The following is a 72,089-nucleotide window of genomic DNA, read 5'->3' on the forward strand; positions in this document are numbered from 1 at the left end:
TAAAATGGACTGCCATTGAGGCGTTGCTTTACGGAAAATATTCTACCAAGAGTGATGTGTGAGTACAAGGAAGATATGAACACTGCACTAAGCTTAATTAAAAAGGTCTTATATGAACTGTTTTCAGGTCTGCAAAATGTTATTTGGTTACTTTTGTATTTTGGTCTTCTTATTTTGCTGGTGTGAGGTCATCTCAGGGAGGAGTGGTTATCCTCATTTTTTATGGGTAGTGACCAGGAATCAACTCCTATGACACTGCGTATGTGTCCCTCCCCACCCCATCTCCCCTTCCTTTTATCACAAAAGATGTTTTAACTACATTTTACGTAAGGAAGAAATGTTACATCCTTAAATGTATCCTGATTGTTTTACAGGTGGAGCTACGGAGTTCTCCTTTATGAGATTTTCACGATTGGTAAGTTACTAGGCAGATTACCAGTCCAGTAATTTTAGCTTCAGCAATTGGGGGAACACGAATTCGTGAAGTAAGCAGGGTTTACCAGTCTCTTTAGAATTAGTTTTCGGTCATACCAAGCCAGTTTAGATTGCAAAAGTCGCTGGCCTAGCCGGAAAAAAATTGTTAATGGAAATACATTTGTAGAGCTTTTCATTTTAGACTATATTAACATTACCTGCTCCATTCAGGTGGTTCACCGTATCCAAGGATGGATGGAAGAAAAATTGCAAACTTACTTCAAGAGGGATACAGAATGCCTAAACCACAACATGTGGATGATAAGTTGTATGATAATATCGTGTTGTTACTGTTTCATGATGGCTTTCTCGTACGTTAGTATTTGTATCGCTTTTTGTTCGAGTTGTTTGTGAGCCTTAAGATAAAACCATCTGTACTTGCTGAACCTGCATAATGAAGGTAAATGAAACAATATGTACACCATCACGAGTTGATATCTGTTGTATAAATCGTTTGTCCTTTATTATAACAAGATGGAATTTTTAGACCAAAAAGGTTTTTCACTTGGGATAGGTCGAACCGTTTCTAATTAAACTACTTTTGGACGTCCTTTTAGGTATGACATAATGACAAAATGTTGGAAAGACGACCCTAATTTGAGACCATCTTTTGAGAAGTTGAGAAACAAACTCAAAGAAATGGAAAACCGGCACAAGGTAGAATTGAAAATTTTACAAAGAGACTCTTTGTGTTCTTTTTTTCCTTTTCAAAGTTTGATTGCTAGATCAACTAAACTTGATAACGGCGTCACCATGAAGGTTTCGAAACGTAGTTTATGGTTTCAATTTATGTCGCTTTACAGCAGTTTTTAATTCAGTTTCGAAAGTGGAAATCGAACATAAAAACTAAAACGAATCCCAGCCTGATCACAAACGTTTTTCCTTGCTTCAAGGAGGTTGCTTGATTCTACTTTGAGGTCTATTGGTTACTTTTGTTGTTAACCTTTGTTCCGATTGATAGTTGTGAATACTTTGGGGTTAGTTTTTCAAGGGTTAGGTTTAGGGTTAGTTGCCTTTTCTACAATCAATCTAAGACTTCTCTATCTAAAATTAATTGTGACAGCGATATACTCTCTCTCTCTAAGTAAAAAAAAAGAAGAAATCCTCGACAGCCTAACAGAGTACAGTATAATTTAAATCCCTTTTTCATATTCTTTCATATGTCTTGTTATTTTTTACAGGGGCTGCTAAACTTAAAAAATTACGATGATCGACTTTACGTTAATGTTGACGATCTTGCCGTCTGAGCGAGTGATTTATCATACAGGAAAGGATGGATCATCTTTTATTTTCCTGATATATTTTACGTTTAGCCATATTTTTTACTGATTAGGCAACTCTTTAAACAAGCTGTTTGACAACGAAGCGAGGCAAAGAGCAGCTTTCATATATTCTTACATATTTTTATAGTTTAAGTCTTAGAAAGGCAAACGATTTTGTACTAACGAGTTTAAAAGCTGCAACCCAAATTTTCCCTCCTTAGCGTTAGAGATTTGTTTATAAGTTTTTACACAAAATATGTATTTTATTTTAAAATGTCCTACGAATCCACACCAAAAATATTCCAATGTTGCATCTGCTGTCCCTTTCGTTATATTTTGAAATTTAGCGAATGCACCTTTTTGTCGTAAAAAAAATTTCTTTGTTAATTAAGGTGGCCCGATAGAGAAAACGGTCATATTTTTTTTAACCAGCGGTTTAGCCATGTTTAGATGGCGTTAAGAAAAATAAGTTTTTCGCCATATACTGATCAATTTCATCACAAAATCTTAACTTTCATGAAACTTTCTTAACGGGTGCTATGGGTTTATAACTGCTTAGTTATTCTTAAAAATTAAACAAAAACAATTTAAAAAATCAAAGGGCTCACTCAGTTTCTATCGATTTTTATCATCCCCCGACATAATTACAGAGTACTGAGATTCTGGTTCCCTTGGAATTTTTGACAATGAAAGACATAATAAAACGTTGTCCCTTTTAAACTGTGCATCATTTAAGTCTTGCATTTCAATGAAACATAGTTAAAACTATTTGTGCAAAGTTCAAGCGAGCATGGCATTCGACTGGGAAGTTGACAACAAACGAATTTAACAACAATTACAAGCAGACCAGCAATCTCGCAAAATTTCGGTCATTCGCGCTTCACAAGAGAAATGAGAAAATATACAGAAAGCCTCACCACACTTTGTTAAAAACGGCTTTAGAACGGCTTGATCCACAAGCCAAACAGAAAGTAAATTATGACATCAGCCCAGGAAGTCATAACACTGACGTATTTCCGCTTCTTGGCGCTTTCCATCTCTCAGACTCCGCCTTAAGTATAAATGTAAACGATCACGGCAAGGCGGGGTACCTCAACTAGCTGGGGTCCCTCACCTACCTGGGGTCCCCTAACTACATGTAAACAGGCCCTTATATGAATAAATATAAATAATTTGATATTTTTTTCAGCGGCAGCCGACGAGATGGAAAGAAAGTGGAACCAGGAGGGTTAGGGTTCTTCATTCTACTCTCATTCATTACAGAATCATACGATTAAGACAGATTTTCCTTAAACTCATCAAGCTTTTAAGTAATTTAAATCGATAGGCTTCATTAAATTCCGGGCTGTTTGTAAAACCACTGGTCAATGTACCTGGTTTCGAGGTTTTCCAATTCTGATCAAATTTGGGTTTTGTTAGTTCCTGCCACTCCAGATTTCTTTGCCAAAACTGCACCACGGGCAGACCCACAGTATGCGTTCGTGCTCAATAACTGTTGTTGACATGAGACGAACATAACCTGCGAAGGTTACGAACAACGCTCTGAAAATTGCATATCCACATTACATCTCTGTCTCAATACCTCAATTAAAGTTAAATGAACGTTTGAACGTGTCCTTTAGTAGCATGTCGTAATGATGTGGGATATTGATCAAATGAAGCCTTTAAGTGCTACTGTGGTTCTTTCTTTTTTCACTCCATATCAAGAACCACAGTAGCACTTAAAGGCTTCATTTGATCAATATCCCACAAAGTTAAATGAGTTGTAAAACGACGCCATTGTGGTATTTTTCGTTCTCATGGGCCGTTTAAAGCGTCTTTTTGCGAAATTACTTTTGGCTTGTGACCGTTAAGAGAAGAAAGAGTGACCTTGTAACCCTTCCTTGTTAAAGGCCTCCAGTTCAGTTCTCGGTTTGTACTGAGTTTAGATGATTCTTATATCGACAGCAGCAGCTAGATTGCTGTGCCTTTTAGATTACTCAAAATTAGAGGAAAGCCGTTCTTGTTTTGACGAAATCGAAAACGTGAGTTGTTTCAATATAACTACGATCTAAAATATTCTCCTTCAGATGGTGGAAGTGTCACATGAAATGAACCTATTCCGATTAGGACAACAACAACAAATCCAGCTGGAGTGCTTCCTCCTGGGATTGAACAGATTTATGAAGGATTTCCTATCACCTTTAATTGGAACTACAGTCTGACGTCGTGTTTAAGTCTTAGTGTTATAAAATTCAACAGTAATGGCATAGCCAGCATGAGAGCAGATGGTTCAGCTGGTCCTGTTCATGCTAACTTTCAGAACCGGCTTTGTGTTAGCTCGACAACTAAAAGAGCTTCTCTGTTTAATATCGAGACGTAATACTCCTTGTCAGCATCTTAGGAAATGTATAGAGAACAGTATGGAGGATGTGCATTCTAACTCAGCTTTGAACAACACAGCTCCGAAGTTTAAATTACTGCTCTGCTTTCTTCCTATTTCATATGTATTAAATAATCAATATCATACATGAAATTATTCAAAAGATCTTACACAGACAGTTATCAACCAGGAAAAAGTAGAAGCGCTATTTTGGCTTTTACAACCTGACAGGCGAACCTCTGGTTCAACTCTGAGAGCCTTGAAATCAAAATATCATGTTGGTACATGTATGGAGCTACAGCTGTATAATGCATGACTACAGTATACTTTACAAACAGTGGCAGTTTTCTAACACAACATTTAATGCTTATGTCAAGGGAGGTAAGCCATTAAAACCTCTCGGCGACTGGATGTAAGCCATTATCGTCAATACCAGTAAATGATAGCACATATAAAAAAGAAATAAATAAATGGAAAGCGCATCAGTCTGTTTAGCACTATAGTAAAAGTTTTTTCAGTGCATATATCATATAATCACAAGCAAAATTCACATAACCTGCTTGGCTATCTGGGTTTCCGAAACCACTATATGCAGCACACTTAATAACCTCTCGTCTCTACTTTTTACGTCAACTCAAGAGATCTGGAGTGGCACCAAGTGAACTGGTGCAATTCTATGTGACATGTATTAGGCCCGTCCTGGAATACGCAAGTCCTGTATTCCATCGTTCTCTACCAAACTACATCAGTGAAGATTTGGAACGGATCCAAAGAAGGGCATTCAGAATCATCTATCCTGACCTTTCATATAGTGTAGCATTAGAAACAGTTGGCCTACCGAAACTTCATGAGAGGAGAGAAAAGATTTCAATCGATCTGTTTGACGAGATCGTCTGTAACCCCACCCACAATCTCCATAGCCTCCTCCCCCAAAGGAAGAGTTGTAAATATGCACTGAGACGCAAAAGTGATTTCTCTCTCCCCCTATGTAAAACCGAGCGTTTGAATAACAGTTTTATTTTTAGCCATGTCTATAAGATGTAGAAAATTTTTCTTATTCTCTCTTTTGTTATCAACAGTATTTGTAAATATCCCGTAATTCAGCCTATGGCTGCAATGGTGGTTAATAAAGTATCTCTTATCTCTTATCTTATCTCTCTCTCTTTATCTCTTATCTAATTCCTGAATCATTCCTGCTGACTTTTGTTAAAGTCGCCACCTTTCCTTCTTGCCGCACACCAGTATTTCCTTCGTTAACTGTCTTAATTCTCTTCGGCCCAGTTGATGTTTGGTTCTGATTGACCCGAAGCTTCACAGGTTAATTAAGTGCAAGTTGCTGCCTCCATGAACAGTTCGTGCACGTCTAATTCCAGTGATTATTGTTGGAACTAAGAGCAATCAAACAAACACAGCTAAACTTCAAGAACTATTTGAAGATCAGGTTCAAACACCGTGTGAAAGCAAGAACACTTTTAGCGTGAGAACCTTCCGTGGGCTTCCAAATAGGAAAGTTGACAAGTTTAACTTAAAAAACTGAAACAGCATTACCTGTCTCTTGGTGAGGTGAAAGTTCCTGAAGGTCACGCCTCGTTTAATTTTACTTAGATTGTACCTCTGACTTTATCTCATCCTAGGCTGAGATGACAATGATCTCAATTTTGAAATGAAGCTTTGATTTTAGATTTGGCTTAACTTCCCAAACTAAATTTTCAGTTTTGTATCAAAAAGCTCTTATAAAGAAACAAAATAACTTGTACGCACCAAAGGAACTTGTCAGACCTTACAAATGTGATAAATACTGTAACAAACAGAATAGTGTAAGTGTCAGCTACGATAATAAAAATTTAAAGCCATCTTTAGGACCATTTTAACGTTTTGGAGCTCAAAAATTACAGAGCAAATGATACAGGTCTTAGCAATGTCATTGTCATTGTCATATATGTAAATGCTCATGATGTTTGGTCTTTATCATCATTTCAGAAAAACATTCACAGATATCAGAAAACTACTATTAAGAATGAGAATTGAATTCGCTATAAGAAAATAGAATTCTCCATTAGTAGATTTTTCAAATCTACAGTTTTAATAATTCAAAAGTTTTTTTTTTCTGAAATAAATCCAACAAAAAATCTTCTAAAATCTTTGATGCAAAACACAACAAACCAAACTGATTGAAATCATTGTGAACAATTTTAGGTTATCCTTATTACATATATGAGTCTGAGATACCATTATTTCAATATAAGAGTGATCTTCGCAATAATGAACACCACTTAAGCACTAGAGAGAGTAAAGCCTGGAAAACATGCAGGCCCTATACGGGAGTTTAACCCATGACCTCTGCGATACTGGTACATTCCTCTACCAACTGAGCTACGAAGCAAACCAGGTAACTGGTCATTTTGTTGGTTTGTACATGTAATAAACCCTCTAAATGATTCACAGTCATTTACTTATCACATTAATTCTCAATGACAAACGGGATTTAGATAACAATGCATAACCCTTGTTGACAACGTAAATTTAAAACTTTTTTTCTATCTATTTGTACCATCTATCTGCTCATTCTGCCATTAGCATCGCGAGTGTTTAACTTGATAGAGTAATCAACCCTTCTTAAATTTGAATCTTATTTTATTATCAACTATGATTTTAAAGATTTCAAACATGCGAAGAGCATGAAATTTTAGGGGCCTGGTAACAACTAGCGCATGCGCATTTAGCACGACGAGCTCAGCCTACCAACAAAAATTTATGCAAAGTAGGCTACGGCGGATCTGCGAGCCACCTGGCAATTACTAACAGTAAGAGAAGAACTGAGTTCGCGTATTATCAAGTATATTTGATACTACTACTGCTTACAATGATTAATTAATAGAACTAATGATGATATTTTAAACAATATAATATAATGTAGTTTATATAATATTAATAGTATTTGTCATTAATTATGGTCTAAGTTGACTTACAATTAGTAAACATGAATATATAAATAATACATAAATGTTCATTCAACAAAAATCACTTATTTCACCCAAAAAGAAAATTGAAACCAAAGACAAAGCCATTATTTACAGGATGATGTAATCTCTAAATAAATAAATAAATAAAGAAGTTCGAATACTTTCAATTTTTTAAATGATTCATTTGTTATCTGACAAAGACCAGACTCGGCAAAGTTACAAAATCACACCTACTCAAGGAACATTTGTTTCATTGTTCGTCGAGAAGTATTGCATTATTTCACGGTAGTACTTTGTGCGCCCGGGTGTGTGTGGTTCGAAGTTCGGATTCTCTCAAGTCGCCGCTGTGAAATTTTGCTTTTTTTGCTTTATTTGGTTAATTATGTCAGCCAAAAGAACTTACGCTAAAGTTGTTACACCTGCGAGAGGGATCCTCTTTCCCAATCGCGGCTTTGCCGCTCACAGATAACGGCTTTAAAGAAAATAACCCTCTGGCAGTGAGGGTAAAACCTGTTTTTTAAACGAAGCAAAGCATTACTTCATTTAAACAGGTAAGGCCCCCACTCGAGGAATTTTGCTTAGGAAAATCGATCCTTATCGTGGGCTAGTACCTCAAATGCAAGGCAAATGTGAGTCAAAGAGATAAGTTGTTTTCAACCCTTCAGAGAAAAGCTAATTAACCTACACCAGGTTTGAATTGCGGTTTTAAAACAGGAAATAATAAAGTTGGTAACCAAGACGCGGCCAAGACAATGTGTCGGTATCCAAAGAAATTTCCTGGCTTTACAAATTGACCGTGGGAATATTTACAAACAGTTATCAGCTACGTGAGTGAGTTAAAAAGACAAGTTGGCTTTGTCCCTCCGTTCTAAAAACCTCATCTTATGCTAATTAATTCGATTAATATGAGTTAATTTAAATATTGTTAATTAAATACTTACAGCAGAACAGTTTATAAAATATTTATTCTAACAAATTAGACAAGTTCATTGCTTGTGCCTTGTACCAGCGACGTTTAGGGAAGGGCAACAAAAATGGCTGTACATTTGGGCACAGACCCTTCGCAGCCTCTCTGTTTTTCTCAGAAATTATGGAAATATTAAGATGTTTGAAGTGAACACTGTAAATGCGTGTCGGGTGGAGTGGAGCAGGGAGTCTGTGGCCGGAAGCGTGTGATGTCTCATACACCGCCGTTATTTGGGCTACGATGACTCGATAACGGTCCCGTAAGAGACCACAATTAATCGCGGAGAATCTCAAAATCTTGTAGTCAGATGTACTCGTGCTTCAATTAAGAAAAACAATACTACTAAGTATTTGTGTCCGGTTAACGCTGTTGAGTAGTGCTAAATAGAACCATGTACCTGTACTCCCAATGTCAAGGATTTAAATTAGGGAAATTATTCATCGATTCATTCATTTATCAATAAAAAAAAATAAAGCGATAAAGAAATTGTTTATTCAGTTCCTAGTCTTTTTACTTCACCATCGATTAATCCTTTAACAGTTCATTTATGTAGTTATTTCTACACATTTTCATTTACTTCTTTCACATCGGATCACAAGTCCTCTCAAAGAGAGCCACTATTATTTTCTACCTTAGTACTAGATTTTTGCTGCCTTCCTTAACCCTTTTACCCCCTAGGGCAACTAGCATCTATTTTCTCCATGCAATATCACCTTAAATTAACACATTAAGACCATGAGAATCGAGGAAATGATCCCGATAAAAGAAGCTGTTAATTGACTCAAATTCTCCTTGTCGGCTCTTTGAAAAATGTATGGAGAACAGTCTGAAGTCTATGCGTATCATGGACCTTAAGACTGAGGACGAGGGCTTCTATAGAGAACGTCATGACGGAGGAGAGCCTGGCTAGAGTACGGCGTCGTTTAGGCAGGAAATTTGGCGTTAAGACCCACTCCAATACGTTTGGAATTTGGAAGACATCGAACTATCATGGCTAATTCTCGGGAAATGCGTGATCCTTTGACACTTTATCATTCATCAGAGGTCATAAACGATGAAGAGTTCATTTTTCTGTATTATGTATTCTCTTCAAAGAGCTTAAATCTTCCGTATGAAGACTATCAGCGATTTTCCTTCGACCATATGGAACCAGACGAGTGTAAAGCAGAATTCAGATTCTGAAAAAACGACACCCCATTGCTTGCCGATGTTCTACAAATACCAGCAGATTTGGTTTGTTCTCAAGGAACTATTTTTGGTGGACTGGAAGGCCTTTGCATTTTACTTGGAAGATTGGCGTATCCATGTCGATTCAGTGATTTATTACAAAGATTTGGTCGACCAGTGCCTGAGTTGTCTTTGATAAGTAATACCGTTATGAATTATATTTATGAGAACCACCAACAAAGACTGACTAATTGGAATCAAACATTTTTAAACCCAGCCAAACTGGAAGAGTATGCACAAGCAATTTCTGATAGGGGTGCTGCCTTGAAAAATTGTTTTGGTTTCATTGATGGGACAGTAAGGCCAATCTGTAGACCAGACCAGAACCAGAGAGTAGTCTATAATGGCCCCAAAATAGTTCACGGACTCAAGTTTCAATCTGTTTCATTGCCTAATGGAATGCTTACAAACCCCTATGGACCACTTGGTGAAGTTGTATTGAGCGCATATAGAAAGAACATGAAATTTGTTTGCTTTCGGTTTTAAATTTGTTTGTTTTTTGGTTTTAAACTTGCCCCTTGAACTCAGGAGTGTTACCTCTGTTAACCAGTTCAAGACGAAGTTGAAGACATACTTATTTAAATTTAACAATTGGTTCATACGTCAGCGTGCGTTCATTGAGATATGAAGCACGCGGGAAGTTTGGAGAGCAAGAAGAATGCGTAAGAGTTACTCGAGGCGTAGCCGAGAGCAACTCTAGCTTCTTGAGTGCTCTCCAACTTCCCAAGTGCTTCATATCTCGATGAACGCACAGCTGACGTATGAACCAATTGTTTTATGACATTTTCAACCCGATGGAAAATTTTTTTTCTCGAGGGATTTGTTTGCTGACGTCATGAGCGTGCGCAATAGGAATATGAAGCACGCTCGCGCAATTGAATTTGATTATACAAATTTACTAGCTATGTTAATTTCATTATAGTAGCTATTAGTTTTTGTATTATAAAGTTTAACCATTGTTGTACAGCGCTTTAAGCAATTAGTGGACACAGCGCTCTATAAGTGTTTTTATCATTACTATTATTATTAATTGTTATTATAAAACTGGCACAACTTTTGGACCAATTACTAACACTACTTCATGCTTAAATTTGCTAAATGCACTCTATCTTTTGCATGTAGGCTGGAAGCGGTTTCATACATGAACATTTTAGCTCAGATTTTCACTCAATGCTTCTCTTTCTTTCTTCTTAAAGCATAAAACTTTATTAAAAATAAGCTATGGCTGTCATTTTGCTTAAGTGTCCAAATAAGAAATATTTTTCTTTGTGAGAATTCAAGCGAAGAATATTGATGCAGAGCTGATATAGACTTACCGGTAGTGTCATTCTTTATTGACATTTTTTCCACATAGGGGAGGAAGCATGATGCCGGCATGCTTGCAGACTCAGGACTGCCCAGATATACTTTTTCCACTAGTGGGGACCCTCTCTGTTTGTATGGAGATTCTGCCTACCCTTAAGGGTTCACCTGCAAACACCCTTCTGTAAAGTTGCACCAAATCCTCTCATGGAAGAATATAACGGATCAATGAGTAGTGACAGGGTCTCAATAGAGTGGATTTTTGGTGTTATAAGTAACTACTTTCAGTTTGTAAATTTAAAAAAATCTGAAGATGGCCTTACGCCCAGTAGGTAAGATGTATATAGTCTCAGCTTTACTGTGTAATGCTTACACTTGTCTCTATGACAATATTAATGGCCAGTTTTTTTACCAGATACCTCCTTCTCTGCAAGGTCAACATTTAGGTTCTTGGTCTGGCCATGCAAAAAGGTGTAGTAAAGGTGTAGCAAGTCAAAGGAATTAAAAAACCTATGTGTTTAAACAAGAGTAAACCTTGAAGGTTCTTGTTTATTATATAGGGTATGAACAATAAACCTCTGCAAATCAGAACGGAAAGTAGAAAGTATTCATCCTTCCAGCTTCATAGAAAACTGCGCAAGTATTTGGCCAATACATCATAACGAGAAAAGCAGTCGTTTTTCCAGAATGCGCCTATGATAGGCTAAGGTATATTTTTGCAGCGACGCCACTCTTCAAGAAAGATAGGCTCATAGCGGCGGAAGAAAATAATACACATCGTGTAAGGTGAAAGAAAGAAAGGTAAAAGAAAAAAGGGCCGCGTAACGAGATCGTTCTTCCAGAGAGATCTCAAGAGAGTTCATGTAAACTAATCTCTCACCATCATGTAACAGATCAAGTCGTAGAACCAGATCGAAAGAATGAAGTATTGGTGTTGTCACGAGGAGTAACAAAGAAAAAATCCGAGTTTTCGCGAAGAATCGAATCTCAGCCCTTTCAATTCCGCGTCACAACAGAACCTTTTCAAATGGGCCGCAGAGAACTCCATCAAAGGAGAGGCCGTTAAATTATCGAAAGTTTGATTGAAAAGGGTAAAAAATAAGCCGACCAAAGAAGTCGAAGTATATGCACAATCCAGACGAATATAAATTTTTTTATCTTTTTGTGTATGTTTTCTTTTCTGAGGAGCTGTAACGCCAGTAACCATTTCACTTCTGCGTAATCCAATTCACATGAAAGCAAAATAAATTCGAAATATCTTCATCAATAACAATCTTTAGGCTCGACAACTTGGAGGCATCAAAGATTCGTTTAGACGCCTTTTATCATTTTAACACTAAACCACAGACTCCTCGCATTGATATGCAGTTCTCAATCTACTATGTTGCAGCCTGTCGCAAGTCGAACTTAAAGAGTATAAATCTATCGTAACACCCTAATGACTATGCAATTGAATTGGAAATTAACGATTTCATTTGTTAAAGTTTCGTCCAATCTAATGAAACCAACTTTGAGTTTGAAATCTTATAGTCAGGTTTAATTTGCATTCGTTTGCGTTTAATAAGTATCACATGATTTTATATGTAGTAAAACCTTTAATCTCAGGTACATAATCTAGGTAGTCTCATCGACGACGGATTAACATTGTCTTCAAGTCGCCGAATCTAATTGCTTAAACAAGTGGAAGCCCCGACAATTGGAACTACTATAGAGACCTAAACAAACACCAACTCGAGCGCGCTTCGAAAACTTTTGACTAACAATCCAAGTCAAAACATTCCAACAGCTCTGCAGATATTTAGTAAAACTTGATTGAAATATAAACTAAGAAACAACGGAGGGCGCAAAAATCATCCAACGATCTACTGGAACTGAGGACAAGAGTCTGTCAGAGCTGACTACGCCCAATCGGCCGACCTGCTTAAAATTTTCATCTCGCCACAACAGAGGTCGTACGCGAAATACCAATCAATCGCGCGTGAAGTTTGAAGTTGCGCACATAAAAGTTAGTAAAATTTCAACACATTCCATTCAGAGCTTCCATCCGCGGATCATTTATACATTTGTACCTCGTGCACAAAAGCGATGTCATTGGGAAATCACTTTGCTAGAGCTTCACAATCGGTAAATGTGAACTAAATTCCGAACAAAGCCAATTCTTTAAAGAAGTATAAATCGAAATTTAGTACATAAAATATGTGTTAAACAGCGTCACAGTTGGGAACTTTTTCACACCTAGACTACCCCCTTTGGAAAGCAAGTTGTAAACAATCAGCGGTTACTTCAAACTAAACGTACCTTCATCCCTACATCTTACTAAGACTTAAACTAATCCTGCTTTAAGCTAGGACGGAATCAAGGAATGGAGTCCTGGCGTTAGGCGAACTGCAAGATGGAATTCAATCCATGAAGATCTAATCGATCAGCCTCGCAAGAATCTTAATGAAACAGGCACAAGGAAACTGAAAGGCTCTCATTGTGACATTGGCTATGCAAACTATCTACGCTTCGGTTACCTCATATCCACCTTCTACTGTAGTTTCACATCCGTTGAGAATCACATCCGTTGAGAATCCCCATTTAGTGCAACTTCTTGTCATCCCATGCTTTAGAAGAGAATCGTCAAAGTTTGACTTTTTTTGGGTTGGGCTCTTATCACGAGAAAATAAAACACGCCTAACGTCGACACAGTAAATCTACAGAACTCCAGCATAAAAGAGCAGTTATCACGAAGCGTCATCAATGGTGTTTCCATAGTGATATTAACTATTATTGCGGTATGTAGTGTATGGCACGCGCTGCACGCGCATGCAATTTTTCTTTTCTTCATCGGCCTTGACCTTTGTCTAAGCGCATTCCTTAACTTCGCGTAAAAAAACAACAAACAAAAACAAAAAACGCTTGCATGCGCGGAGAACTTCAGTCTCGCACATAAACAAACAAACAGAAAACTGTAAACATTCATTTTGGCATCACAAAATTCCGTAGAAAATGTAAAGGCGAGGAGATTGGAAAATAAACCGTGTCTTTTCCATTGTATAAAAACAAGACGCGTTCACATCTCTCTCTGAAGCGGAATTTTTCTGCGTAGCGGTAAAAATTTGATTCAAAATAATTCCGACGCATTAGGGAGCATCCGGGATCCACTCCTATCAGTGCACAAACTACGACTACCATTTCAACTGGAGCACATGATTGACTCGACCTAGTGTTTCCCGCGCGAAGCCCAAAGTTGCTAGAAAGAGTATAACTTCGATTCTATTTGGTAGACACTTGTTGAAATAGTACTTTTCAATGCATTCATCAGTGAAACATGCCATAGTTTTGTCACACCTCATTCAATTTTTTTAACCTATTCCCGTTTAAAGCCTTCTCTTAGTCGTTGAAATTTGTCCAGTATTTTCTCCCTAAATATCACGGTTGCATCTATATTTTTCTCAGTCCCTTCCCTCTTTCCCTTTCATCTCCTTTTATCTCATGCATTCCAGCAGAGCACAGATATAGGCTATCAAGTCCTCCATTTTGGCTTTCCTCTACAGAAACAAGAATTCATAGGCTCTCTTATTGTGTTGGTAAGCTAAACCCTTATTTTGAAAGCAATTACATTTTTGTTCCAGAAATCATGTGTGGTGACTGGTTGAGGGAAAGAATGTGATGTTGACTTTCTAAGTCATTGCACAGATCCAAAATTCATTACATCCTGTTCCGAAATTATGACATACACAAACCAAATCACAATTGATTCAAACAGCCTTTGACATTTTTTGTTGGCCACTGCCTTATACAATGGACATCATATTTAAATAAATGATTAAATTATTAATTTAAAATCTAGAAAGATTAATAGAGAGTAAGCTTTGCACCTTCCTTTGTCATATTTCATGAGTATTTGATGCAGTAAACAGTTTTCAAACAAGTAATATGAACACTGCCTATTTCATCTAATTATTCAAACATCTTATGCTTGAGCTATCATGTCTACCCTTAGTCAGAAACTTTTTAACTTTGTGAAAACAATGTACAGAGAACTTATGTATTAGTCTGACTATTAAAAAAAAACTGTGTTTACCATGAGTCCTTTGGAGTTTATCAGCTTCAGCAAAAATTTTGTGACCATTAAGTTTGGGTGGCTTTTGGAGCTAATAAAAATACTATTCATTACCTTTTCTTTATAGGGAATGGAGGGGTGGGTTGTTTTGACTATGCTATTTCTTGTCTAAAATTTAAATAGCACTTGAATATTAAGCTCATCCTATGTTTCACATGTAGATACCTTTCATAATAATTTTTTCACAAAAGCAAAACTGCTTGCCAAAAATTACTGCTACAATGGAAAAAAATTTGATTCCCATCAGTCTTAAAATACAGTGCAACAGTTGAGATATAGCACTATACTGTTCCCAAAGTAGACAGAAACAAATTAAATGGATGATTATATTAAACAATTTTTGGATTTTCATAGTTACTTCGATGTAAATTTGCTGCAAAGGCATTAGCTTTTATTGAGCAATCAGTCATGTTAAATTACTCACAAATTCAGCAAAAAAAGTAGTTTAAGCAATAATACATGAAGCAGGAAAGGTACAAAACACAATAAGACCATATCAAATATTTTATAACTACTCTGTCTTAAATTTGACTCAATCTAGCACCAAGGTCGTATACTTTACTCTTTTACTCTTTTACTCCCAAGATCTCATTTGTAATTCTCCTTACTTTCTACTATATATTTCCTATGTAGTTAATCCAGAGAATTTGATATTGGATCAACTGTGCTAATCCCCAATTGATATTTTCATTTATTCTCATCTCTTGTCTGCTTGATATTGTATTGATATTGTAATGAGAAATTATGTCTTGGTCACTCATGGGAGTTAAAGAGTTAAAGCATTGGTAGATGAAATCGCTGAACTGAACTTCAAATCATGACACATCTTTCAAACAATTTACAGGTCAATGTTAGCATTTATTCAGAATGACAGTGCTTGCAAGGTACTCACTTTTTGCTATTGCAACAGTCTTTATTTTCATAATATAGAAGTCTTCACTGGTATAACTTTGATAGAGTGAGCGTTGATTTAACTCTAAACCAAAAAAGGCCTGAAGTTGTATCCCTGAAAAAAATTAAAGATTACCATAGTTTATTTGATATGTGACTAACAACATCCCTAGAAACAACATTCTTTTTATCCAAGCATCACATGAAAATTGAATTAAATTTGCTCTGCCTAAGACTAACATTTCCTCAGACTGAATCCCTGATTTGTAAAAGAAACCTAAAATTGAATGCAATAGCACTGGAGCTTTGTTACAAACTCAAATGTCAAAAGATCTCTGATGCTAGCAGAAAGAATCATCTTCTTACCTATGAGGCAGAGATTGATATGTAGATATCAATACCAGACAGATGCATTGAAAAAAATTGTTGTTATATCTGGCAAAGTGGTTGTAGTCTTTCAAGTTTATTTTATGTAATAGTAAGCTCCCCTACAATTCTTGACCCTTTAACTCCCAAAGTGATTAACATGTAAGTTCTCCCTGTAATATCTAAGCATTATTCAGCAAACAGGTCATGAGAATACTCAAACTTATCAGGTAGAAGACCTTACCTCAATCTAACACCAAATTCTTGAAACTTATTTACAAGGAAATGTGCGGTAGCTAGAGGGGAGAATTGACTATCAGATCATGGGAGTTAAATGGTTAACTGTGAGATTGTTCAGAGTACTTGTAATCAATTGTCCCTGATCTTATTTTCCATCAAAGACAACCACCCTGCAGCTACCAGTATTTTTTATATAAATGGTTTGAACCCAGGAGTTGATCGTATATTCTGATCATCCTTGTGAAAGAGGTACCCAAAAGAACTGTTTGCAGTAGAAGTGACTATAGTGCTTCAACAGCTTGAGTAGAAATCTTAATCAGGGTAAAGACAACTTGAAGTCAACACTTGACTCTGCTGTTGACTTTTGCCCAAGTTGTTAGGATATTGTTTTTACCGTTGACAGCATTCCTTTGGAGAATACTCTCAACTAACTGATCAAGGATTACAAGATCAATCTTTTAGTTATCTCTCCCTAACATTTCCCAAGTACCCTTTAATTTAACCCTTTGACCCCTGAGGGTGACTAGCATCTAAATTCTCCTTATAAAATCACTCCTGATTCAAACATTAAGGTCACAAGAATACAAGAAATGAACACCAACTGAGATGCTTTTGATTGTGAAACATTTTCTCCTTAACAGCACCTCAGGAAATGTATAAAGAACAGTATGGAGAATATGCATATTGATGTGAGAGTGGAAGGGCTAATAATGGCATATGAAAGAACCAAAGAGCCTCATGAGAGCTGAAATCACCTTAATACTCCAAAGCTCAAGAACATACCAGGTCAACATTATCAGAAGCTATAATCAGCTATTATCAAAACTGAAAATTTTAGGATTAAATGCTTTAACAATAAACTGCACTCAATCTGCAATTCCGTGCATCGCATTTTGTTTACAGTTTTTGTTTGCATTCAGTTTACAGTTAACGTTTGGTTTACCAGCGGTTCTCCTTTCGTGATTTCAGCAGCATTCGGTTGTCAGTGAGGTCTACAGTTGACTTCTGCAGTTTGCAAGCTTCTCACCCCGAAATGGAAAACTTCACTGCCAATGCTGTGATCGCGATTTCTTTTAGAATACCTCGCCTCGTTCTTATAAATTCACATACGACGCCAACAACTTTTACTACATCCCGCTTTTTTATTCTTTGTAACACTACTACTGAGAGCGTAAAAAGCAGTGTATGTTATGAGATTAAGAGACCAAAACTAAACAGGATACTCTAAAAAAAACTGGCACCCGCACAAAGGTCTGTACATTGTAAAATGACCAATGATAACCCTGCGAAAAGCCATGAGGCCACGGTATACATTGCAAATTTTGTGTGGTTAAAAATCTCTTGACCCTATCTAATCGCAATCAATTAACTTAAATACTCTCCAGTGGGTAAGTCACAATAATTATTCACAATCGTGTTCAAATCAAAATAATATACGTTGTAAATTTTGCGTATCGCTCGACGATTTTAAAGGCAGCATATTCATAGGGAGAATTTCCACGAGTAGTTTTTGAAATATTTGTGAGACTGGAAGTTAAACCTTTCCTTTAGCTCAAGAGGTTGTAATCGTCTTGTTATGCAGAAAAATAAACTCACCTTTCCAGCATGTCGGACCATTCGGACAACTTAGGCCGCCATGTTGGATTTTTTGTTTCCACTGTTCGACCAATGCGCATCAAGGACCAAAAATAGAACAATCCCTCGCAACAGCAGTGAATCGCCTGCTTTTGTTGTTTTTCTTTCTCTTATCTCTTACAATCAGTTTTGCTCACAAAGTGAATATCAAATGAAATTGTATGAAAGCAATCACTTAGTTGCAACGGTTCCAATGAACAAAAACTTTTCTCCTGACAAAAGGTGACAGTCTTTGTTGTTACCCGCTGGCCTGTCTACAAAGATGCTCTTTAACGCCAAGGGTAGGTGTAATGATAAAAGTAATAGTTTTCACATTGCACTCTTACGGATGTGTCATGTCACCTGTTGATCAGTTTTTCGTTTTTTCGCATCTTCCTAAAAAGATTGAACCTATTAATTAAAACATGGAATCGCAAAAATAAAGTCAAAATAATATGGAGAGAAAGGTGTCTGGTTCTGTTTATCAAAAAATCAAGGAGCTGAATTCCCCGATCTAAAGATAAGAGGTGAATATTTAAATGAGAAACAAGATATTTTATTACTTATCTTACATTGCCAAAAGGTCTGAATAGCAGCAGATGTGTCGCGAATTGAAGAAAATAAACATTTTTAAAAACATTTTTTGACTTTGTACTTTGTATAAATCAGAAATGAAAATATCAGAAGAACTGTCGAAACGTTTCGTATATTTTTTATCTTACATTGTTTTTCAGAAATATTTTTACTGCTTTTCATTGTGCTCATATGGTAAAAATCTTTCAGTTGTTACGTTAACCTTGACAGTTACCGTTCAAAGAATATTCCCAAAAATTTTGCTTATTTGCTGAGTCTAAAGTCCTATCAAATAAAGACATAGTCTTCAATATGGGCGCCTGTACAAATACAAAGCTGGTACAAGGATCAGCTGCAGGATAGCATAGCTAATAAAGGAATGGCATGGCCAAATTATAGACGGTTTAGTTTTCCTTCATGAAACAGAACACCCTGAAAATGAAAAGCTTAGCCTAATGATAAACGGTGTAGTTGCCTATGTCGAGTTGGAACATGAAGTTGTGAAATGGACCAGCTCAATTCCGAATAGTTTAGCACTCATTTGCAATACAGTACACAAACGGTGTAGCCTTGCGTGAAATGGCTCAGTGTAATGTCGAATGGCACCGCAAGGTACACGCATAAGGTGTAGCGTAGCGTGAAATGGCTTTGCGCGACGTGGAATAGCACAGCGCACATACAAACGGTGTAACGTTGCGTGAAATGGCTCAGCGTAATGTCGAATAGCACAACATACATACAAACAGAGTAGCGTTGCGTGAAATGGCTCAGCGTTATGTTGAATGGTACAGCATACACACAAATGGTGTAGCGTTACGTCGAATAGCTTTGCAGGACATCAGGCGCTCTAGCTGAGCATTGAATTGCTTAACATTACATGAAATATTTCGATGTTGTGGCGAATCGTCGAGCTTGCTTGTGGCGTGACGAGATGGCTATCTCGCCAAAACCACCAAAAGTACAAACCGCAAATGGAACAGCGATCTGCTGGAGGAGCATGATGTCATCGAATGTAAAGATTAGTGCAAAACTATCACATGGTGTAGTCGTTGTGTTGAAGAGTCTTCACTTCGCCTTGCCGTAAAGCAGAGCCAATTCGTAACTTTTCGGTTAGCTTAAATGTTTTATAGTATTATGTGGTATTATGACGTGCACTAAATGTCGATTGTCGAGCTCTCTTTCCTTTTCTGACTCGCGCTTACTTTTTAATAAGACTTTAACTTCAACGGCTCTTTGAACATTGCAGGAGTACGTGAGAGGTTGGATTTTGTGTGTGCCCTTGTGTGATGAGATGCATGCGGAGATGCATGCGGAAAAAAACCTTTAACTGTTTCCGGTCCAGACATGTAATCGACGTTTGATCGAGAAAATAGAATTTACTTTTACTATCACTGCACCCGGGAAAAAACAAATAAACAAAGTAATATAATGTTCACCTCAATAAAATAATAAATATAAACAGTCTTCCCTTAGCTTGCTCTTATCGTCCGGCACACCAATTAAAGCATTCTGATATCACTTTGATTGGAAAATTTCAAAACAGAGAAGAGGCTTTCAGTTTTCCTTTCATAATACTACTTAACACTATAAAACATTTAAGCTAACCGACGCCTGCAAACTCTGGTAAACCGGGAGGCGGGAAAACCGTGGTTGGATTCAGTCTCGTTGCTATTTCAATTGACGCTTTCATGAGCGACAACGAATAAATGCAAAATCGGCTGGGAAAGAAGAGAAAAAACTAACGGAAAAGTTACGAATTGGCTCTGCTTTACGGCAAGGCAAAGTGAAGATTTCAACACAGCGACTACACCATGTGATAGTTTCGCGCCAATCTTTACATTCGATGACTTCATGTCCCCTTGCTGTCTAAACTAAGGCTTTATTGTTAGCCAACAAGTAACTTGTGAAATCGCCGGGTGTTTCGTGAAGTTGACGATATCATCCTCAAAGACTATCATTCCGAGACTGGATAGCGCTGACAACGAATTACACCCTTTCTTTTCACAAGAACATCTTAGTTTGAAGCTGAGACTGAACGTTCTTATTCATTTTTTTCTACCGTTCTTAACATTTTCTTAAAGTTGTGTGGCATAGTATTTCAATAAATTTATTCGGACGTGAGTAAATTGTCCTGTTAGACCACGGTTTTACATTTCCTTTACCTTTATTAATTTATACTTCTCACACACAAACACAAAAAAAAGGAAAATAGAGACGTTCTTAACTGACTCTCAGTCTGAGTATGTTCTTTATATGTTCTTGAAATTTTGATCAATCTCAGTCTGAACGTTCTCATAAAAGGGGGTTTCATAAAGAGAGAGTGTAAGTCGTTTGTAAGCAAAACAAATGACTCTAGTCTTCAGTGGTCAGTGATTTATCTGGTGCGTGTATCGTTGCTTCGAACATCCTGAGCCTGAAATTCATTTATAGATGTACTTGGTACATATTGGCCAATATTGCTTAAATTCAAATCCAACTTGAAAAACTGCTTAGCTTCTTTTATAAACCTCTTGTATATCTCATTCATTCCGGCCACTCCGGAGAAAGGACTTATCGGAGATAGGAGCTCACTTAATGACACTTCGGTAAGCTTTTTGCAGATAGCTTCGTTGATGCCATTTGTATTATAGGGCTATCAAGAAGGTATGTTTATTCCATTTTCATCTGAAACACTCACATATATATGTAAGATAGGAAAATGTAACACATCAAGGGTACAATTATCCACAACACCGATTATTGTTAAAATTTTGGTTGGTCAGAGTGAAACCCAGCACACAAATTACTCTTTCACCTAATAGGGGCCCTTAGCAGTCAGTGCGGCAACACCAAGGCCAAAGTCGACTAAAACTTCAATTTATTGTTTTCTTAATGATTCCACGAACGATCGGATGTGTTTACTGTCTTTAACAGCGCCAGAATCAAACTTAGGTGCAGTATATTTGAGCAGCTTTCGGTTCCACGTAAAACGCGTGGATAATGCAGTCAGATTCCCCGTTCTCAGATCACGCCAGTTTTGGTGATTTCACATCCTCAGTCATTCTCAGTGCCGTCCATTTTCATGAGTGGGGTTGGATAATACATTTGACTTTTCAAAGGGGGGGAGGGGCTTAGGTGCAGTATATCTAAGCAGCTTATTCAAGGAACTTACGTATATGCTTGTTTATACTAGATGTTCAAGCAAGTACATATCTGAAGTAATGATTAAAGGCTCATGTACTACACTGCACATGTGCAACTAAAGCATATCTTGCGAGAGAAGAGAGCATTGATATTAATAATTATTGTTCCTCAACAAATCGTAATTTATCTGACTTACTTTCAAAGATGGTTTAGGATCTGGAAGAAAATTGATCATTTCTCGCATTTTTTTCAAAGAGTACTTATGTGCTGAAACAAAGGAAATAAAAAGGAAAACTTTTGCCACAATCGTGACTAAGTGAACAAAAACTTTTATTCTTGAAAAAATTATTTGTTTCTGCTAAAAATATTTGAAATAAAGTACTTTGTATAATAGTTATTGAGGATTTGGATGACAATCAAACTTCTACAGATAATTTTGAGTAAAACTTTTAGCCAACGTAACTTTTGAGTAAAACTTTTGGCCAACGTAACTTTTGAGTAAAACTTTTAGCCAACGTAACTTTTGAGTAAAACTTTTAGCCAACGTAACTTTTGAGTAAAACTTTTAGCCAACGTGACTTTTGAGTAAAACTTTTAGCCAACGTAACTTTTGAGTAAAACTTTTGGCCAACGTAACTTTTGAGTAAAACTTTTAGCCAACGTAACTTTTGAGTAAAACTTTTAGCCAACGTAACTTTTGAGTAAAACTTTTAGCCAACGTAACTTTTGAGTAAAACTTTTAGCCAACGTAACTTTTGAGTAAAACTTTTAGGCAACGTAACTTTTGAGTAAAACTTTTAGCCAACGTAACTTTTGAGTAAAACTTTCAGCCAACGTAACTTTTGAGTAAAACTTTTCGCCAACGTAACTTTTGAGTAAAACTTTTGGCCAACGTAACTTTTGAGTAAAACTTTTAGCCAACGTAACTTTTGAGTAAAACTTTTAGCCAACGTAACTTTTGAGTAAAACTTTTAGCCAACGTAACTTTTGAGTAAAACTTTTAGCCAACGTAACTTTTGAGTAAAACTTTTAGCCAACGTAACTTTTGAGTAAAACTTTTAGCCAACGTAACTTTTGTTAACCCTTTAACTCCCAGTTGAGTAACATGTAACTTCTCCCTGCAATATCCATCCATTATCCAGCAAACAGGTAATGAGAATACTCAAACATATCAAGTTTGTTTGCTGTTTATTTCAAGAAACTCTAAACAGCATCCCTACCCTCGAAGTATGCAGGAAGTTTGTCATCATGGACCAAGTTTACAGCCTTGCCTATCACTAGTCTCTTACAACTCAGCAGTAAAGCATGCGACATACTAATGCGATGGTCGTAGATTTGAATCCTATTGAGAGCACTTGGAGTTCTTTTTCTCTGATGATGCCCGTCTCATTCACTGAATAACGTCTTCTTTCATCTTCCTTCTTTTTCAAGATTTAACTTTTGTATTCTCACAACAGCTTTGAAAAGTAACTTATAGATGAAAATGTGTACATTTTCTAAAGAATTCAAGACTTTGTACAAATCTTTCTTTTAGTTAAAACAGTTGAAGAATACGTTGGGAATTAAACATACGTAACCTGCAGATGTACCTTTTGGTTCAGATTTGTTTTGATATTCCACTTTATGGCCCCCATCGATCTTTCCTATTGTTTTCTGAAATTGAAAAACAGACTTATCCCAAAATTATTGCCTGTTTATGGAAATTCTTGCAACTCAAGAGTTCATTACATTAAGGAAAAAAATCGAGTAATGGATCGATAATGATCAGCGCGAGTGACTAAAAACTACCTTTGTGTATTTTTGGTGACTTGATCAACTAAGGCAAACAAAAGAAGAGTGAAATAGATTAAACAAGATAAAAGCGATGGAAATATTCCTTACAGCGTACCCTTTTTAGTACTCCTTCAGCGTACTCCTTCTATTCCCTACAGCGTGCTCCTCACAGCGTACTTCCTTCAAAGTGGCTCCAGTTGGGAACACAAAGTCAGAACTTCAATAGCAACATCGTCTGGAGAAAACCGAACCTTCCAGAGTGGCTCATAAAGGCGAACCACAACTGCAGGATGCAAGGTGAATTTGCTTGTCTGGTTATTATTTACAACAGGGCGAGGACTTCGTAGACTTCGTAACATAAGGACAACACGCCCCAAAACCTTTGAATAAAGGGTTGTAGGCAAGAGGCGCACACAATGGCCCAGGAAGATGGGCTCGTTCTAAATTAATTTTCGAATTTCAATCCTTTGCGATGTTGGATTATCTGCGCATGAAATCTGCATAGAACGAGGACGCCACGACAGCTGTTCAGATAGATATATCATATAGGATTCACAAATCATCGCACGTACGGTATTCTTTCGATGCGCCGCTGACCAATGTTAGTTAGGAGGGATAGAGGGCCCCGCTCGCGGATTTGCTTGGTGGGGCGACGGGAAAAGCGGGATATATTTCATGTGACAAATCATTTTACATAACTCCTCGTTTCCCAAAGATGAGTACTTTACTGAACCTGATGAAGAGACATCATCGCCTCAATTGAACGACAAAGACATCGAATTCCTCTCGACATTTTAACAAGTTAAACTAACGTCAGAACTGCTTGGCTATTGAATGACGATGGCGTTTAGACGGAGGTTCTGATTGGTTTAAAAGTATTTGGGCAAAGTCTGAAATGGAAGACCTAACAATCCAAAATTAACCTTTCAATTTAAATAAACTCAACGAGTCTATGAAGATAGAAAAATATATATGGAATTTTTTTTACTGTTGTGAAGAATTGGTATTGAGATAAGGAACCCTTCCTTGTGGCCTACTAGCACATAATTACTTCAAATAACTCTTGCTCCTTTCGATTTCTTCCACTCCTCCCGAAATGTACAATTATTTCTAATTATTCTTAGGTCAGAGCCAGAGATATTAGAAGAGACGAGAAGCGGAAATACGTCTGTGTTCGAAAACTTCCTGGGTTGATGCTTTCAAATTTATTTTCTGCTATGCTCACGGAGTTTTGTAGCCGTTTTAGCAAAATCTGCTTTCAGACTTCCTGTTTATTTTCTCGTTGCCTGATCATCGTCTGGAACACGAATAACCGAGCATTTACCGAGGCAAAAACCTGTAGGTCTAATCATAATTATTGATTAATTCTTGGGTTATCAGCTTCTTAATTTTTAAGCGATGAAGGAATTTTCTCTCGTTTTTAAATAGCCTCAACAGGAGGGAGGGGGTGGTTGAGACAATTCGACAAAATGCTAATGGTTTGCATAACTTTAGAGAATTCTCCCAACCCAAACTCCCAACGAGTGTTTTGACGAGGCTAAAGTCCATTATTGCTTTTCTAAGATATTTCTGGGGTATTAAAGTTATACACGCAGATGGCGTATTTTCACAATCGTGTTACCCTCATCTAAATACGCCTATCGACCAATGAGAGCACACTACTATCTTAAATGTTCACTTCGAAGGATAATCAAATCATTGAGATCAGTAGAAAATGAGGAAGTCACCTCATTTTATTATATTGATTCTAGTTATTTGCCTAGTTTCCCAAATAGTTGTGCCACTATACAATAAACAACCGTCCAAACCGAAAAATGGACTTATGGTGCGACTGAAAGATTCATCCGCTAAATGGAAAGTTACACTGGAAAACAGAAAAAACGAACTAGTTTACTTCGTAGCAACAAATGGTCTTTTTCCGAGCTCAACTTTTCGTATTAAGCGTACTAAAGTCCCTCTGTTGCTGGAGACAATAGGGTAATTTAGGCGAAGCTGCGCGAAATAGTTCAGGGTTAAAATGTTTGGGAAAGCTGTGTGCGTCACCACTTTCCATGCAGTTTCATCCTAGCTCATCAAGTTTAGTGAAAACAGACATTTTCTGAAAATCCGGTTCTACTACTTTCAATCTGAGCAAACAATAAGCTTTAGGCACGCGATCAGATAAAATAAAATAAATTCTAACTCGTAGATTTCACGTGTCCCTATTCTTGTTTAGAAGTCTTGAAGAGTTCGTTAAAGAAATGTAAGTTAGACTTCATGTCAGCACGACCGTCCGAGCTAAATTTAGAAATCACGTTATGCATTAAGTTATTGCAAACAACAAGTACAAAAAACCGTTTACAGTAATTTCAATAACGCTGACAACATCATGATTAGTATGATTTTTGCCTATCGCAACTATACTTGTTCAGTTCTTTAATTCTGTCCTCTAAGAATTATTATAGATGCCTGCGTGATTTTTCAGATTATTTAGTTGTCTTTTTTTCAGTTTTTATTTTATTCAGTGAGGATTGGTTGGACCCATTTTCGGATAATTTTGTATTATGGGTAAACTCCTATGACCTATTTACCCACATCCACCCCTGGAAGATGTTCAAATTACTTTTTCTGCAGGAAAGAAAGTCTACTTCTTTTAAATTCGCCCCTTTCGTTCTACGGAGTTCTTCTCTATGGGACTTTCACGATTGGCAAGTTACTACTCTCCGGAGAATTCGGTTTTGGCTTTGTGTATAATAATTGCCAAACCAGTTCAGATTGCTACAGTCGCTGGAAAAAGATGATTAATGGTACAGGATTGACAGCCTTGGATGAAAACATTTTTGCCCATGTAGAGCTTTTCATTCTAGAGTAGGTGGTTCACCGTTTCCAAGGATTGCTGAAAGAAAAATTTCAAAGTTACTTCAAGAGGGATACACAAAGCCTAAACCACAACATGTGGATAATAAGTTGTATGTTGTTATCGGTGTTGATGTGTTGTTTTTCCTGATGGCTTATCTCGTACTGACGTAGAAGCCGTTTTTGTTCTGCTTTTATGAATTTTTGCTAGAGTTGCATGTGCACTTCAAGATTGCGCCATTTTTACTTGTTGCACCAGCCAACTGAAAGGAAATCACAGAATAAGTAAATCATCACGACTTTCTCTCGTGTAGTACTTTGTTAAAAGACAAATTGGCATCTAGCAAGAATTTTCATTAGAGGTGTTTTTTTACTTATTTAAACGTTGAAAATGAATGGAAATACTATATTAACATTAGCCATTCGGTAAACATTGTAATAAGCCAGTTGATAATTTCGTATTCCTTTTGGCGGTCTTATTTTACAGGTAGAGTTTAGTTACCTTTTCCATATCATGATCGTGAATTTGACATGGAGACAGATGTTTTTGCGTAAACTGCAGTTTGCGTCTAGATATCAGTATATCTCCATTATACTGCTAAAAGATGATTAATTACCAAGAAAATGACTCTACCTTATAAAAACTGATCCCGCACAGGAATTTCCTGGAAACAACCATTCTATAACCTTTTAACCTTTTAGTACTCTCGTTTTTAGGCTAATCGAATTCCCGATCAGGAAAATAGTTTTTAATTTTAGTTTAGCACGTTCGACACCTTTTCTTAGAGGTGACTCAAAGTGTAAACATGTAGTACTTTTCATCTTCCGCACTGAATTTTTTATCAGATAATTTATACGACTAGCTACGTATCTCTTTTAGGGGCGGTACCTTGTATAGAATATTGTCGACATATTCTGTATTTCTCGATATTGATGTGCGCAAAGCTGTAATTTCTCTTCATGAATGTTGCAACTTTTTCTTTTTCGAGGTCTGCCGGCATGTAATTTGTCATTTGTATTTTCTCGTGTATTCAATAATGTCGACGAATTCTTTTATTTATCGACATCGATGCGCACAAAATTGTAATTTATCTTCATAAATGTTGCAACTTTTTCTTTTTCGGGGTCGGCCAGCATGTAATTTATCATTTGTATTTTCTTATGTATTCAATAATGCCGACGGCTGTCGGTTAAAGTAGTTTGCTTTCGGTTTTCGTACGAATAGGTTCGATATAATAAATATCGTATCGGCTCGTAGAATTCATTGACGTATAGTCGGTACGCTGATATATGATGGATTTCGAATATCATATCAACTAGTTGAATTCGGTTTCGTAGTCGGTATGCTTATATGATAGATTTCGAATTCGCTCGAAGAGTTGTTATCGGTGTTTGTAATTGGTATTTGAATGTGCAGATGTTCACATATATCGGTAAAACCATTTTTTTTTTGTTCGGTGGTACCACGTAATGCTTATTTTTGCGAATTTGTTTCTTTGGCTTTATAATATCGCTAGAGTGATAGCACTTGTAAAAATAAAGGTTTTCACGCATTTATATTGCGAACGGTGATTCTCCGTACCAGGTGATTAGAATGAGCAAAGCTTAAAGAAAGACGATATTGGCTATCGACTAATTGAATAAAGGTAAGGTCACGTATGAAGAGTGCGTCCACGAGGGCACCGGGCAGTCGTGCTACATGCCATCTCACCGATTTCAATGAAACTTTGCCAGTTTAAAGGGTCTACCCCAAAACTCAAAAATACAAACTGGTTTCTGTTTTGGTTTTTTCCGGAGGGACATAGACCACTTCCCGGTTTTTCTTGGTTTTCACAAAGGAAGTCGCCTAAAAATAGATAAAATGTATAAAGCTCTCCCTGCGATGGTATTTAACCAATTACTCTGAGGGTTTGCACACATATTATTACATCCTTAGTAAATGTCGGACGCAAGTATCAGTCAATTTTATTGACGGCTTGTCAATCAACAGAGGCAAATAAACGACTGTGTTTTTAGACTTTTCGATTCATCCAAATATTTGTCAACTTTGAGGTCAAATATCTCCCCTTGCCAGAAAACTACAATACTAATCTTAATTGCCCTTTGTTATCCATCATTTTATCTCTGCAAACCATCAAACAAATTTTTGGGCACTACTGTATTTTTGTCTTGGATACCTTTTAAAATCAGCGACTTTGACAAGTTTCTCTCAACTACACCTGTAACGCAATTCTGGCTCTGGCCGGTCACTTGACCAAACAGACCTACATTTTTTAGCTCTTCATACAAGATGATTGATCAAGAAAGCTAAAAAATGTAAAAAAAAACTTTCGATATTTTTCGTAGGAATGGGAAATTTCACGGTTATAGAGACGCATATAGGCGAAAAATCAATGGGAAAATCGTAGCGTGTCTTTCTTATGTCGTTTATTACTTTGGAGATTTACTAAAATCAGCAAATATGGCTTTTGTACGGCGCAAAGCATTTATTAGTCCATAATTTGATTGTTTATCATGATCATTGCTCATTTTATGAGATTTAAAGTCACACGCTGCGTGTTGGTTGACATTATTACAAGTTCCAGTGTGCTACAACTTTGGCTTCTACAGACGAGAAATTCTGCGCTCTCGCTTGAGAGCAAATATCAATAGCTCTATCAGACTAAAATCTGTGCTACTATCCCGAAAACAAAATTAAAATAGTGTTGTCGTCGTCACTTACCGCCATCGAACATTTTTATGCAGACTCCGCAGAACTAACATCTGTTGCGTGACTCGAAGGCTTTCCGTGGGAATTTTTCCAGCGCGTTGTTCATGCTGTCTGCTAGATAACAATTTCAGAATAATCTCCAGATTTCCATGATTATTTTCTTGCTTCGATCGTAAAGTATCTGCATTTTTTTTTTAAGCACTCTATTACTACATGTAAATCTACATCTCTATCGATCGAGTGTTGCCGGTGTTTAATTGCGTGACTTGTAAAATTTATCAAGAATGAGCCAGCAGTATTTTGACCAGTAGGCTTCCTGCAAATTTCCCTTAATGAAAAAATCCCAGGACATAGTTGTTTTCGAGAGCAAAGCCAATAAATATGAACGAAAAGTGAGATGCAAAGGTCCTCGTTTTTTTTTAGCTTAATAGCAGCTGTACCCTCTCCTGCAGTCTTCGTCTAAATTTTGCAAGATTCCTCCTTATCTTCTTCCTTGTTCGGTCAGTTTCGAATTCTGAAGCTAGATCATCGGCATCGGCCTCTTCGTCCTCATTCATATTTACAGAGGGAGACCTCGTCAATAAACCAATTTTGTTACAGTAGATAACCAGCTGAAGTATCGAGCGATTTGCTGCTCTATCAACCAGTCAGTCTTAGACAGTTCTGGCCGGTGTCGTCTCTTAAACTCGATATTTGGCCGCATTAGAGGTGGCCTTGCCTTACTAGTTTCCTCACCTGTCCAGCACACGTCTAAGAGATAATACTTTTCTTTCTGAGAAAAGGCGGCTGCTTTTTGTGTTTTCCAAAGAGCCCATCCAAAGTCCACCTGGCTAGTTGGGGATTGTTCGTCAAAATTTTACTTGAGGTCCGACCTTGAACGTAGCCACCCCCCTACAGAATAGTGAGTCTTCGTCCATTTCCTATTGATCTTATCGTAAGCGGATTTTTTTGTCACCTTCACTTTGTGTTTCCCTTTGTTAAGGTTATTTTGGATGTCAGGGAATGACTGAAACGTCTTAATACATCCTTCCTCTTAGCAAGAATATCTCGCTTTCTTGTTCTGTCTGTGGCGGATTGAGTATAGTTCTTGCAATGACCCGCGTTCAGAGACCTGGCACGTGGCTGATAACCACCCGCTTCTACGATTAGTTTGCTGAAGGTTTCTAATTGATGAGCCTCCAAACTGTGCCAGTTGGTCTGCGCTATAAACTTGTCGCAGTTCTAAAGTTAAAGGGAGGATCGCTCGCCTCTATTTATGTGAGCGCCTCTACAATATCTGCGTATCCCTCGCAATCATAAAGTTCATTTCAGTCACAGATCATCAGTTAGGGAAACTGATGTTCAGATGAGCGCTCTTCTTGCCCTTCTTACTTATTCATTGCCGAATCTACGATAGCAGTTACAGTACGCGTTCTATTAGGTTTACAGTCACCTTGCCACCAGGAAGACTCGCCACCAGCTTTCATTTCTTCTGCCATCTTCAGATTTACCTCTCTCTCAACTTTACGTCTCCAATTTTTATGAGGAGGGTACTGGCATTTGCGAACCCGAAGATCTGAATCTGACGCCAAGTTGTGCAGGATATTTGAGGCATATAGTGAAATCGCGGTCTTCGTAATCTCCAAATAAGCCAATATGAGTTGGAATAAGCTTCTTCTCGAACGAAACGCCTGTTTGGGATACATGACGTCTCTCGAATGTTTTTTTTTTTTATGCCGTGCACCCACGAATTTATGGGTATGAGATGTTGCCGTCCCTGGTCAGCGCGAGAAAAGTAACGTTTGGTTCTACAGTTAGTTGCAAACGAACAAGGCAACTGCGCCATCTTGACTCTATCAATTCGAGTTTTAGGTTGAATTGAGGGCTTTTTAGACACTCGCTTACTTATATGATATCACTATGAAGACGTAATACAACTGATATACGACACTAGATAGGATTAACAATGTTGCAATCTGTTGCACTGTTACGAGAGGAAAATATTACAGGAAGTGTAAACTCTTTAAGAGTTTTATAGAGAGACGTTTCAGAGATGTCTATCTTCGGTTGTCACAAAACATTGACCCCTCTTAGATTTACTGGGAAAAACGAACCTACAAACGCCTTGTTGAAAAAAAATTGGAATTCATTTGACCGATACGCCGGTTGTTTCAATTATGATTTTTCCTCGGGCTGCTATAAAACAGTTCATAAATTGACTAATTAATAAAATATTTTGAAAAACCGTTGGGAATTCGTCTTTTTTTTCTGCGTGCAAACCAAGGGTAGACAACGTGTTTAAAACATTTGACAAGAGTGGGGCTCACCTCGATAATTTTCGTCGATAAGAGTCAAGACGCGCCAAGCTAGGCGACATCGCCCTCCAGTAAAATATTTTCCAAAGAATAAATGTGGTGAGTGTGAGAAAACGCACATTTTTGTCATTATTGTGATCAAAGCGCAATGATTCACCTAAATTGGTACTTAAGGTATCAAACTAGTGATTGTGACAGAGTGAGCTTAATTTTTCTGTCGAGGTCGACATGACTTCACATTAAAAGTGTTTTTGACGGAACAAACCAGTGAGCCTCACTGCACGAACTGAGAAAGAAAAAACTTGTATTTATACTCCACGCGTTTCGTCTGACAATAGTAAACTTCATTAAGGAGTTTTACAAGTAGGGTAAATAAGCTTGCTCATATAAAAATAGTAAATAAGTTGTCTCTTTACCATTGAAGCCAGTGGAAAGAATTCGCCAGGTGCGCCTACGGTGTTATACATGCGTGACATTTTCGGACCTTATATGTACGAGTATATATGTGATCCGTTTGAGGGTCACATATTTTATGTTACATTGCATCCTCGTCCACGTTATGTCTCTAGTTTACAGAGGTCTTAGAACGCTTCATTACATGGATTTGCCTTCTGCGGCTAGAAGGCTAAAAGCGAATTTCTCGGACGTAACTGCTTTTGATTTCTCAATTGATATTGTCGCAAATACAGTTTTTGGGAGTCACGAAACAAAAAAACTTATCGGGACCTTGTTTCATGTTCTAATGGAAATAAATAGCAGATACAAAAATATATTATCTTGAGAAATAAAGTTATAAATAACAGGGTTTTTTTAAAACAAATAGTGACAGAAAAGGTTTCAGTTCTGGCCAGTTCTGGAAAAACGCTTAGGGAATTAAAATCACATACATGTGTGATAATGCAAGAAAGAGAGTAAAAATACAAACAAAGAAAAAGTGAAAAACATGTAGGAATCCGTGTTGCAGCGTGAGGATACCTTTCGAGCCAGACCTACACACCTAGGCCCGTCGCCACGCAAAGAAACTCGAAAGGGTGCTGTATACCAACTGGCTCGCACGTGCACGCAGGAAAGGCCATGACAGTCAGCGAAAATAATAGCAAATGCAGACGAGCGATTTTTTGTTAGCTTTAAATGCATCGCTGTAGTGATTTCTTCATAAAACACTCAAGGATGAACAAGAATTAGTCAATTATAAAAAAAAAATATTAGTAGTACGAAACAGGTTGAAATCTTAGTTCTGGGCTGGCCGATTTTCAAACTTTCTTGACAATATCAAACCTTTAAAGCGTTACGCGCGATAGAAAGCAGCCGTGACGGAACTTCAGACGTCAAATAACTTTTTTGGTGAAATAATTATTTCGACACGTAATATCTCGAGTGCTTCTGGGTTATATAACTTCTGACACATAGACTTACATTTATGGCCAGCTGATGAATATAAAACCAATAATTTCCACCGGCAAACAATATCACTTGTCTGATGGCCTTGCTGCCATTCGATTCCCGACAGTTGCCATAAAGGGCGACAGATAAGTCGTCGAATGATCTTTTTCTATTTTTATTTATGATTCTGCATATAACATCGCAAAGCCAGTTGTGTCCAAATGGCCATCAAATTATCATGAATAATATATTTCTACCAGTTTCGTATTGTTTACTGACGGAAACTTTGAGTAACTATAACTAGGTCACAATTCGCCTGGGCTGTGGGGTGAGTGAGCGTACAACAACAGAAAAAAAACTTTAAAAAAATGGTAGCTGCTGCTATTTAAATACCTAACCATGAAAAGTAAAGCATTGGCACCTAACCATGAAAAGTAAAGCATTGGCACCAAGGCAACACGTGCTTCTGCCGACGAAGAAATTGGGAAAGTTATCAGGACGATATGAAAGAATATTTGTTAGTAAGTAGCTTCAAAGTAATACGTTCTAGTGATAATATGGAGGTAACAAAACGAAAAACGCAAAGCACCTTTTTGAAAAGTACCGTTTTGCAAAGTAGACAAAGCACTGCTTCGCTTCATTCGTTTTTTCGCAAACTTTAGTACACAGTATAACGCCACACTGCGACAACCGGAAATAGTTTCGTTTGCCACACCTTAGCCCCTTCCCAACGCGCTTTTTTTTTAAATTTTTTTTGCGCCCCGTCTTACGCCCTGCGCCCCAACTATAAACTGAATGTCTGGAAGAGGCAAGCTAAATTGTTATTTTTTAAGTGGGAGTGCATTTATTTTATTCATTTTACCACTTAAAGGTAAAGGAAGCTGAAATTTGATGGTTTTCCTAATAAAAAGTTTTCCGGGTGTTGGGTCTTATGTCTTAGCTTCCGGAAACCCCATTGGCGCCTGTATTAGGCGCAATTTCACGCCCTACTACACTGTACAATAAGTGCCAAAAGTCGGTGGATGACAACCCTCCACTCAACATGATAAACAGAAATCTTGTAATTCATCTCTAATAAGGTACTTGCAAGTCCCATCTTCCCCCAAAACAATAATTTGCCTTAAATTAGGGACCACTTTGTAACACCAGGCAACATTCAAATGGGAGAGGGTTATAAGAAAAAACTCAAAAATTAGTAGAGCAAGCTGAGACTTTTGCCATTCATTGCACAATGGAGTTTTTATGCGTGTGTCTTCTTTTAACATATGTTTGGGGTATATTGAAAACTTAACAGCCTTGAAATTAGACACAAAGACTCAAAATACCAACCAAAATGTAGTGTGGGGGATTTCTGATTTTCATAATTTTTCATAACCACAATGGCCTCAGATGAAATACATAACAAACATTTTGATGAGCAAACTTGACAGAAAAACCAGAGAGCAAACGACGTAATATACAAAATTCCCTACACAGATTTGAAAACATACCCTTCTTGTTTGAAATTGTGTGAAATTTCATTAGAGCAGTAGGATTTTATACCGGATTTATTTGTGTGAGGAGACATCCTCTTAAGTCACTAACTAGCTTTCCAAAGGTAATTACTCCTTGTGCTTGCTAAGAGGGTAAACTAAGATCTTTCTTAGTAGTAGTTGAATTGCTCGTTTCCAAGTAGTAGCAGTGGAGTCAGTTAACTCACACCTAAATTCTCCCAAAGACTTATACTGTCAGCAACAGTCACAGGAGAGAAATACAGAGAAGCTCTTCCTGAGGTTGAGCTTACATTGAACCGTTTCTGAAATTGAGCTGTAAGAGGACCAGCTGAACCATCCCCTTGAATAATGACTACACTATCACTGTTGAATCTTATGGCACCAAAACCTAGACCTGGCGTCAGACTGTAGCTCCAGTTCAGTGTGACGGAAGATCCTTCATAAACCTGTACAGTACCGGGGGGGAGTGCTTCAGCTGGATCTGATGTTGTCCAAGCGGGAGTAGGTTCATGCCATGTGACACTTCCGCCATCTGAAGGAGAATATTTTAGATCGCTGTTATATTCATTTACAACAATTCATGCTTACGATCTCATCAAACGAGGAACAGCTTTTGTTATGAATTTGAATTAAAACACCGTATACAGTTTAAAAGGCTCCTTAATCTGCTGCTGTCAATGTAAAAATCACCTTAACAAAGTACATTGCAAGATGAATCGATCGAGTTCTGAAACGAAAGAAGAAAGTAAACACGCAAATGTTAGAACACAATCCCAGATAAATACAATACCTGTTGGTTGGGGTATAAGAAAAATCCATACAAAGACATGTTTCATGTGACAAATCATTTTACATAACTCCTTATTTTCCAAAGATGAGTACTTTGCTGAACCTAACTTGGAGACATCGTCATCACATATGAACGCCTAACACGGAACAAATTTCTCTTGATAGTTGGTTCTTGAATGATGATTACGTTTTAGACGGAGGTTCTAATTGGTTTAGAGGTGCTGGACAAAATCTGGAATGAAAGACCTAACGAGTCCAAATGGTCTTATGGATAGCAGAGGGCTCTCTGCTCTGCTCCACTGGAATCGTTCGGTCTTTCATTCCAGAATTTTGCCCAATACCCCTAAACCAATCAGGACCTCCGTCTAAAACGCAATCGTCATTCAATAACCAACCAGTTCTCACGTTAGTTTACTTTATATGAAGAGGAATCTGTTCCTCATCCGCGTATATTTGTGGCACTCATCCTTTGGGAAACAAGGAGTTATGTAAAATGATTTGTCATATGAAACATATCTTTATGTGGATTTTTCTCATACCCCAACCAACAGGTAATGATGCATTTATCTGGGATTTTGTTCTAATATTTTCAGTGTTTACTTTCTTCTTTCATTTCAGAACTCGATCGATTCAGCTTGTCATGTACTTTATTAGGGTGATTTTTATGTTGACAACAGCAGATTAAGGTGCCTTTCGAACTGTATACGGTGCATAAATTCAAAATCATAGGAAAGCTGTACCTCGTTTTATGAAGTCGTAAGCATGAATTGTTATAAATATAACTGCGATCTAAAATATTCTCCTTCAGATGGCGGAAGTGTGACATGGCATGAACCTACTCCAGCTTGGACAACATCAAATCCAGCTGAATTACTTCCTCCTGGCATTGTACAGGTTTATGACGGATCTTCTGTCATGCTGAACTGGAACTACAGTCTGACGCTAGGTCTAGTTTTTGGTGCCATGAAATTCAACAGTGATGGTATATTCATTATTCAAGGGGATGGTTCAGCTGGTCCTCTTACAGCTCAATTTCAGAAACGGTTCAATGTAAGCTCAACCTCAGGAAGAGCTTCTCTGTTTATCTCTCCTGTGACTGTTGCTGACGATAAGTCTTTGGGAGAATTTAGGTGTGAGTTAATTGACTCCACTGCTACTACTTGGAAACGAGCAATTCAAGTGCAAGTCATAGGTAAGTTTAAAACTGTGGATGACTATAAGAAGGGTGTACCTAAAGTTCAGTAAACTGTTATCCAATTCTTCCATCTGGGCCTAGTTTACATTCAGGTAGAACTTGCAAGATATTATTTCTTAGGGGTAGAAAACTTCTACATCCCGTATAATATATCTATTTAGTTTAGTGAACTAATGATGTTTAAAAGTGAGCAACCAAATTCTGTTGAACGTAAGATAAGGTTTCACCGAACTTTTAAGTACAATGTAATTACATGTACACATGTACATGTCTTACAGCACTTGAGGTTCCAAGTGAATCAAAGACCCAAAATGCATAAAAAAAGGCTCAAAATCCGGGTGCACCTTGAGATGAGTGAAAAAATTAATTGCTAAATTAGAGGTTAAAGATAACCCAAACATCCTTCACGTTCTGTTTACCTCAGTAATCAAATGCCAGAGTGTGATCACAAAATCTCACATGTGATCGTGGTTTGCGATCAACCCTTTACATCTGCGGGAAGGAGCAATTTGATGGATTTCAACAGTGTAAAGGATAGTTATACCAAGTAATGGTTGTGACTTGGACTTCTTTTAGAGATGGTGTTACCACAAAGCAACAATGAACAAGACTATTTTCATCAGATTTTCCAACCCCTAACATAGTGCTGTCTGTTAGTACTACATTTGGTTCCATTCAAGTATGATTTGATTTGGTAAAACTCACATGGATAACATTGTGAAAAAAAAGTCAACCTAAAGAGAAATCAAGAAATTAATTTTTAAAGGGTTCAAGGTAAATTCAAATCCAAAGAGGTGTTGAGTACTATATGCTGGGTAACATGCATGTTTAATTGCAGACAAAAGTCTTCTTACACACAATATGTTTAAAGTTTATCAGAAGATCTTAATTTACCCTCTTAGCAAGCACTGAGGGTGCAATTATCTTTGGAAAGCTAGTTTACTGACTTAGGAGGATCGATTTGATGTCTCAAACAAATAAATCAGATATAAGATCCTACTACTCGTATAAAATTTCACTCAATTTCAAACAGGAGGGGTATATTTTCAAATCTGTAAAGTGAATTTTGGATATTACTGTAATTTGCTTTCTTGTTTTCTGTCAAGTTTGCTCATTAAATTTTTTCTGTTATGTGTTGCATCTGAGGCCATTGAGGTAGATAGATTATGAAAATTAAAAATCTTTCACATAGATTTCTGGTTGGTATTGTGAGAGTCTTCAGGTCTAATTTCAAGACTGTCAAGTTTTTAATATACCCCAATTATGTTTAAAGAAGATATACTTGCTTAACAACTATATTGTGCAATGAGTTGCAAAAGTCTCAGCATGCTCTACTAATTTTTGCATTTACCCTATAATCCTCCCCCATTTGAATGTTGCCTGATGTTACAAAATGGGGGGGGGGGAGGTGGGACTCGGAAGTAACTTATTAGAGATGAATCACAAGATTTCTCCTTATTATGTTGATTAGAGGATTGTCATCCAGGAATTTCTGGGAATTTTCAGGAATATTTAGGAATGTTTAAGAATTACTGGGAATTTTAAGCAAAAATTTGAGGCTAATGATATAAAATAAATACTTTAAATTAAAAAAAACCAGCTAGAATTCAAGTATTCAATGAAATTTATTTGCAAGCTTAATTAAGGCTTACATGTAAAATATTTTTGATTAATTATTAACATCAACATGTGGTAATATTAGGATGGAATTTGATTTATTTTTCTTTTCTTGAAGACTTCATATGGATTAATCCTCAATTACAACTATTCATATAAAATAGTCTTAAACAATCATTAAATTTGGTTTGACACAAATTGGAATAAAATCTGTTGATTCTTAAATTATATTTGAAAACCAAGCACTCTTGGGAGTGAAGGGGTTAATTACAGATAAATAAAATTGATTTTTTAATTAAATCTTGTTGTAACTTTAATAATAAATTAGAATGAAGTTATCCTAAACTGCAAACTTAGCTGCTGTTTGTATTTTTTTCCCTGGGCTCACAATGAGTTGGCCTTGAATGAGGTTGTCTACAAGAAGCTTGACCATTTTGTATCTGGATTTCATGACATCTGAATTTGAAAAAAATAATATATATAAATATATATATTTAAAGCTCAGACCAGGCCTTTAAGATGGCTATAAGGAAAAGGGCATTCACTGAATTCTCAAATTGAGAAATCTCTGTTATACTGAGTGACTTTTATATTGGAGTTAGACATCTCTCCCATAGATTTTACCAAAAAAGGGCTGAATACATTATTTTGTTTTTACCAAGGAGGGCTTCTTTATGTACTAAGGTTTGTTTAATAACAGTTCCTATTATGAATCTTGAATGTTCCCAAACGTGACTAGAGGAATCTTGAAACCTTACTGATAGGTTTATTTCATTGTAAAGCATAAGCTTAAGAAACTGCGGCATGCAAGTGACCGATTCGATTCTCAGAATTATTCTAGTTTCAGTTGCGCCGAGCGTTATGTAAGCTTAATTCAACACGTTACATCTATTCTTTTATAAGATTTTGATAATGTAACGAATATCGCAATTTTTACTCACCACAAACTTTCAAAATCGTAGCTTTACAGATGGCCACTCGACCCTTGTTTGTACCAGTCAATATGTCAACTGTTGTCCCTTCTTGACTTTCTTTTCTTTTACAACACTCACGCTGTTCTCGTTTTCCCATTGAACCACAATAAAAGCTATCTTTAGAAATGTTATATTAAGCAAAACAGTTGAGAAAAGCGATCAACCGATGAAAAATACATTCAAAGATTAGCGCCAAATGGAGTCTTCTTTGTTTCCGATCACGGGAAAGATCACGTGGATCTTTTAGGACTTGTCATTGGCTAGCAAAGTGAATCCGCTGGCTTGCCGATTGCAGTGTTAAGAGAAGTGCACAACATTATTCTGACTTCTCCGGACGGTTTTCTGCTTCTAGATGTTGGATACCTTGTTGATATAAATAATGATGTGAGCTCACTCTATGTAGAAATAATCGACAAGAATCGATCGTACTACAAATGCACAATTTGTGGCCGAAAGTTCTCGAGGAAACAAAGACTCGAAACTCACTTGAGTTGTGTTCATGGCAAAGGTGAGAAATAACACAAGCCAATCACAATTTTGAATGCGATTACAGATCGTCTTTTACCCTCATATTTATAAAAGAAGGATACCACATTAGGAAGTATAGGAGATACATAGATGAACCCAGTGTACCAGTACCTAAATCTACAAAGCTTGACCGTAGCAAGCGTTCAGCAACACGTTCCAACACCGCCGTCTAGATTCCTCAATCAGTCGTTTCCACTGAACTTAAAGCAGTGGTGACAACAGAGTAGAGTGCGTCTTACAAAGGAGAAACATTCGTACAAGAGACAAAAATAACTATATGTGATTACAGAAGTGCGTTGGAACTCTGGTCCACAAATAGTTATGCACTGTCCGAAGTATAAAACAATTTTGTTGATAGCTGACAGACAGAGAAGAACAAGTCAAACTTTAGAGCTGTTATTATTGAGTGGGACTTGCACTTTCCGTTTGTATATAAAGAAGGACTTGTATTTTGCACCAAAAATAAAAAGATGTAATATTTTTTGGGAGATCCAGTGATTGGGACATTTAAGAAATTAAATTATGAAAAGAAACTTGGTTTATACTTCCCAATACTAACAAGTCTTGTTTTAAAAATATTTTCAGATCAGAGTTTCAAATAAAGTAAAATGAAGACATCATTTAAAAGGTGTTTTTTCTCAAAGGGAACATTGACTACCTCTGTCTTGTCTGCATGTCAAATGTTTGTAAAGTGTGTGGATGGTCCAAAAGTATTGGAACTCTTACAAAAATGTTTTGTAAGAATAAAAACAGTGAAACAAATTATAGCAGTCAGTCATGAAAACAGAGCAAAAAACTTAAAAAAAAAAGCAACAATCATGAAAAAAGAAAGATTAATTAGGTGTTCAGTTTGTTTGTCTAAGGCATGAAATTTCTACTAAAAATAATGTCAGCAAAAAGTCTCTGACAGTGTTTGAGGCAACTGTCAGCTTGACTGTTTCAAGGCTTTCTGAAAAAGGCAACCAGTAATGTTGGTTGGGGAAGTAACTTATGTTCCTGATTTACAAAGTTCTTTAAGTACGGATAACAATGTAATTATTGTTACACAAAGCCTCAGCACCCTAGCATCAGGATGTATATTCTCCACACTGTTCTCTACAAATTTCCTTAGGTGGTGAGTCATGTGGAAATTGTGTACCAAGGAACAGCTAATGAATATTTGATGATTTTGGCACCTCAGTGAACATGAGACATTTTGCATCACAATAAAAATATTTTGTGATCGTGGAATCCAAGAGTCCTTTGAGGTTAGAAAGCAAATCTGTTATATGAGTACATTGGATTAATTGGCATTTCCATTCAACATAATTGACTGCTGCTTTATGAGAAAATCCATATTAATGTAGAGATTTACTAAAACTTCGTTTGAATAATAAATTTCATGATCTTTAAGTCATAAACATATACATGTATGTGTATCTTTTGGTAATTTTGTACAGTATACCTTTTATTGAGCCAAAGTTTTAAGCTTCTGAAATTACTCCTTTTCTTAAAACCTTCACATTCAAGGTATTGAGAATTTCTTAGAATTTACGTGGACCTCAGGGTATTTAAATTGCCTCAAATTCAATTCCCAGAAATTCCCAAGAATTCGACCCTTCCTAAATTATAGGTAGTTTGTATAGCTGAGAATTCCTAGGAATTCCAAGTACTCACAAAACTGAAGTCTTCCTTTCCCTTTCCCAGAAATTCCCAGTAATTCCAAGCTTTTTAAATCAGGGCTTATTTGCATGGTTGGGAATTTTTGAGAATTCCCAGAAAACTGGGAATTCAGTTTGCAAGGGTTATTTGCATAATTGGGAATTTTTAGAGAATTCCTAGGAATTCCCAGAAAACTGGGAATTCAGTTCGCAAGGGCTGTTTGCATGTGCAAGGTTTGCGAAGAAGATTTTAAAATCGTGTATTATCACTTTTAGTGTGTTCCTTATATGTCTACATGCTATTAAATTATCCTTGAAGTTTACATGTGATTGTTTGATTGCTCTTAGTTCCATTAAGTATCACTGGGATTAGAGGTAAAACAACTGTTCTTGAAGGGGACAATTTGCAGTTAATCTGTGAAGTATTGAGTCGAGAAGAACCAAAGATCACTTGGACCAAAGAGAAGACAGTGAACCAAGGAAATACTGTTGTGGTGCAAGAAGGAAAGGAGCTGACTGAAACAAACATTAACAGGACTGATGCAGGAAATTATACCTGTACTGCAGACAATGGCTTTGGTAAACCAGAGAATCAAACAGTTTATGTGAATGTTACTTGTGAGTATGCATCGAAAAACATTGACTAATGTTAGACACAGATACAATTTTCTTATACTATCTTCTGTGTTCTAATGTGTGCTGTCATTTACTTGTATTGATTTTTGGCTAAATACATCCATGCTGGGCTCCATGCTGGGCTCCAAGTTCAATTTTTCAAAAAAATGCATTTTGGGAACCTTCAATAATTTTGGTTGCAGTCCCTTCCCCTTCCCTTAAAAAGAAACCTATATCCCTTGATGATTACAGATTGTTCATGTAATAATAGTCATGAGAGTGGGAATAGAGAAATATCTCTTCTTTAAAGTAAGCTGTAATAGTGGTATTAAATCCTTTAATGTTGTGAACAATATCTTTAGTTACTAGATATTTAGTCATGATACTTCTTACTGTAAAATTGAAGGTTAGAAGGTTAGGTTAACTGGTACTGAAGGCTACTTAAGCCTTTTTTGGAACTGGCCCTTCATCAAGAATTTTACTTTTCACAACTTCAATCTCATGTGGCATAACTAAATAGAATACATGATTTGTACCTGCTTGCTTTTGGCTGCAAAGCATCTTGAAAATTGGAAATACCATCAAAATATTTTGGAATAAAAATGTTGATGAAAACATATGTTTTTGTTGCTCGGAAAATATAAATAGTTAGCTGTTGTATAGAGCTCTTTTCCAAGCTCCATCCATGGTAAGAAGTATGTCATATTTCATTATCATATGGTTACATACGAAAGGAATGTACTTGTAAGAAGCGCTCACTAACAGTTAATTCATTGATAATTTTTCCAAGGATCAATAAATTTTTTCACATTTTTCCCTTCTTTTTTTTTATCTGTTGGTTGCCAACTGGCAACTTTTGTTGAAATTTTAGTTGCCAAATATATTTTTCATTGCCATGGGGACCAAAATGGTTGCAGCTTGAAGCGTTGCCATGTTACATGGGAGATGTTCTCCCGCCCCTGTTAGTGTAAACTTCTCTTAAAATTAAGATTAGATGTTGTGTTAGGAGACTCTAGTGCTCCACTATCTGTGTTAGCAAATATGTTCAGTTGATGCTGATGTGAAAATCTTTCACAATCCAGTTCAACATATCTGGTAAGATTTGAAATATCACCTCAATGGCTTTCTGAGTGACAACCTGAAAAAGTTATTTGTTTAATTATTGGATACGATGAAACTTTGATGACCAGTAATTTATTTAACATGCATCTATGAATGGCAAGAGGATCGCCCAGTTAATATCTAGGCAACTTGAAACCACAATACACCAACAAATTAGAAGAATGTTTTGCAAACCCCACATAAGTGAAATGAACTAAAAAAACATTAGACTAGATAAAGAATATCCTCTTGTATATAAGTGTACTGATAGGGTTAAAACCCTTACAGTAGCTATGGAAGACAAGTCACTCAGATGTATCTTTGTGTAGATGCTGTTTTTTAATATTATTTTTTACTTTCCAATTTGATGTACAGATCCACCAAAGATTGTTGATTTTCAACATGAGTATGTGGTTGGTGTACAACAAAGTCTAACTCTTAACTGTGAAGCAGAAGGGAACCCTCCACCTACTTACACTTGGACTCCATGTGACCCAGAACAAGTTTGTGACAAGAATACTCTTCATATTTCACAAGTCCTTAATGATGCCAACTTTACTTTCAGAGTGGCCAATGTATATGGAGATGATTCAAAAACTGCCAGTGTTTGTAAGTCACATGTACATTGTAGTCATGCATCTAACAGCTGTATCTTCACACATGTACCAACATGACATACTGATTATAATTGGTTCTCGGAGCTGAACCAGGGGTTTAAGCCTGTCAGGTTGTAAAAGCCCATACAGTGCCTTAATACTTTGTCTTGATGGATAACTCTCTGTTTTCTTTTAATAATTACAAGCTATTGATTATTTTATGACATGTAAAATGCAAATAAAGCATTGCAGTAATTAAGCTTCAGATGGCTTATACAGAGTTGAGTTTCAAAAGTAGGGGAAAAAGCTATAGTCAGGGCTTCTGACAAGGTACAGGAAAAACTCTAATTGTGTGGGATGTTGAAAGCAAAAAGTTAGTTTGATATGAGCTACTGACTTTTCCCCTACATTGTTTTGCTTCAATGTACAAACATTTTAAAAATTTTTGTTAGACTGTTTCTCTTGTTCATGCTTAGAGAAAAAGGACAATAACACAATTTGTCATTTGACAAGCAATCAACACAATCCATTAATGAGAAATGATGAGAAAGTGACCATCACCCAGGATCATATAAGCTATGACAGAAACCCCAGTTGTTCTTGTTAGAAGCTGCTTACTGAAAGCAACAGACTTCTCAATCATCTCTGAGGTTAAATAACCTTAGAATGGTCCTGAAATGTTTACCAAATGGAATACCTGTATCAATAAAAAGATTGAGTAAAATTTTTGGAAATGATCATTTTCTCTTACTTCACAGACATTGGAGGAAATGTGATCAACATAACTATTGTCATCACCAGTGAAACATGTATAGATGGAAAATACAACCAGTCCTTATTACTGGAGAAATTAAAAAAACCAGTAAGTTGATGTACACATAACTCAGATATTGCTGTCAAAGCTATTAACTAAACATAAACTAGTTTACATTGGAGGGATTTGTTTTCTTACATTATACTGTGTGCCTGTGTTGAGCTTCACTTGATCTGTTAAGTTTTTAATTATTATTGTCACAGAGTGTTGGTTACTTCAGGGTCAGGTTGTAATATTATTAATAATTAAAATGAAATCTGGCTGGTGGAGAATGTGTGGAGAATATTTCATTTAATTCTACAGTGTTTCTTGAATTCCTAGATTGCACGCAGTCTGTCAGAGTTAATTCTGTCAAGTCTTGAACTTGAAAAGCTTAAATCTTCCTATTAGTCAGTGTTTGCTCATGGTCTGTATTTAGGGCAATAAGAGGCCTGGTGTTTTCTTTCCAAATTAAAATAGGAGGTAATTGACAAGAAGAAGAACAATTATTCATTGAATTAGCACTTTTAAGAAACAACTGATTAAGATTCGGAGACTGATTCTCAGCAAAACAGCCATGTTCAATTTAGTACATAACATTTGGTGTTATCCTCATTTGTTTATGTGTAATACATGTACACTAAAATTTTAAGACAAATGATAGAAATGCTTACTTGCAGCTTGAGGAGGCTTTTGCTGATAAACCTGGCTATGAAGGAGTGCAGTTGATAGGTGTGAGGTATGTGAATTAATGAGATTTAGATAATTGCCAGTTGCTCTCACTTCCAAATATATGAATTTAGAAATTTTACTTTGTGGTCTTATGTTATCTGTTTTTGATTTCATGCCACTCTAACTCAGTTAATGTCTGTCCCAAGGTGTGGAGGTATCATTGTTGACCTTGCACTGAAGTTCAACTCCTCTGCAAAGGAACGAGATGTTATCATAACACTCAATGACACTGTGAAAGATGGAAAGCTGGGAGAGTTAAGTGTTGCAGCCATAAAAGGGAAAACACCTGATGTGGAACCAACAGGTGAAGGTGCCACATCACCACTTGACAGGTCCCACGGGGGTAAGTCCTCGTAACACTTCATACAAAAGTTTTGCAAGTTGATAAATGAATTTCCTTGCCCTGTACTTGGTTGTAAGCATATTTTTTGCCTTGTGGAAAAATTTTAAAGTTACTGTATTTAACTCAAAATTGATACTGTGGCAGGTTTATACAGAGATCTGAAAGCTTGGTTTATAATTATGGTAATGATAACAACCACAACCACAACCAGCCCCAATTTGAGCACTAATAGGACAGTGTATACATCGTGTGTGCGCCCTGTTGTTGTACATTTCTTCAAATTAACTGTTGATTTCTATGTAAACATGTAACAAATGGTTAGTATGTTTCTGAATATCTTGTGCTTTTTATCTGCTTAAATTCACTTTTGTTCAGAGGTTTAAGAAAATAGTTCATTTACATCTTTTTTTGTGGGATGGTTAATGGGAAAAAATAATGTTTGGCCTACATGAGTCTAAAAAAGTGGCAGCCATGCTTGTTTTCCTCAGATTAATTGAGTGTATGTTTTGTACAGTCTTTAGAGCTTCCAAGTGAGACAAAAACAGATGAAACATTCTTTAATGACAAATGCCAGACTTTGTACATACTTTAAGCAAAGAGTAATTTAATCTGATTTTGTACTCTAGACATCTATGACTTTTAGTTTCCTGAAAATAATAATAATTATAATAACAAAAAAACGGTTACTGTCCAACTGAATTGAACTTTAATTTTAAGTCCAAAGACATAATTTTGATTGTGTTACATACCTTAATACTAATATATTTTTATGGTTCAGGGAACAACTTTGTAGGTTTACTTTTAATGAGCTTTAAATATTGGTAATGGTGACAGATTATAATCATGGTTTTCTTTTTTTCTGTTTCATTTTGCTTATACAACCAACCCTAGCCATGGAAAAAGGTGAGATCTGATTATGTTTGACTTTATGTACAAGCTTGTGGATTGGTTGGCTCTATTTTATTTTTTCCATGAATAACCAATTGAAAGTCGTAGTTTAAAAGCTTGTAAATATAGGATAATATTTTTTATATTATTCAGTATTTCTTTTAACCTTCCATGGGCAGAAATTGTATCCCCAATTTTTTTCTGAGTGAGTACATAATTACGCATTGCAGCCTGTTGAGTTTCATGTATGTAATTGTTGTGTATGATGTTTTCAGCCTCATGTTCATGTTTCATGGCAGTTGACATTTTTTGTGTAGAAATAAACCTCTGTAGAGTTTCTCCTCATGCCTTAAAGTTTATTCCGATGCTTAAAGTTTATTCCAATGCTACTGTAATGAATTGTAAAACACAAAATTGTAGGAAGAAGATAACTTGAGTTCTGACTGAATTCTAAATGTTTCCTGACCATAACAGGAGTACAGAGGCAGATTCTTTATGATAAGATCATTGGAAAAAAATTATCTGAAGCTTATCACACATTGTACGTGCCATAGGTATTGTTGTTGGTGCAGTGTTTGGATCAGTTGCTGCACTGGCTGTTGCTGGAATATTAGTTTGGTGGACTTGCAGGAAAAAGAGGCGCAACAGGAAAAGCAATGAAGGTAAGTGTTGCATACATGTTATTCTCTCAAACAAACACTAGTTTTGGCATCCTATAAAATATATCTTTTATATTTTTCCTTTTTTCTAGGACTAAGTATAATCTTCAGTTCACTTTCCACTGCATTATGATCTTTGCTTAAGCGATTTTTGTATTTTTAACTTTAAACAGTGTATTGTAAACTAATAATTTGTTTTTTGTTGTCTATTTTGTGGTTAGCTGGTTATAGTTAGAGGACCTTGCGTGACTTTGTACACTTTCACTATATTTGATGTACATCAAACAGACTTTACTTTGCTTGTGAGAGAGAAATTTTGCTTGATGTCAATTATTTATTGTTTGTTTTTTTCGGTTTCCTTTAATTCTTCTGTTTTGTTTTGTCTTTTATTTTCACTATAGAGGTGGGGATGAGCAGAAGGTGAGATTTTTATATTGAAATGCATTGTCTATTAGCGTTGTTCCTTTATGGCTTGATCATTTGAACAATTTTAACACCCACACTATTGACAAGCATGACACATACACTGTCCCATTGGAGCCTAAATTGGGGCTTGTGGTAACTAATCGAGAATTTTATACTTTTGATTATTTTTATTATTATTATTATCATTATTATCATTATTATTATTATTATTATTATCATCATTCTTGTTATCTTTGTCATTACCATTATTATAATTATCATTGCTCCAATAGTATTCTGTTATAATGATTGGTGATTGATAAGGTAGTCTGCTCGTAACTGGAAGAAATAAAACTTTTAATGCTTTATGATATATTTGCTGTTTCAGAACATTTGGAAATTCAAGTAATGAAACAAGAGGAAGTACTAATGTAGGTTATGTGATGAAATCTTATATCTTCATATATAGAGACATTTTCCTGTAGTCCTAGGTGTGTTTTGTTTTTATGTTGCTGTCTTTACTGAGAGTCTTCCCGCTGCAGTTTACAGGTCATACCCGAACCCAGAAAGTTATGATCGATACAGATTTTAAGTCTATTATTCATTGATATTTTCAAATAATAGTGGTTTATTTTCATAAGACAGCTGATTTGAAGATTTTATAAATTTCTGAGCAAGTTGGGTAGTTTATTATCTTTTGTTGATTGAAAACAACTTTGCCTTTAAGATTGCAGTCGAATTGCCTAAACTTTCGCAAAGCCATTACATGGCACTGGATGACAGAACTCGTTCACGAGTGATAGCAGATGCCAGTCCACTCAGCACTGAACAAATCAGCGAGTACACTTCTCTTAATTTATACACACGCTCCTGGGAGATTCCTAGAGAACATGTGACGATAAAGCAGATCGTTGGTAAAGGTGCTTTTGGTCAGGTTGCCAAGGCAACAGCCGTTAATCTACAAGGAAGATCCGAGAAGACACTCGTAGCAGTCAAAATGTTGAAAGGTACCAAGAAATAAAGTCATGTTTTACTTGATCTTTGAACTGACTTAGAAGTCTCTCCAAATTGTTCCGTTTATTTTGATTTTGACGATGTGCTTCTGTATAATTTCCAAGCTCCTGTTTAGAATAATCAAATTCTATATGATTAGTCCACAGTTATGTCCATAGCTTGAAGCTTGTTCTACTTGATGTAGCGATGGAATTTTAAGATGTAATTTAAAATTCCCTCTTAAATGATGGTTACATATTGAAGCCTAGGCGCTTTACGTTGACAAAGAATAGCACCTTGAATATGATGTATGGTAGTGTCGCATGATATCTATTTATCTGTCTGTCTGTCTTCCTGCCTGTCTTTCCGTCTGTCTATCTGTATATCTATCTGTCTAGCAATCTATCAATCTATACATCTATCTAGCTATCTACCTATCTGTCTATCTCTCTATCGTTCCATCTATCAATCTTTCTTTATTTCAATCTATCTATTTATTTATCTATCTTTCTATCTATCCATCTCTCCATATGTATGTCTGTCTATCGAACTATATCTATCTGCTAGCTATCTGCCTATCTTTCTATCTATCAATCTCTATATATGTAATGTAATGATTTATTCATCTGCGTACGTTTACCTAGATAATTCGATAGGTAATGGTATTATTGAAATGTTATTCGACCATGATTGACTGGAAATCCTGTTGCAGAAAAAGCATCTGAATCAGAGAGAAAGGACTTGCTGTCTGAACTTGAACTGATGAAACAACTTAAACCTCATCGTTACGTTATCAAACTTTTGGGATGCGTTACCAAGTCTGGTAAATACTTAAAAGTTTATTATCAGCTATGGTAACCGAGAAAAAATTAGTTTCATTTTTCTCGTTATGTTGGTGTTTAAACTTAAGATATCTTTCCTCTTAATTTATATTGTATACCGTAATGATTCGAGTTGGCGTCTGGCCGCTTATTTACTCTTGGTAGGCAACAGGAGGGTGCTTTTTTGAAACAGGGCGAAGAACCAAGCAAACGACTGGTATCTTTGGGTAAAAGTAGACGACGAGTACTCCATCTCTTTTCGGCGAAGTAAAAAAAAAAAAAAGTGGAAACAAAATCGACACAAGAAGTGATGGGTACGAAAAGTAGATACCCTATTTTTCGTGTGCCTCACACCCAGAGGTCCGCGTGGCCCTCTATGTTTAGGTTAAAGTAACTGTCTTGAAATCAATTCATAGTATGTCACTCGTTGGGTACCTTATTTACTCGATTGATCACCGCGGCGTTTATTACGTTTTTATTGTTTTTGAGGAGGTCTTTGTTGGTACAGTCCATTTAATTCACCCCATCATTTCATTACCCATTATTTCCATCTCTGTTTACTTCTGGGAAAATCGGCTGACCGACGCTTAAAGCTTGGGCATATTCTATTCTTGCGTGCACGTGTGAGGTCTCGATAGAGTTAATTTGACAGCAAAGAAGTAGTCACAGTTGTATACTGTCCGCTAAACAGCAGCATATGTATAATCAATAAGTGAGATCTACGATCAGCAAAATTTACTGGTGGACCAAAAATGGGCCGACACCAAAACTGCGTGCTTAAGGTTTGCGCACATGTTGCGGATTTGAGCCGGTCAGATGTGAGTACTCTATGAGGGCGGGAACCTTTCCGGTAGTAGACCTTGAAGATAAACATGACCCGCTTTAAATAAAAGTTTGATACGATGTCAGTTCAGTGGCATCGACATTTTACTCCTTCACAATTAATTTTCCGAGTTTAGAAACTTATGGCTACTTTGCTTCTAAAATAGACTTACCAGAATTGTGAATATTACCGAGTTATATGATAGTTGATATTTTATTTTCTTATAAACGTTGAATAATTGTCGTACTCTTCCAAGTGGCTGTGGCGTTTATTGTAGAATGACGTTTATTGTTAATTTTGCTTCCATCTGCGGCATATAATCAAGTATTCGCGGAAATCTGTTTGTCTCCCTAGAGCCACTGTTTGTGCTGATCGAATATGTTCCTTTTGGGGATCTGCTGGGTTACCTGAGAAAGAGCCGTGGATTGAATGATACTTACTACAAAGACCTGGATATCAAACCACAAACAAATCTGACCTCACAACAGCTGATTAAATTTGCTTGGCAAATTGCTGATGGAATGTCTTATTTGTCATCGATACCAGTGAGTGAATGACATTCTTATAGAATAAGGCCTCATTTGTTACTCAATATTCTTCACCTTTCATTGAATCGTGGACTCGCTGCCTAGGATGTCATCTGAGTCACCTCTAAGTCTCTCGTTTCGTTAAATGGTGTTTTCCGAAAGAAACGTTTTCTCTTTGTGTAAGGTTATTCATAGAGATCTTGCAGCTCGTAATGTGTTGGTTGGAGAGGACGTAACATGCAAAGTGACGGACTTTGGAATGGCCAGAGATGTGCAGGAGGACAATATTTATGAAAGAAAAACCAGGGTATGAATGATTTTAAGAAAACATATAATGTTCTCCCAAGTCTTTGATTGTGTGTCTTAAGATGCCTCACTGGAGTGACTGCTCAAAGAAAAAATCTCAGTAAATCCTGTTCCGTTTTCCAGAACTTTCGTTACAGCGTTGTTGCCATTGGGAGCATTAGTAATTTTTAAGGACTACGCTAACTCCTCGCATTTTTGCTTCTTATTCAGGGGCGTCTCCCTGTAAAATGGACTGCCATTGAGGCGTTGCTTTATGGAAAATATTCTACCAAGAGTGATGTGTGAGTACAAGGAAGACATGGACACTGCACTAAGCTAAATGAAAATGGTTTTTTATGAACTTTTTTCAGGTCTGCAAAAAGTTATTTGGTTACTTTTGTATTTTGGTCTTTTTATTTTGCTGGTGTGAGGTCATCTCAGTGAGGAGTGGTTATCCTCATATTTCATGGTTAGTGACCAGGGATCAACTCCTCTGACACTGCACATGTGTCCCTCCCCACCCTATTTCCCCTTCCCTTGAACACCAAAGATGTTTTAACATTTTACATTTTATTACATTTTTTTTGCAGGAAAGAAATTTTATTCCCTTAAATTCATCCCGTTTCTTTTACAGGTGGAGCTACGGAGTTCTCCTCTATGAGATTTTCACGATTGGTAAGTTACTAGGCAGATTGCCAGTCCAGTCATTTTAGCCTCAGTAACTGGGGGGGACACGAAGTCATGAAGTAAGCAAGGTTTACCAGTCTCTGTAGAATTGGCTTTTGGTCATACCATGTCGCTGGCCTTAGCCGAAAAAAAATTGTTAATGGAAATACATCTGTAGAGCTTTTCATTTTAAAGTACTAACATTACCTTCTCTATTCAGGTGGTTCACCGTATCCACGAATGGATGGAAGAAACATTGCAAACTTACTTCAAGAGGGATACAGAATGCCTAAACCACAACATGTGGATGATAAGTTGTATGATAATATCTTATTATTGTTTCTTGATGGCTTTTATCGTACATCAGTAGTATTTGTGCCGCTTTCTGTTCGAGTTTCATGTGCGCCTAAAATAATTATTGAACCAGCCTTGGGAAGGGAAATAAAAGAAGAAGTACACTATCACCAGTTGATTTCTGTTGTATAAATCTTTTGTCCTCTATTATAACAAGATGGAATTATTAGACCAAAATAGTTTTTGATGGGTCGAACCGTTTCTAATTAAACTTCTTTTTTTGACGTCCTTTTAGGTATGAATTTATGACAAAATGTTGGAAAGACGACCCTAACTTGAGACCATCTTTTGAGAAGCTAAGAAACAAACTCAAAGAAATGGAAAACCAGCACAAGGTAGAATGGTAGAGTTTACAAAGAGACTCTCTCTGTTCTTTTTTTCCTTTTCAAAGTTTGATTGTTAGAATCTACCACCGTCAAGTTAATTTATAACGGCGGCACCATGAAGGCCTGCAAGCGTAGTTTATGGCTTCAATTTATTTCGCTTTCAGAGCAGTTTTCAATTGAGTTTCGAAAGTGGAAATCAAAAGTAAAAACTAAAACTAATCCCAGCTTGATCACGCGCGTTTTTCCGCGCTTCAAGGAGGATGCCAGATCTTACTTTAAGTTCTCATTGGTTAGCGTTAATGTTAAACTTTGTTCTGATTGATAGCTGTGAATACTTTGGGTTTGGTTTTTCAAAGGTTAGGTTTATGGTTAGTTGGTTTTTCGATGATTATTCTAAGACTTCACTATCTAAAATTAATTGTAACAGCAATATACACTCTTTCTGGGAAAAAAAATGAAGGAACCCTCGAAAGCTTGATTGAGTATAGTATAATTTATAACCATTTTTCATATTTTTTCGTATGTCTTTTTTTTACAGGGGCTGATAAACTTAAAAAATTACGATGATCGACTCTACGTCAATGTTGACGATCTTGCTGTGTGAGAGAGTGATTTCTCCTACAGGAAGGGATGGAGTAATGGATATTGGAGCCCTATGACACCATCTTTTATTTTCCTTATATCTTTTACATTTAGCCATATTTTTTTTGCTGATTAAGCAACTTTTTAAAACAAGCTGTTTGACAGCAAAGCGAGGAAAAGTGCGGCTTTCTTATATTCTCACATATTTTTATACTTTTAGTCTTGGAAAGACAAACGATTTTGTCGATTTTTTTAAAACAAGCTGTTTGACAGCAAAGCGAGGAAAAGTGCGGCTTTCTTATATTCTCACATATTTTTATACTTTTAGTCTTGGAAAGACAAACGATTTTGTAATAACAAGTTTAAAAGCTGCAACCTAAATTCCCCCCCTCCCCAGCGTTATAGATTTTTTTAATAAGTTTTTTACACAAACATGTATTTTATTTTAAATTGTCCAACAAATCCACACAAGAGATATTTCAATATTGCATCTGCTGTCCCTTTTGTTATATTTTGAAATTTAGCGGATGAATCTCTTGTCGTAAAAAAATTCCTTTATTGATTAAGGTGGTCCAGTAGGGAAAACAGTGATATTATTTAACCAGCAGTTTAACCATGTTTAGATGGTGTTCATCAAGAAAAGTTAGTTTTTCGCCGTGTACTGATCGATTTCATCACAAAATCCTAACTTTTATGAAAATTTCTAAATGGTTGCAATGGGTTTATAATGGCCTAACCATTCTTTAAAATAAAAAAAAAAATTAAAAAATCAAACGGCTCACTTAGTTTCCATCGATTTTAATTATCCCTCAACATGTTTACAGGGTACTGACATTCTGATTCCTTTGTTTCACTTAGAATTTTTGAAAATGAGTCATAATAAGACGTTGTCCCTTTTAAACTGTGAATTATTTAAGTCTTACATTTCAATGAAACAGAATTAAATTATCCGTGCAAAGGTCAAGCGATCATAGCATTCGATCGAGAAGTTGACAACTAAAGAATTTAACAACAATTGCAAGCAGACCAGCGATCTCACAAAATTTCAGTCATTCGCGCTTCACAAGAGAAACGAGAAAATATGTCGAAAGCCTTACTGCACTTTGTTAAAACGGCTTCAGAAAAGTTTGATCCACAGGCAAAACAGAAAGTAAATTATGACATAAGATCAGGAAGTCTCACGACACTGACCTATCTCCGCTTCTTGGTGCTTTCGATCTCTCAGGCTCCGCCTTGGGTATAAATGTAAACGACCACGGTTAGGCGGGGTACCTCACCTAGCTGGGGTCCCTCACCTACCTGAGGTCCCCCACTTACATGTAAACAGGTCCTCATGAATAAGTATAAATAATTTTTGCGAAATTACTTTTGGCCAGAGGCCGTTAAAAGAAGAAAGAGTGACCTTGTAGCCCTTTCTCGTTAAAGGCCTCCGGTTCAGTTCTCGGTTTGAACTGTGTTTAGATGATTCTTATTTCGACAGCAGCAGATTGCTGTGCCTTTGAGATTATTTAAAATTAGAGGAGAGCTGTTCTTGTTTTGACGAAATCGGAAAACGTGAATTGTTGCAATATAACTGCGAACTAAAATATTCTCCTTCAAGTGGCATGAAATTATAGGGGCTTAATAATAACTAGCGCATGCGCATTCAGAACAGGAAAAATAATGGCACTAACAGGCCATTGGCAGCCTTAATGCCGTCGAGTTTCATCCATTCAATCCTCGGTGTTGCCACTGCTAAAAGGTCCAAGATATGACTCACATCAAGGATTCAATTGAGTGTTGTGACTATGTTTACCAATACCTTAATCGTACAATGTCTATGTTTCCATGTGTATGTTAAGTTATAGAAGCACAAAAAGACGACGGAGAATTTAAGATGCCCGATTTGTGTGGAATAAAAGGAGTCAGTAGAACATATTTCAAGAGCAAACTATGCCGAGAAGGAGGCCTTTTCTTTGCAAATCTCCGCTAACTCTAGGATAAAGGGATAAGTTTCTAAAGAAACTGTGGTGCTGCGTCGGTGGGAGAGCTTAGCAGATAATTTAGTGTTAACAACTGAGTTGAAAACGTAAATTAGCCACCGTAAAGGGTAAAAAAGCTGACGTTTCGAGCGTTAGCCCTTCGTCAGAGCGATTGACGGAGGGCTAACGCTCGAAACGTCAGCTTTTTTACCCTTTACGGTGGCTAATTTACGTTTTCAACTCAGTTGTTAACACTAAATTACCTGCTAACTCCAGGATATGTTGGGAGGTAGTCAGAATCTTATATAAGAGCTACTGATTACATTAGGCTTTGCTTGGAAATTTTTAAGGTTGTTTTCGACAAGACGCGACGATCATTTTTACATATATCCCTCAACAGCAAATGAGCTTGACTTCATTCCTGACATAGCCAGTGTTACCTTTTAAGATCTCAAAACTGTGCAGAATTCAATATCTTGATGGCATTGAATCCTGTGATTGTTAAATTGTAAACGATCTGCAAACCTCTTTTAATGTATTGTTAAAGAATTAATATGTATAAAGGTGTCCTCTTTTGAGAGCTGTTATGTTTGTGTTCTGTCGATTTTCCAATAGAGCCAGTGAGAGTTAGCTTATATTCTTTTCTTTCCCTAAACAGTCAGAAAATAACCTTTACTCTATGTCTTTATCAAGAGGGAAAGCCCTGAAAGTTATTGAAGGTCGCAGAAACGATGGGAGAAAAATTTGTAATTAGGTTGTCTAGTTCGTATTGCATTGTTGCTAACATCATTGACACACTCAGCTGCACCTTGCATGCCACTTTTTTGTTCTCACCACATTTTAATGCCATTTGTGATCCATAACTGAACAGATGCACAGCAACATACAATCTACTGGTTAAATACAATATAGGGGCAAAATGTTGATAGTGGTGATGTCACCTATTTGCAGAGCTCTAATAGATCGTAAGTAAGAAGGAATTCACATAAATGTATTTTATTCATCTTATTTGGTTGGTAAACCATTAAAAACTACCTGTAGTTAAATGCAAAACATTTGATTGGTGACGAGGTCTCCCTTTCTTCTCTTTCGATCTCTTAGCGGCCTCCGGCCAAAATTAATTTCGTAAATGACGCTTTAAACGGCCCATGAGGGTGAAAAAATACCACAATTGCGTCGATTCACACTTCATTAAACTTTATTGAGCCATTCAGACCTGTAACGTAGATGTCTAATTTTCAGAGCGTAATTCATAACCGTCATAGATTTACCAGATTTTGCTCGTCTCGTGTCAACAATTGTTAACCACGAACGGATAGTGTGGACCAGTAGTTTTACAAACGGCCCAGAACTTATTATATCTTATCGATTTGAATTTCTTAAAAGCCTAATGAAAGTAGGGAAAATATGGCTAGTAAGTATCATTTTGTGATGAATTGAGATTGGAATGAAGAACCCTAATCCTCCTAGTTCCGCTCTCTTTCCATTTCTTCGGCTTTACCTGAAAAGGCAAAAATCAAATTAATTATATTTATTCTTGAGGGTCTGATTACATGGAGGTATGGAACCCCCGGGTGGGTGAGGTAACTTGGCTAGTTGTGTTCGAAAAATAGCCCGCGTTTATTTTTTTTTCTATTCTTAAGGCGGAGCCTGAGTGATCAAAAGCACCAAGAAGCGGAAAGGCGCACGTTTTCATTAAAAGATTTCCTGCGCTCATATCGTCATAATTCATTTTCTGTTCTGAAGCCATCTCAGCAGTGTAGCAAAGTGTAGGTACAAGCTTTCTTTTCACTTTCTCGTTAATCATCCTTTGTAGCGCCGATAACTGAAATTCTGTAAGATTGCAGAATCTGCTTGCAATTATTGTTAAATTCCTTTAACTTCTCGATTGATTGATGAAATTGAACGGTACATGGCGAAAGACTTAGTTTTCTCGATGAACACCATTACAGATGGCTAAACCGCTGGTTCAAAAAATGATTGTTTTCCCTGTCGTGCCACCTTAATCAATAAAGAAAATTTTTCGCGACAAAAAGATTCAGCCGCCAATTTCGAAATAGAACGAAAGGGACAGCAGATACAACATTGGATTATATTTCGTTTGGATTCGTAAGCGTATTTTAAAATAAAATACGTTTCGTGTAAAAAACTTATAAAAAGTCTATAACGCTAGGGGTACAAATTTGGGTTGCAGCTCTTAAACTCGTTAGTACAAAATCGTTTGTCTTTTCAAGACTAAAAGTTTAAAAATTTATGATATATGAAAGCTGAAGAAATATCCTCTATGAGGAAAATAGAACATGATGTCATAGGGCTGTAATATTCACTACTCCATCCTTTCCTGTTTTATCTTCATGGTCCACTACCGGAAATATTCCCGCCCTCGTAGAATATTCACATCTGAGTGGCTCATATCCGCAACATGTGCACAAACCTTATGCATGCAGTTTTAGTCTCAGCCCATTTTTAGTCCACCAGTAAATTTTCCTGATCTTATATCTCACTTATTGATTATACACGAGCCGCCATTTAGCAGACAGAATAAAAGTGTGACTACTTCTTTGCTGACAAACAAACTCTATCCAGACCTCATACGTGCACGCAAGCGTAGAATATGCCCAAGCTTTAAGTGTCGCCGGGTAAGCAGATTTTCCCAAAAGTTGATAGGAATGGTAATAATGGGTAACAGAGTGATGGGGTGAGTTAAATGGATTATACCCTTCGACAAATGCCTTCTCGAAAACATTAAATATGTAATAAACGCCGCGGTAATGAATCGAGTTAATAAAGTATCATAACGGTGACCTATTTTATGTCTTGAGTTCAAGACAGCTACTTTAACCTATACTAAGATGGCCGCGCGAGCCTCTGGGTGTGAGGCACGCGAAAAGTACGATCTCGACTTTTCGTAACTCTCCGCGACCTGCTTACGTAAATTGTGTTTCCGCTGATTTTTTTTTTTTTTTGTTTTTTTTTTTTTTTTTGACATCGCCCGAAAAGGACGGAGCACTCGTAGTCTACTTCTAACCGAAGATCCCTTTTACAAGGTACCAGCCTGGTCAATTCGTAACCAGTCAGTTGGGTTATTTCATGCCCAAACTAATAAGGTATGTTTTATATGTAAAGTATCTCTAAAGTAAGGTCGGTTTCCTATTTTAAAAAGCAATATTCCCTGCCTTAAATAAGTTCTGTTTCCGTGGTGTCCATTTTCATATACGCGACTAGTGAATGATGTATGTTTTCCTTTGTTAAAGTAAACGAATTTATTACCTTTAATAACGAGCGGAGGAAAAAAAATCGGGATTCTTTCCTTTTTCAAAAGTATCCAGTGCTTTAACACATTCTTCAATAGTTATAAGTCCTTCACAACTTAGTCTCTCTTCCTCAGATAATTTTGTAATTCTAGCTTGACCAAGAAAGTTTTCCAAAATATTAGGCTGCACCGTATTAACTTTCCTTCTATACAGGTTTTTATAATATTTTGAAGACGAGTCTGGTAATTTTTCATAATTTGTTGTAATAACTCCACTTAGACAAAGCTTCCTTGTATGGTTTCTTTTCTCCTAACTTAAAAAATACTTTGTATTCTTTTTCCCATATTCGAGCCATCTCCCCCTCGAACGCATCATTAATCCATCGGCTTTATCGTCGAAATCTTTTGTTACTCAAGTTTGCACTTGTTCAGAATCTCTTCAAATTCTTCACAAGGGTTCTGTTGAAATCTTGTATGCGCAGCTTGGAGTTTCTTCTGTAGACTTTCCTATTTCTCTCTCTTAATTTTAGTTAGCTCTTTTGCGTATTGTACCGAAAAAAAACCGAAATTATATTTAATCCAATCCAAAGCAACCCTTATATCTGAGAATTCTTTTCCTTCATTTTTCCATACCTCCAAACATACTTTCATTTGTTGAATAAAATTACTGATGTTTCAATCTTTACATCTTTGACGACGTAACGAAGAAAATGAGAGACGACCGAAAGAAGCTGAGGGACTGGCATATTAACGAAATTTGATCACGAGGAGTCGACTTCTTCCACATTCCTTAGAATGTCCCCGCGCGTATTCTCTTCAAAGTTAAAGATTCACCAAAATCGAGATCTCTCTTCTTGCCTGGTGAGTGAGCATGTATTTTCCTTTTGTTATTTTATGTATTGATTGATTTATTTTTTACTCTCACTCGGTTGTTTTCTCTCTTTACCGTAGTTTAATAAGTAATATATTTAAGTGTTCGAATTATTTCACAAAGTGTAATATGTTTATTATTGGTTTAAAAATCCTATAAGTTAGCCAGGGAATACCCATTTGGAAAAAAGAAAAGTTATACGTTATGATATGGACCGAACATGGGTGTTGAAGGAAAGGATGCGAGACTCCTTCAGTAAAAACTCCGTCAGTATGTTCTCAAAAAATTTTCCCACCAAGATTCTGTTACGTTTGAGTTTTTATGTGTGAGTCTGTGTGTTTTGCACGTTGCAGATCCTTCTGTACCTTTACATCTGTTATATCCGTTGTTAGCATCCTTCCACAGACTTTTCCCCCTTCAGATTTTTACTGAAAACGAATTACGATGGCTTCTTGGATAAAAATTGATCAAATTAAACATCAATACAAGTAATTGACAGCATAGTACATTACAATACAGAAAATGAATGAAAATATCATCTCCATTTGACATTGGTCAAAGTTTTTTTTCAATCAACGCATACTCACAAGTAACATTCACAAACACTATTTCTCTAGTTTATACCAAAGCCATTGTTTGCTGTACAGGTAAATGTTCCTGCATCACTTCTGTCAATGTTTGTTATAGTCCCTTGGTTCCTAGGCTTCTCTTGCAGATTAACTGCAAGTTGCTGCCTTCGAGAACAGTTGGTTTACTTCTAATTCCACTGATATTGTCAGAACTAAGAGCAATTAAAAAAATAACAAATAAAGCTCAAGAATAATTGAATGGCATGTACACATACTACAAAAAGCAACAAAAATTTTTCTGAATTCTTTTCTCAGCTTAAACTAAGCATTATTATTAAACTGCAGTTTCTGAGAAACAGTTGTAGAAATTAATATTAGGACTCACGGGAACCATTTACAAAAACATTTCTTCAAAAAAAATTTCTTTAGGGACTTTAGTCCACCAAAGTGTGAATAGCCAATTATAATGTGTCACCATAAATGACTCCCCCAATGTTTTTGAAGCAAAAAATCATGGTTCTTGATTTCAATCCTCAAACATCCTCCAGTTTCAGCTGCATATAGTGATCTTTGCTATCTGACCTCTGCATATAAAAGTACGCTGTAAATGGGTGAAGATAAAATGGAAAATGGTCCTTGACTGTGAGCCAAAGAGGGCTTTGGGTGTAACAGCACGAAATTACAGAAATCCCAACATGACGAACCCTTGCTTGTAACCTATTAGCACAGAAATATTAAGAATATTTTCCGCTCCTTTCGATTTCTCCCACTCCTCCCGAAATATAGAATTATTCATAATTGTTCTTAGGGAAGAGCAAGAGATATCAAAAGAGGCGAGGAGCGGTCAGCATCAACTCAGAAAGCTCGACGACTTCCTGGGTTGATGTTGTCATACTTTCTGTTATTCTCACGGAGTTTTGAGTTTAAGCAAAATCTGCTTACAAACGGTTGAGAGAGTTCCAGAAATGTTCGTGGTTTGCATAACTTTAAAGAATTCTCCGAACTTCCACTTCCAAAGAGTGTTTTGACGAGGCTTAAGTCCGCTATTGCTTTTCTAAAATATTTCTCAGGTATAATTATAAACACGGACGGCGTATTTTCACAACCGTGTTACCCCCATCTAAACACACTTATAGACCCAATCAGAACACGCTGCTATCTAAAATATTCCCTTAAAAGGACTATTAAACAATAAAGATCAGTAGAAAATGAGGAAATCACTACATTTGATTACACTGATTGGATAAACTTGTTTCGTTTCCCAAATAGTTGGGTCAATATGCAATATACAGCCGTCCCAACCGAACAAAGGACTTATTATACAACCGAAAGATTCAACCGCTAAATGGCAAGTTACACAGGACAACAGAGACAGTGAATCAGTTTACTCAGTAGCAACAAATGGTCTATTTTTGGGGCTCAACTTTTCGTATTAAAGGGCATGTAAACCCAAAAAACGTTCATTTTCTTTTCACATAGATGTTTAGTAAATATATCAAGTACTCCAAAGGTGTCATTCGTCTTTTCTCAAAAGTCCATTTTCACTTTGAAAAAGCGCTTCCAAATTCGAAACATTCGCCATTTTGAATGGCGCCATCTTTCTTGTGACGTCACGGGTGGAACCTACAAAGTTTCGTTTAATAATCGCGTGAGACACGGAGTCTTTTCCACAGCCGTTGTTTGCCGGTCTCGTCACGATTTTTTTACTTACAGTTGACTTCAATATACTCAGTTTTTTCATAATGGTAAAGCGTTGTGTCGTCCAGTTTTGTATTGATTAAAAAAAAACTGGGCATACAACGCAAATATTTCCAAATGACGCAAATTTGAAGCCACAATTTGTGAAACTTGTTCAAATGAAAATAGCCGATTTCGTCGAGCCGTTCGAACATTCTGTTGTTTGTAGCAGTCATATTTTTCTTCCTGGTGTTGTACCGACAATTCAGGCCCTACCAGAAGCAAATTATTCGGAACTATAAACAGCTAGCTGTAGTACTGTATCATTAAATCAATGACAGAAACAACTCAAGCAAATCTCAAAATGTAACGAAACAGATGAAACGGAAAACATTTAGCTTACTTGTTTCCGGTGTGAATCTCTGTGCCTTACTGCTGCCTGTACGTGTAATAGGCCATCTCTAGCACCCAGAAATCGAGGCAAATTGACTAAAAACCTGGATACTCAGTGATACAACTTATCTGGGTTTCAGACCCTCGCTCCTCTACTTTTTGCCACAATTGCCCGATTTCCGTACAACAAACACTTTCACGAGTTGTCGGCATTGGTTGACAAGTTCCACACTCGCACCTTTGACAATTTTATATAAAACACCCTCGGAAGCTCAGCGGGTTTAAAAAATTTCTGTTGCATTCTTTTAGATTGTGCCCTTGCTTTATTGGATTTTCATATCAAATACAAGTAAATCACACAGTAAATTAGATACCAGTCTGAGTTTCCGAGGAGGTCGCATCGCTGTCAACACTGTGTTCGTGCGGATCGCTTCGGTGAACCCTACGCAGCTCATATTGTTAAGGACGTGGCCCAGACTCTCCTAAAGATTCTAGACCATCCCCATCGCCGTCATATACTAAGCTTAGGGCATTCGAGTCGCTATCTTCTGAAAGACATCTTCGAACTACCGCTACTTACACGAGCTACCACACCAGTTCTACTAGGGAATATGTGTTGCGCAATATTTTAGTTCCACCGCTTACATCACGACTCTCACTATTGTTTTTACCGGAAATGGAATTTCAATTGAAAATGCCGATTTTCTCCTAAAATAAGTCGAATTGGACAAAACGAATTTCAGATTCGTTCTCTAGGCCACTTTTTACATTGTATGAGAAAAACATGTATTTTTGGGTTTACATGCCCTTTAAGCGTACAAAAGTTCCTTTGTTGCTGGAAGCGATTTGTTACTCAGACGAAACTGGGCAGAAAAGTTCAGGGTTAAAATGTTTGAGGAAGTTGTGGGCGTCAAAACTTCCTCATACAATTTCATCTCAGTTTATCAAGTTTAGTAAAAACAGACAGTTTCTGAAAATCCTTGTGTTAAATGAACAATCTTTCATCAATATTTTACCGAGAAAAAAGATAAGTGGTGAAAGACGGCGGGCAGGAGGGAAGAAATCTGTCACTTAATTCCGGTTTACCGTAAATGTGCGGGAAATGTATTTCAGACAAACTGAGAGAAACTTCACTAGACCTTCTTACACTTGTCTTAAATGCCTCCAAGTAACGAGTGGCGTGTTTACTGTCTAAATGAAAATAACCCTTTCAAAACAGCAATTTTTCTTCTGAAGGTTCCGCGACCGTATTAATTTAAACAAGCAATGAAATTAATGCACTACCAAACAGAACGAAGTTTAACATCATCATTAACCAACAAGAACTCAGAGTAAAATCAGGCAACCTGTTTCAAGCGCGGGAAAACGCGACTGACCAAGTTGGTATTGGTTGTAGATCTGCATTAGATTAGTTGAGATGGTGGCGCAAGTTTTGCAGACCAATCAGGAAAGCAAATCAAAGCAATCTAGGACTATTTTTGGTACTCAATTAAATACTACTCTAGAAGCGAAATAAATTGAAACCACGAACTACGCTTCGAAGCCTTTTTGGGGACACTGTTATCGAGTCAATTTGATGACGATAGATTCAAACGTTCAAATTTTCAAAAGAAAAAAAAGGGAGAGATAGTCTCTTTGCAAACTCTTTAATTCTACCTTGTGCTGGTTTTTCATCTCTCTGAGTTTGTTTCTCAACTTCTCAAAAGATGGTCTCAAGTTAGGTTTGTCTCTCCAACATCTCGCCATTATTTCATACCTGAAACACGAGGATGTTATGAATATCTTGCTATGTCATTGGTGGCCTAGAAACGGTCCAACGTATTCTTAATGAACAAGCTTTTTTCGTAACAAATTTCATCTCTTTTATAACAAAGGAGAAAGGGTATATACCATAGTTATAAACTCGTGATAATGTACTTCTCCTTTCATTTCCCTGGAAATGAAGGCTGGTTCAACAAGTAAAAATGGTGAATCTTGAGGTGCACATGCAACCCGAACAAAAGCAGGACAAATACTATTGAACGATAAAAGCCATAAAAAAAAAACACAAACAAACAAACAAGCAAAACCAAAAACCAACAACAGCAACACCATATTAACATACAACTTAGCATCCAAATGTTGTGGCATTCTGTATCCCTCTTGAAGTAAGTTTGCGATTTTTCTTCCATCCATTCGTGGATACGGTTAACCACCTGAATTACAGCAGGTAAGGTTAACATACTCTAAAATGAAAATCTTTACATATGTAAAAATATTTTCACATAACAATTAATTTTTTAATCATTGTTCATTAGTTCTTTCGGTCAGGTCCAGCGACTGTGGCAATCTAAACTAGCTTGGTAGTTATGAAACAGATGGCCAAAACTGAATACCTCAGAATACCCGAGCTGGAATAACTTACCAATTGTGAAAATCTCATAGAGAAGTATTCCGTAGCTCCGCCTGTAAAACAAACGGGATGAGTTTAAGGAAATAAGAAATGCGAAAATAAGCATATCCACTGCTTTCTGAGATGACCTCACATCAAGAAAATGCAAAGACCAAAATACGGAATCAACCCAATAACTTTTCCCAGTCCTGAAAACAATTCATACAAAACAAACTCGTTAAGTATAAATGCAGTGTCTATGACTTCCTTGTAGTCACACATCACTCTTGGTAGAATATTTTCCGTAAAGCAACGCCTCAATGGCAGTCCATTTCACAGGGGGACGCCCCTGAATAAGAAGCAAAAATGCAAGGAGTTGGCGTAGTCCTTAACAAGAAAACAGAAAAAAGAAAATCTGGACAAACTTCTAGGTCTGACCAAAGACCACTAAATACAACCTGATTTCAGTATTACTTGGTACCTGACAACATTTTAACAGCTACGAGCGTCTTCTTGGGTCTTCCTTGTAGGTTACGACTGTTGCCTTGGCAACCTGACTAAAAGCACCTTTTCCAACGATCTGCTTTATCGTCACATGTTCTTTAGGAATCTCACAGGAGCATGTGCATGGAACAAGAGAAGCTTACTCGCTGATTTGTTCACTGCTGAGTGGACTTGCATCTGCTATCACTTGTGAACGAGCTCTGTCATCTAGTGCCATGTAATGGCTTTGAGAAGGTGTAGGCAATTCGACTGCACTGTTAGAAAAAAAAATTGTTTTCAATTTGATAATACACAAGTAGTTACTTGAATGACGTATTTAAATGTATCAAGGAATAATCGACGTATATTCTTTATGGATCATAACTTTCTGGATTTGGGTGAAACGTCAACCACAATGAAAAGACTCTCAGTAAAGACAGCAACTTAAGAAAAAAAGCGCCTTAGACCACAGGAAGATATATCTATACAAGGTAAAAGATTTCATCGTTTGACCTACATTTGCACTTTCTCTTCTTTTATTACTTGAATTTCCAAATGTTCTGAAAAAACAACACAAATATATCATGAAACAAAACCAATCCCCTTAGCCTGAAAATTTCAAAATAACTGGAAAACTTTCTTGAGAGTCCAGTCAGAATCTCACCTGGAAAACGGATGCAGGAAAGAAAAGAAAACAATATTCACTTTTTATTGGAGTATTCACCTTATTTATTTTTCAAATTCTGTGCTCTTTGATTTTTAGATTCATTCTTGGACTGGCAATTTTCTTTTTCTCCTTGTTTCGCATGTTTTACATAAATTCATCAAGCGCTAATTTTAAGTGCCCATCGTCGTTTACTTAAATAATTTTCAACCAACTTTGTGCTGAACTAAAATCATCATATATTTTTTAATTGTTACCATCATTCTGGATCTTTCTATGCCTTTTGGAAGCTATCAAGAAAACTCACGAAGCGACACCTGAAACATCTCTACATCGCTTAAAGTTTTACCTTGAAGAACAAGTTTGATTATAATGACTGATATTGGCCGTTTTTATGCTAGAGACGTTAAAGTTGTCTAAGACGTTAAAGTCGTCTCGAGACTTTAGGCTTTAGACTTTAGACAACTTTAACGTCTCTAGTATAAATGCATCTATTGTCTTATCTTACACGAAACTTCCAGAAAAAAATTAAAAATTTCCTAGAACGTACTGACTCACATTTCAGTAAACAATAACCTTCCTTTTCAGAGGACTATTGTGTGAAACTCAGGGAGCAGGTTTGCATGTCAGCCAATGGAAGATTTGATCAGAAATAAAACGATGAGTTCCAAAAATTGTTACAGAGAAAATTCAAATATTTAATGATTATTTACCGAAGTTAAACACAAAAAACTCCATTTGAAGCCAGTTTATTCTGAATGCCGGGAACTAATGGGCTAACGAGAGGGAAATTGTTCTCTATCTTATTCCCCGGCGGGTGCTTTACTGAGGTAGCCGCCTACTTCAAATCTCATTGAAAGCACTGTTCAAGTATTGAAAGTTCCATTTCCCCCAGTAACGAGCTGAGGAGAAAAGGATCATGTGCACAAATTGGCCGGTCTCTTGTGACCGAGAAAAAACAGACTTTTTCTGTAGACACCTTCTAAGTGTACAGCAGACGATAACGGTATCACGATCAGATTAACTAAAATTTTTTTGTGAAGGCTTTACAAATTCGTCGACCATATAGACATAGACCTGTCTGTGTAAAATAATATGTTTGGAGCAACAGTAATAATGATAATAATAATAATACTGATAATGATAATTATGATAAGGGAAAATCGCTCTACTAGTAGGGAACATCTAGAAAACTATTACTTGGGCCTGAAGTAACATCAAGCGATCTTTCATTGTATAAAAAAGTAAGTACACTTGCAGTTGCCGTTCTTTTTTCTTTCTGTGTCAACGGACCATTAAGATGTTGATTACTGTGCAAGTGATAACTATTACAATAATTGTAGTGATATGTCTCTCCGCCTTTTAGCTAGAGAGTGTCTTACATGATCTATCATTATTGGATCAATCACAAATATTCACATGAAAATAGTATGGCTGTTAAATTGTTAAATGGATTGGATGGATTGGTCCATAAGGAGCAACGCAAGTAGAAAGCAACATTTCGATACAAAAATCTCACCTTCTGCTCATCGCAACCTCTGTGGTGGAAAAACGAGACAAAGAAACATAAAAAACAAACGAAAACAAAACAAATAATGGATGAACAATCGACAACAAACAAAATTATCTCGCACAAGCAAAGTAAAGTCTGTTTGATGCGCATCAAGTTGAGTCAAAGTAAACAATGTCAAGCGCGATCTTTTGACTATTACTGGCTATCAGAAAATTAGATTACAAAACATTAATTATTAGTTAACAATACACTATTTTAAAAGTTATCTATTAAAAACAAGGATGCTTAAACAAAGATCATCATGCAGCGGATAGTGAACTAAAACTAGTGCCTGGTCTTAGAAAAAGGAAAAAATATTACAGATATATTTCTGGGATACCAAACCTACCGTTCATTTGAGAGCATAAAATGTATGCAACACTTACCTTTAGAGCCTTATGTGTTGCGCCTCTTTTTCCCGCAAGTCCACCAAACTAATATTCCAGCAACAGCCAGTGCAGCAACTGATCCAAACAGTGCACCAACAATAATATATACAGTACCTACAAAGCGTGATAAGCTTGAGATAAATTTTTGTAACTGAAAGCGTATCTTCTCAAGCCAAACAATTGGGTCGAACTTCAGTTGTATTGAGTTTCATTTTTTCACAAACGAACCCTTTTTTCACTGAGATAAAAATTTAAAAAAAGTAAATCATTATGTTTATAAAAAAAAAAAAAAACTTAATGTCATAGGTGTCTGGAGAGTACTTAATCAGATTAAATTACTCGTTACTTTTAATAATGGTTTGCCTGCTTTTGTCCCACTTGGCAGCTCTAAGGATTTCACAAAAAATACGCTCGATTCATCTGAGGACGGAATTAAGAGGGCCACTCAATTATTTTCTCTCTCAGAAAAACAAAACGTAAATTAACTATTGGTTGCATGTTTTCCTAAAAAAATAATCAACAGCTAACTAAGCGAAATGCACAACAAAAGCGCGTGCGCGATTTAATGAAGCGCACTGTCCAATTACACAGGCATGACACATACTCTGTCCTAGTACACTATCCAATTACGCGCATGACGCTTATACTGTCTTGTTATCGCTCATATCGGGCTGCCAATAGCCATTCATGTTCAAGAATTTATTTCCAGTTTTGATTACAACTGTTACTGTCATTGGAGCTGTTGTTAAAATTGTTATCCTATCATTATACACCAAGCTCTCAAATCTCTGTAAAAACCTGCTACAGTATCAATTCTGCAGTCACTATAATAATTGATGCTTCCAACCATGTACAGGGCAAGGCCATCAATTAATCAACTTGCAAAACGTTTATATTAAGTATAAGGAGGACTTACCCCCACGGCCACCGTCAGGTGTTGATGTGGCACCTCCACCTGTTGGTTCCACATCAGGTCTTTTCCTTTTATAGAACCCACACTGAACTCTTCCAGTTTTCCACCTTTCAAGGCGTCATTAAGTGTTACGATAACATCTTGTTCCTTTGTAGTGGAGTTGAATTTCAGAGCAAGGTCAACAATTATACTTCCACACCTTGGATCAGACAACAACCGAGGGTTAAACAGACATGAAGTGTAAAACAGACAACAAAATAGTCAAAAAACCAAAAAGGAAATAAAATTTGGAAACGTGAGCAACTTCATTTACGTACCTGGCACTCATTGACTGCACTCTTTTGTAATCAAATTTAACAGCAAATGCTCTTTTAAGCTGTCAGTAAACATTTCAACTATTTGACTAAAAATGTTAGTGTACATGTATCACACATGCATTGTGCATGTACACGTACATAAGTACAAATGAGGTTAACATTATACACTTAATGTATGGTCCCAAGGGAAACATTTAGTTTTGTTTTCCCTCGAGTCCTCATGTTTACCTCGACTTTGTCTTGGGAGACATCAGGACTCAAGGGAAAACAAAACTAGCTAGTTTCCCGACAGACCATACATTAACTGCTTTGTTATACATTTAGACTTTCCTTAAACAGTCATGTGCTGTTGTATTTGGCATGCGGGCAACAACTTTGCAATTGTATCCCGGTCAACCAATCACAGAGCTCGCTTTGTTGAGTGAAAGTCTAGGTATATAACTACAAATATTATTTACTATAATTTGGTTGAATGTGGCCGTTTTGTTAAGAATCAGCCGAGAATAAGTCTATGAGTATTAATGAGTCTGTTTCTTTGAGAGTGCTACTTCAATGAAAAAGTTGCTCTTCTTTTTGTCATGTGCTTCGTATACTTGTTGCAAAAAAGCACCTGACCAATTATAGCCCTAAATACAAAGCATGAGCAAACGATGAATAATAAGAAGATTTGACAGAACCCTAAGAAACTGAATGCAGTCTAGAAACACAAGAAACACTGTCGAATGAAACAAAACGTTCTTCACACATTCTCCAGAAGCTGAATTTCCTTTCAATCAATATACAGTCTGCAAATCAGTCTCTCACCCTGAACTAACTAACAATAAATAAATACATGAATATGAAAGTGATCTTCGCAGTAATGACTGCTAATTGAGCAGTAGTGAAAATAAGACCTGAAAACAATTCAGGCCTGTACAGGATTTGAACCCATGACCTCAGTGATACCGGTGCAGTGCTTTACTGACTGAGCTAACAAGCCAGTGAACTGGGAGCTCGTCATTACATGTATGTTGGTTCCAAATAAACCCGTGCAGTGATGAATAATCCGCATCAGCATCGCAGAGGTCGTGGGTTCAAATCCTGTACAGGCCTGAATTTATTTCATGCACGCCTTATTTTCACTACTGCTCAAGTAGTGTTCATTACTCCGAAGATTGCTTTCATGTTCATGTCTTCATTTGCATTTCACACATATGACTTTCATATATTCACAGTTATTTAATGCATAAACAGATATTAAATAATAAACTGAGTATAGGCAATATTTTATTAAAGATAGTTACCTCTTCTTCCAATTTCCTCAGTAACAAAGATTTGTTGTATTTTTCGTCTGTGCAGTTTTCGCTTGTGATGACACTGGTTATGTTAATCACATTTCCTGCAATGTCTATGAAGCGGAATGATGGCTCAAGAATCTATCTTTATGTCATAAGAACCAAGTACGCCAATAATTTACAACTAACAAAATGCTGGAAAGTCTTGCATAATGCTAACAGATTTTCTCAAAATGTTTATTGATACAGGTATTTATTTTGATAAGTCCCTGGTTTAACTCTTAGAACTCAATCAAAATTTCATGTTGGTACAAGTATGAAGCTACAGCTGTATATGCGGGACTTTAATGTAACTTACAAATGATGGCAGTTTTTTGTATCAGGTCCATGTACATTGGTGACTCAGCAGGTATAGCTGGAATCGTCCGGTACTTTTGAAATATCAAGAGTATTCTTGTTACAAACATGTCCTGGGTCACATGCAATCCAAGTGCAAGTTGGTGGAGGGTTTTCTTCTACTTCACAGTTAAGAGTTACACTTTGTTGTACACCAACAGCATACTCAGTTTGAAATTTAACAATGGTGACTGAATCTGTACATCGAATTGGAAAATAAAATATCAGATTAGAAACAGCATCTACACAAAGATACATATGAGTGACTTGTCTTCAATAGCTAAGGGGTCCAGACACACCAGTACACTTACATACAAAAGGGTATTCTTTATCTAGTCCGATGTTTTGTCATTGGATTCACTTACATGGGCTTGCAAAACGTCCTCCTAATTTGTGTACTGTGGTTTCAAAGAAATTACTATTTTCTGGATGTTAACTGGGTGATACTCTTGTCATTCATAGATGCATGTTAAATAAATTAATGGTAATCGAATTTTTAGTGTATCCAATAATTAACACTCAGAAAACTATAGAGGTGATACTGTATTTCAAATCTTTGAGCTGAGATCTTGCCAGATATGCCTTGCCGGAAAAGAACGAAAATGTCGAATTGATTCACCCACAGGTATTTTGTGGTAGATTGTGTGTGTTGTGCGAATAACTGTAACCAAAAATAAACTGTATTCGTGCCACGGATACCTGTTAGTACAGACTGCAGACCGGATACAAAATGTAGACCAGGTACAAAATGTAGATTACAGACTGCAGAGTGGGTACAAAACGCAGACTGAGAATCAAAAGAGTTTTTCCGTCTGGCATGTGATAACATGCCATCTTACAACTCTCCGAGCGCCACGCAATCACTCTTCCGCGATCAGCTTTCACGATTATTTGTACTATTGTGGAATATTCCTGAGCCATTTCTTGATCAAAATCGATCCTAATACCGTAAAGTTCCGATAGTAACGACAGTAATGACCCCCCGAAAGTAGCGCCCCCCTGAAATTAACCTCAATTTTTTGTGGCCGCCGGTAAATCCCGAAAGTAGCGACCTCCCGAAAGTGGCGACCCCCCCCCCCCCCCACCCCAAAAGTGGCAAGACCAAGTTTTTTAAATTGTATACCGTATACCTGTAATTTGTCAATCAATAGTCAAAATTTTAATGTACAATAATAATTTTTCGTGCAGTGTCACAAAATGTTCACGATAAGGCACTTTAACTCGTAGCAAGGGGAAGCCTTATGCCACCATTCGTCCTTGACATCAGTTCACTTATGTTGGGATGTGAGAACCAAACCGGTATAATTTCGTATCAACAACAGGAACGTTTCTTCAAATTGAAATTGAAAACTCTATATAGTTTTCGTCGATTAACATGAACGTGTTTCTTCCAATTAAATGACACTGAGTTACCGGTACGGGGTACAGACTAAAACGCAGCGGTGCGTCATGCAGTACAATCGAAGCAGTTTAGCTTTCCTCCTCTGCGTCAGTGAATAACTCGATCTCCTCTATATCGGCTGATTCACCCATGCGGTAGTCCGGTAAACCATCGATATTTATTTCATTGTCAAAAATTTTCCGCTCACTCTCATCGTGAAGGAACAATAACTATAATCGCGTTACAGTGTAAAGGACTCCAATTTCTCTCAAACAACTATCCACCATTTTCACAGCATGAGTAACACGTTTACTGTAGGTAATCTGATATCTTTCATCAGTCCAGTGATATCGCATTTCTCATAAAGAGCGGTAAAATATACGTTAAAAACACAGAAAAGCCAACATTTCTCATTCTAAAAGTTGATTCCATTTTACCGCTCTCTCCGAGTCCCCATTACTTCGCTGAAATTTGAACACCCCTCTAACCAAAGAACAAAAATGACGCTCCTATTGGTGCGAGTTGTAGTTGTAGTTTGTTTATTAATACCAATTGCAGCCACGAGGCTGGATTACAGGTACAGCGCAACACCCTAATTAACAATACTATGTGCATAAAGAAACGTTACAAAATCTTTAAACCTATTAGTATTAACAATAACCTTGTGTTGAAGCTGGTGCCTTAGATTGTATTTTGATTCATTATTAACCAACAACCCCTCACATATGGGAAGCAGTGGGTTGCCAGATTTAACGCTTTTCATGAAATTGACGCACGACTCAGCCCTACGAACTTCCAACGGTGCAAGGCCGGACTGACACAGCGCAGAAAGTATTGTGATTGTCATTCAACTCACTAAACTCAGAACGAAGTTTATTTTGGAAATTTTGAAAGAGTTGGCTGAGTTAAGGGGTGTGTGATTTTTAGTCACTTAGGGCACGTAGGATATTATATACTCTTAAGATGGAAGATTCGTGCCATATCAGTTTGATGAGCGTATGTGGACTACACCTCACAACATCAATCATGGATATGTGCATCTTTTCCAAGTTCTCTTCTTTTTCTCCACAACCTGACGCTACATTCCGAGACTCCAAATCCTCTTTCAGCAGTGCGGTTTTCATTTTGCTTTGCAAACTGGATAATTCTGAGCATTTCAGACACGGTGTAGCGAGGGTTGTCCAATATACCCAAACTGCTACGTTTCGTCAAAGGCAGCTTGCGAATCGTTCTACCGGAAGTCGATTCGCGGTTAATGCGTTTCATTATACCCGAAATCTGATAAACCATCTCTCATTGGATGGAAACGCACACCGGAAGTCAATTTACAAGACAATATTTCGCAAGTAACTGTCAAGTGTTCTTGAAAATGTTGTCCATTCGACTCGAATCGAACGCCTCCTCTCAGTTAAA

General features: G+C 36.8%; 2 protein-coding genes and 1 pseudogene across 4 annotated transcripts in view; 2 read left to right on the top strand and 1 right to left on the bottom strand.

The window, feature by feature from the left end:
- LOC131795394 (tyrosine kinase receptor Cad96Ca-like) overlaps nucleotides 1-4,544 on the top strand; it is a 12,826-nt gene extending 8,282 nt beyond the window's left edge. For all 3 annotated transcript variants that reach the window (XM_066169173.1, XM_066169174.1, XM_066169171.1), the window contains 6 exons: nucleotides 1-58; nucleotides 375-415; nucleotides 646-742; nucleotides 1,032-1,131; nucleotides 1,656-2,964; nucleotides 3,806-4,544. The exon at nucleotides 1-58 is cut by the window's left edge and continues 13 nt beyond it. In XM_066169173.1, coding sequence (XP_066025270.1) covers nucleotides 1-58; nucleotides 375-415; nucleotides 646-742; nucleotides 1,032-1,131; nucleotides 1,656-1,721 — 362 coding nt within the window. In that variant the 3' untranslated portion in view covers nucleotides 1,722-2,964; nucleotides 3,806-4,544. The remainder of the gene's footprint in view (nucleotides 59-374; nucleotides 416-645; nucleotides 743-1,031; nucleotides 1,132-1,655; nucleotides 2,965-3,805) is intronic.
- Nucleotides 4,545-35,149: 30,605 nt separating this feature from the next.
- Nucleotides 35,150-53,107, top strand: LOC131776720 (fibroblast growth factor receptor 3-like). The gene is made up of 19 exons (XM_066168368.1): nucleotides 35,150-35,300; nucleotides 35,558-35,941; nucleotides 41,052-41,321; nucleotides 42,795-43,028; nucleotides 43,774-43,877; nucleotides 44,489-44,547; nucleotides 44,687-44,883; nucleotides 46,326-46,433; nucleotides 46,832-46,850; nucleotides 47,224-47,266; nucleotides 47,563-47,842; nucleotides 48,541-48,651; nucleotides 49,827-50,017; nucleotides 50,184-50,306; nucleotides 50,516-50,586; nucleotides 50,919-50,959; nucleotides 51,171-51,267; nucleotides 51,540-51,639; nucleotides 52,169-53,107. Exons 1-19 carry the CDS (start codon nucleotides 35,243-35,245, stop codon nucleotides 52,232-52,234), a joined length of 2,556 nt encoding a protein of 851 aa, XP_066024465.1. The 5' UTR covers nucleotides 35,150-35,242; the 3' UTR covers nucleotides 52,235-53,107.
- A 10,474-nt stretch (nucleotides 53,108-63,581) lies between these two features.
- Nucleotides 63,582-70,216, bottom strand: LOC131788426 (uncharacterized; annotated as a pseudogene).
- Between the last annotated feature and the right edge of the window lie 1,873 nt (nucleotides 70,217-72,089).

Source organism: Pocillopora verrucosa, chromosome 6 (assembly GCF_036669915.1).
Source record: "Pocillopora verrucosa isolate sample1 chromosome 6, ASM3666991v2, whole genome shotgun sequence".
Lineage (NCBI taxonomy): Eukaryota > Metazoa > Cnidaria > Anthozoa > Scleractinia > Pocilloporidae > Pocillopora > Pocillopora verrucosa.

Excerpts from the sequence above, each read along its gene's own strand:
- LOC131776720 (XM_066168368.1), top strand. The coding sequence starts at position 35,243 with ATGATTTGTCATATGAAACATATCTTTATGTGGATTTTTCTCATACCC. Across the intron at positions 35,942-41,051 it reads AATTCAAGTGCAAGTCATAG|TTCCATTAAGTATCACTGGG; the intron begins GTAAGTTTAAAA and ends GATTGCTCTTAG. Across the intron at positions 50,018-50,183 it reads CTTATTTGTCATCGATACCA|GTTATTCATAGAGATCTTGC; the intron begins GTGAGTGAATGA and ends TCTTTGTGTAAG.